The sequence below is a fragment of the Cydia pomonella genome, chromosome 3, assembly GCF_033807575.1.
Source record: "Cydia pomonella isolate Wapato2018A chromosome 3, ilCydPomo1, whole genome shotgun sequence".
Classification (NCBI taxonomy): Eukaryota; Metazoa; Arthropoda; class Insecta; order Lepidoptera; family Tortricidae; genus Cydia; species Cydia pomonella.
The window spans coordinates 24,920,799-24,992,887 of record NC_084705.1 but is presented as its reverse complement, the minus strand read 5'-3'; the positions used below and the strand labels follow the sequence as shown (position 1 = coordinate 24,992,887).

The following is a 72,089-nucleotide window of genomic DNA, read 5'->3' as shown; positions in this document are numbered from 1 at the left end:
AGAGCGCACCACCGACATTCTTAATGGTGTACGCGTATTTCTCTATAGCTGAATGTTTGTAGATGATTATCTTATATCGATACTTTAAAATGTTGTGGTATTCCTACAGCCATTTTAAATATCTTCTCTTTTAAACTTAAGTTTTTCATGCATTCCTGAAACGGAACAAGTCTATGATAGGATTGATGGGAGAAAATAATGCAAAAACGCGGCATTAAGCAAAATGATCATTTGTGATTCAGGGTTAATATCTATCGGGTATCACTGAACCCCAACGGATATATTTTTGCAATACAACACAAATGCACACCTCAATAGAAGAAAATAATACTGAAAAACAATAGGCCTGTCTACTCGCTAAGAAGCACTTAGGGCAGCTTGTGATGAGTCAATCTCTAAGTAATCTGCCTAGTTACCTACCTCAAAACGAGACCGCTTTTCCATACAAACGTAATCCCCATTACGGATAATATTTTTACAGTACATATGTTGCTACTTTACCGCACTAGTGCGAAAATTAGCATATTACGTTACTGTGTCGAACATTTAAAGAGCCATGTACTGTAAAACGTTGTACGATACATGTGCGAATAAGTAATTCGCAACTCGTGTCGATTTAAAACACTCCCTTCGGTCGTGTTTTAATTTATCGCCACTTGTTTCGAATTTCCTATTTTTCGCACTTGTATCGTAATGTACTATTACAAAATTGGATGTAGAACGAAGGGAATATCAATATCCAGAGAGGAAAATGGGGACTATGTTTGTATGGAGAACCGGTCATCCCTTTTCCTTTTAATAGTTTAATATGCTTCGGGACATGATTATTTGAGACAATATACACGCATTGTATTTCCATTACCTTAAGCAGAGAACACGGTGGCTTCGAAAGAGTCTCGGGTCATGTGGAAATAAAGCTCTTCACATAATGTTGTGTAATTCTCCTTTTTCCGAAAGTGTCCGCGAAATGTCCAAATGCACAATTGCCCAGAGTATGCAGTATTCTCTTCATCAGCTATTATGGCAGCCAGGGCCAATATTTTGATTTTATTATTTATTTCTATATCGACTTGCTTCCCATCGAACCAATTTTTTCAATATGATTGACATTTGTGACATTTGTCATGAACAGTCCGTTATTTGGACGGCTCGGTGAGCTCGGACAGCCCGGCCCGGCCTGTCTCGCGCTCGGAGACTCAACGATAGTGTCAACGCATAGAGATACTATAATATAGAGATCATGGCCCGGTCGCCCCGGCCCCGGAACGGTCCGGCGACGGTGGCGCTCCTGAAAGTCCGTGTGACGGCTCGCTCCGGTCCGCCCCGGCCCGGTCCTGGCACTGTGTAGCGTGAGTCATCCTTTATAGTTCGTGTCATCCATGATGGCGCGCAGATTAGTCAAATCTAACCTTTAATAATATGACAATACGAGTCAAGGCACACATCGTCGTGAATGGCGATGTTAGTCAATATTCGAAATATCAATAGGATTGTTCTAATCGCGATATTAGTGCGGCCACGACATTAACAGATGAGAACTGTAATTAAGTAAAACTGTACTAAGAGTCCTCTTCCTTATGGCACGCGGACAATGTCGCAAGCAGAAGCTAGAGTCAGACCAGGACAAGTCTGCAACGATTTTGATAGCAGACGCAGTGTAAGTGTTGTGTATGCGTCATAATTTTAACCAAGTTAGACGTTTAAAATAACACTGCGTGTAAGCGTGTGCTATAAAATCGTTGAAGACTTGTCTTGGTCTGGGTCTAGTTCTGTAATACATAAGTTGGTATCAGCAGATCAAGTATGTAGTTATTATTGATCTGGAGCATCTCTAATCGTTATCAATGTTTCAATTTATTAATTATCTACCCTAGGGAAACCTAACTTCACCGTTGGTGCCCAACTTCGCTCAAGTAAATTATTATATATACAATTTGACCAATAAATAGAAAACATATACAATTCTAAATTAACCTAACTTCGCAACCCGTTCCCAACATCGCCTTATATATTTTTTAAATTATAAATATTATAATGAAACTTATTCTGAATCCTAAATGTTGAAAAATATTGACTTACTAAACACCTATAATAAAATTTATACCTGGAAATACATTTTTGGCCAGGTTTCTCTTGACAGCGTAGTGTTTGTAAGGGGGATGGTATGGAACCTGTCAAACGAATCGTATTATGATAGTGGTATACTTTTAGCGCAAACGACGACGTTTTTAGTCAGGGAATATTTTTGAAAAAAAAACCATGTTGACTGGCAAATCATATTAGTTTTTAGCCACCGGGTTTTTTGACCGAATTTGACCCCACTGAATCCGAATTTGCCGGTTGCCCGATCGAGATCTTGATCGGGAGTGAGATATTCAAGATGGCGGCCATTATTACCCTACATAGCGATTCTTTGTAAGGAGACCCATATTTTTTTTGATATATTTTATTATGTATGTATGTATGTATATACTTTATTGTACATAGAAATAAAAACACGAAAAACACAGTTACAGAGTAAATTAAATACAACAAAGGCGAACTTATCCCTGTATGGGATATCTTCCAGTTAACCTTTGAGGAAATGAGTAAAACAGAAGTAACGGTGAATGAATGACAAACACAAACAAAAGTGTACAATCAGAAATAACAGTAGTAATAACACGTTTTTTTTAAAGTTTGGAGTAAAAATGATTCAAAATATACATCCCTTTAAACTCTTTAAAGATAGAAAAAATCGTCGTCTGCGTTACACGGAAATTTGAAATCCCAGTAATAAGGCATCGTTACAACACAAAATGCACTCGAAGGGCTTTAAGTAGTCTTTATTTTTGAAATATATATATATATATATATATATATATATATATATATATATATATATATATATATATATATATATATATACTGATTTAATAAGTTATTCAATATTTCGCGTATGGGACATTTAACCTATGTACAAATACTAAGACTCTTTTTGTATAAAAATGCGTCTAGTGTGAGAACTATGAGAATTAGTATGAATAATTAATGAATCAATCGTTTATTACTCAATTGTTTGGGAGTGTAAGGGGTCAGTGTAACTAGAAACATACAAACTCGTACATAAATAAATTTCATACATTGTTTTGTTTAGCGATTTTGATTTTTATAGTCTAGACTATTTATTTATATAGACGCACGTACCGCGTTAACGCATGTAAAAAGTGAGCGTGTTTTGTTTAACTTATACCTACATAACTTATGAAACATATATCTGCTAGTAGTAATACCTACCTACCTACTCTTCTTGGAAGTTGATTTTAACCTCCTTCTAATAGTCGTATGTACAAACATCATACTAAAATTGTATTCATATAGGTATAAGGTACAAAAACATGTCAGAAACAATAAATAAAACCAATTTAAAATTACAATAATCTAAATACAAATTACAATAAACTAAACTAAATCTAAAAAGGGCTACATTACACTGCTGAACTGCCAGACTGATGCGTTGAGCGAGGTAACCGCCAGACTGATGCGTTGAGCGAGGTAACCGCCAGACTGATGCGTTGAGCAAGACCAGCTCTCCGTAAAAAAGGTATACTGTATAATGTATTCCAGATGACAAAATCATGTTTTGGTACTATCAAACTGATCTCTGCCAGAAAGTAGAACTCTTCTTTACATGCTAGTAAATTCATAAAAAATAGTTTAAGAGAGTTTGGTACCTAAAATGTATTTTTTAGATTCTTAGCGACACCTTATGTTATTTAGTATTGGGCAAAATTTAGAAATATAACTGTACTTAGTTGAAAGTTCTATGTTAATCGCATATAGAAAAAAAATATTTTGCTAACCTAAAATAAATGGTAGTACTGAACTAAAGTAGATTTTCAACAGCGAAATAACGAGTGTTGATTATTTGCGTTTGAACTGAATTAACGTTGACATTTCACCGAAAACTTAAATTTATAATCACTATACCAACAACCAATCAACGTTGATCAATAGAACATCGCATTTAAAATTCTGGATTAACATTTCCAATCATGTAAAACTTGCTGTACGAACATTGTACTGAAAGTCAAATACATGCGCGTCAATTCGAACTGGAAGTAAGCATGGGAAATTTGAGAAAGTACGATTACCAAGTAAAAAATACTAGTGACACCGCCACATACTCTTATTTAACATAGGATTCAGAGAGTATCTAGAGAGAGCAGAGTATATAAATAACATTAACAATATACTGGGCACAGAATCACTAAGATATTTGGTACTTATATAAGTAGATCATAAATGTAATGACGTAATGCTGTAAAAAGGCTCACATGTAATATTTAAAAAACAACTTACAAATATGTATATCAGGAATTTAAAGATAATAAAATGGAACAAGCCAAATATTAAGTTTGTTACATGAGAAGTCCATAAAATTAATGAAAAACGAATAAAAATATGGATATATATAATATAAAACCATACACAACAGACACTACCATAAATATAAGGATAGATAACCAGTATCAAAGAGAATAATATTCTCTATATCTATCTTATCTATATTATAGATAAGATAGATAGAAGATAGATAATCAGTAGTAAAGAGAATCCGAGGTGACAGAAAACTACCAGCCAGATGGTAGGACGATATCAGAAGGACGGCAGGGCCGACCTGGCATAGAACCGCCGCGTACAAAACAACACGGAAATCCGTGAAAGAGGCATATTTTTAGCAGTAGATGCGAATATGCTGAGATTTGAAAGAGAGAGATGTAAGGAGATACGTTACAACTAGCAAGAATCCACTTATTTAATATGCAAAAAGAATAACTTTTTTCCTATATCAGATGTGTTTACTCAATGTTTTCAACAGGGTAAAAACCTCAATCACTTTAAAATATTCCTAATCAAAGAGTATTATTTACCTGTTAAATATACGTTGCTGTACAGCTGCATTCAGAAAGAGGAATCCAGTGAAACAAGCAAACCAACATCCCTCGCTCGCAACTGTGCGCAAACATTTCTACTATGCAAACATTTGCTTGCATTTTAGAATGCATCCGCCGGGATTTACACATGCACATTCTGTCTCTATTAATCTAAGAATTTTATAAATTTGTGTGGAGTTCTGTAATATTCCGCTTACCGTTATTCTAGATTTTTTTTTAATATACTTGCAATAAACTCTTATTAAACTCTAGGTATAATTTATTATAAAGTTTGCTTGGTTCGCATAATCAAGAGCAAGGGAGCAAGAAAAAACGCCCTTTGTACGGATGTTTTCATACAAAAGTACCTGTGGCAATGACTCTCAAATGTGTTAAATTCTGCATATAATGCCAAGTAAACGAACCTCTTTATACTCGTAATACGCCTAGGCAACCCGAAGCCGAATGAATCCGATAACTTTTCGTGACAATTCGTGATGTGGCTCATCGGCTTATGGTTTTTTTCTGAAAAGTGACGAACTGTCTAACAGCCCAATTCGAACAATGCTTATAAGATGACACAGCGATACGATACCGATCTGTCAGTGTCAAAAGATTTTTTAGTTAAAGAAATGCCACTTTTGACACAGACAGATCGGTATCGTATCGCTGTGACATCTTATAAGCATTGTTAGTATACGGCCGTAAATTTCCTATTATAAGTAAACTATGTAGCAAGTTACTATATGGCATATTTTGTAATAAATCTAACGTCATGTTCAATCACGTCTTATAATATCGATATTACGAACAAAGTGCCAACAATATGTATACATGACCTTATTGCATATATATTGCGGTAGTGTATGTCAATAAATAATCTCAAATTGCGCTTCAATCCGTATCAAAACGAAAGCGGCTTAGAGGTTTTCCTATGTTAGCGTTTCACCGTTTTGATCTGAAATATACTTAATACCATGAACAAGTCTTGAAACTATTGACGTATTTTGCGGAAAATAAACATCTGTACCCTTCTTCTTCTTTTAAAATATGGCTTCCATCAAATCTATGATGATTTTGCCAATGTCAAGTTTCGTTGTAAGTTTTAAATATGCTCGTAGAGCATGACGTTGTTCGGTAGTTCCTTTTAGTAAAGAGATAGCTGGACTTTACTAAAAGCCACGATGGATTGCCGGATGTTGATTAAAACATGGTTAAACGCGTTTCAAGATTAGTTTTTCATTAACTGCACACTTCCACGATAGTTCACTGCATAATAAGCTATCAATACTACACTTTGAACAACATAAATGAGCAAAACACAAAAAAGTATTCTCGAGACGTCTTCGCCATCTTGGAATCTCAACGACAACCACATCTGTACCCGTACCATGAGTCACTGACAGTGTCAAAACTGACATATACGCTATCGACAACGTAATTTACTTTCTATCCACTCACATGATTCCAGCAACTAAGGTTTCAACATTTCGCACCTCTAAAATGATCGTCGCAACTCAAGTTGCGAACGGAGTGTATGCGGTTTTTTATTTCTTATCTGTAAAAAATGTTTCAACCACATAGACATAACCACAGTATTTTTTTATCTATGTTACTTTGCAAGTTGTTCGGGAAAGTGCGTGTGTTAAAAGTTGCTGCGTGTTTTAAAATGCCGTAAGTATTCAAATTTACATATTTCTGTTAGTATTATATATTAAATTACTCCGCGTTTATTGATCTATTAGATTAAAACTATATTTTAGACCTACTTAATATTGATGACCATGAAATCTCACTTCAAACCAATAACTCTGTAGATTTTTGGCGTGTTTCCTATTTTAATGCCCTAGATTTCTATGATTACCAAATATATCTTGAGCAACCTATAGTCATTAAATAGTTCGATTATTAAATTACATTAATAAACATCTCGCTTGCACTAGCAAAGTAAGTTACGTTCTCGATAGCTTTTATGTCAGTGCCGATCTGGTGCCACAATGAAATACGTTATTACTGTGAGAGTATTTAAGACACCAAATTTTAAATTTCCATAATTCGAAAAGTTTCATAAGAACGTTTAGGTGAGGTAATTATGTTTTCACCTCAGCAGCTCAAACAAGCCTACTTTCGTCACTCCAGAGACTGAGGAAAGTGCGACTTTCGTCATTCCAGGGAGTGAGGGATTGTGACAAAGTAGTAGCTTCTAGAGAAGCTTTCGTTATAATGATGATGCCTTTCATTCATGACTGTAAATAAATTTGGTTAACTTTACTTGTTGTATTTTTTAAATCTTAAAATGTTCTCACTACGGTTCACATTAACGGGGGGTGAATTTTGATTTTTTTATGTGTATTTTTAGGGATCTGAAAGGGCCGTTCCATATATGTATATAAATAAGAATGAATTTGTGTACTAATTTGATTGGAATTTGCTTTAAATACGTCTGTATTGAGAGGTTTAACTGGCAAACATAGGTAATCCGTACTCCAATTTATTGAATCATTATGAGCTACCATTTCTCGATTCAAGGCGGAGATGCTTTGATATGATGGTCCTCACAACATCTGCCGAGACAAATACGACTGCTCGAAGCTGTTCGAGAGCATTCGTTTTAGGCCGCGGACTGGACGCACGCGGCGCGCGGCGCGGCAAGCCGTCGCCGCCGTCGTCCAAAAGTAGCCGCTGTAGTCTCATTCAAGTCTACACATTTTGTTCATGCCGTTCGAGACCGAGCGGCACGAGCGGTGGTTCGCGCAGCACGATCAAAATTATAGACTAGAATGAAACTGTTTTGGACGACAGCGGCGCGGCGACTGCTTGCCGCGCAGCCCGCCGCATGCATTCAATCCGCGGTCTTAGGGTCCCCTCACTCACGTACTACCGCCCGCTCTACTGACTTATTTCCCGTCCCGTTTTGCTAACTATCGCTGGGATACGTGCACCTTTGCGCTGCCTCACCTTTTTAATTGATACAACAATTAACTATTCAACAAAACCACAAAACTATTCACGGCCGCAGACATTTTTAATACATGCAGAGCACGTTTCCAGGAAGAAATCCTTGAAATCCTAGCTTCTTAGCTACAAATTGATATCTTTGGCTAATTTATTTGTGTTATTGTTACTTAATCGTTAGAGTGAGCGTAGCACTACAGAATTTGCTGAGAATCTTATGTTACTTATAGCTCTTAGTGAGAGCTTTATAGGAGGCAGGTGTTTTTTTGGATATAGGAAGCAAACGAGCAAACGGATCACTTGTTGGCAACACCAGTGGGGGTGTGAGTGCGTTGCCAGCATTTCAGGTGGGAGTACGCTCTTTTCTTAAAGGTTTGAAGGTGTACACTGTACATGTAATGTACTGTTTTACACCTAATAAGTACATTGACTTACTTCTCTTGTTTCTCCAATAAAGAAAATAAAATACATGAAATAATATTATTCCCATTTGAGATGAAACTAAATAATGCTGTTACGCACAGTTTCATTCAATACGGGTACGGCTTCTGGTATCGTTTTCATCTCAAGTAATTCCCTAGAAAGTACGGATCAGCTGAAGCCACATAGGGGCGTTGGATCGCTTGTCGGGCCTTACGTTGATAATACGATTGCGTAGTCAAAAATAAGAATTATCTAGGAATACTAACAATCCCACTAAAGACATTTTCATGTAAAATGTTGCCAAGACGAAACCAAAAGGCTCGCACTGTCAAAAAATTAACAGATCTCTTGTAAAGCCAAGCTTCTAACTTTACAAGCCAAAAATATGTGGGTTGCTTCCCTTAAGGTGCCATAGGTTCAGAGAGCAAAGCTTTTAAAAAATCGTACCGCTTTTTTAGACACCAATACAGATTGCCAAATGTGACAAGCCACCTTGAGGGTGATTAGGACTTCATCGATTCGAATTCTGGTTTTTTGACTTTCGCTATATAGAAAAAATAACGAACAAAGGTCTAAAACGCACTTTATAAAATAAAAAAAAAATATTTATGCACAGAAGATACAAATAATGTTATTTATTTTTTATTTTAAAATTTGAGTCGGGCAACAGGGCCCATATTACATACACCTTATAAATTAGGAGTAACATACATATACATTTCATAAACTTAAAAACTAAGCACCATTTTAAAAATGTGCAATTTTATTTTGTTAAAACTTACATGTTAAAATTCAATAACATGACATCCGCGGTCGCGGAGACTGAAAGAAGAACACGAACCTACTTTTATACAGAATTTACAGAATACAGAAAGCAGCGGCTTACAAAATACAGAACATTTACACGAACTTGATCAACAACAATGATTCAGATTTTCTATTTTATCCACGGAATCCTAAAAAGTGCCACTACAGCCAGGTGAACAATTGGCAATTTCTTAGACCATCAATTTTTCTCCGATCCGTTGTCATCCGCGACCCACGTGTGGGCCAAATTATTCATCGCGGAATATGTTAGGCTGTCTCATGTTTTATTCTCTGGGTCTGTTATCCCGCACAATTGGGTTCCCGGTAAATCGAATACGGTTTCACCTTTAAAGTTATGTTACTATGTCACTCCGGGATTTGCAATTTTTGACAATTTATTCGTTGAATATAAAACTAGAAAGAGTGGGTTTTTATTCTGATTACAGAAACTTAGGTAATTTTTTCGGAAGTTTGAATGAAGCTATTAAGAGATAATTTCTTTGCCGTTGTTACAAAAATACCTGTACCTACCTAAATGTCTTAGTGTCGTATCGAATCAATAACAAATCACGATGAGATTGTCAGCCCTCGCATAAGCCTCCGGCAAGCGGCAAGCTGGTCGTGATTGGAGGCGTGAAACGCGCTGCGACTGATTAGTACCTAAATACGTGAGCCAAGCAAGTTAATCAAATGAAGTACCTCAACATACTGTTTCAACTTGGCGACTTTTGTTGATACTTCTTCTAAAACAAACGTAGTAAACTTTTGATACGCCATTAATTAAAACTTTTTGTAATTATCTTGCTATGGTTACTTTCAAATGTAAATATCGGCGGACGATCGTTAAATCGTTAAGACCGCCTGTTGCTACCTTTATTTACATTGTGAATCTGTTTTTGAACTTGTTTTACTTGTTGTGCAATAAAGAATATTTACTTATACTTTCTAACTCAGCCAGTACAGGTATGATGGTCGTCCTTATCTACGTGACAGCGTGATAAAACTTCGTCCGTCACTTTCAATCGCGCTGTGTTAAAAAGTGACGGTTATTTTGTCACGTGGATAAAGCTATCCATAATACGCCTGCAGATCATGAAATTTCTAGGCATATCATGAAGCATCCACATTTTATGATCTGACCAGTGTTTACATCCAGCTATGTAGGTATAACGGTCAAATCCCGTGGTTTGACGATTTACCTGGCGACGTTTAGGCAAATCGTATAAGTAGGGTGAGAAACGTTTCAGCAAATAAAAAATATATGCGTATTTGGTTGGACAACATTCTTGCCACTTTAATCTAACCTTATAAATAACCCTATAACAAAAGTCAAACGAAACTTACACTCTATTAGAAATCCACTTCTATTAAGTAATTTATAATCACAATGCAACTACTTTACGATGTGTCTGGTGTGTAACTAGGAATATCGACGAACACATTGCTCTCATCGATCTGCCGTGTTATTTATAAGGCAGATCGTGATATTAATGGGTAAACCTTAGGCATATGACATGGCGGCGTTTCATGATATGGCTAGGAATTTAATGATCTGGCAATTACGATTGGCTGCCGACATAAATATATAGCTACCTACAACCAGGCTGCTTAAGACTAGAAGTACTTAAGTATGTAATTTAAGTGAAGTAAAACAATTTTGAAGTTGTATCAACCAATATTTGTTTGGCCAAAGTTAAAGGTCTGCCAAAATATTATGTTGCTTATTAATTAAACGCGATAATCGAGGACTATGTTTTATGAAACCTGAATTAGATCATTCGTGGTATTTGTTTATTCAAACATAATTAATTTCATGTGTAATGTTTGCTCCGAGCATATCTCTTGGGATATAACTTGCATAATAGATTAATTTCCATTTAGTAACAGTTCGATTCGTTTATGAATAACAATGTTAATGAAATAATATTAATATTTTTTTAACCGAACTCGCAAACGCTTGATTCAACTCGCACTTGGCCAGCTTGATTTGGCTCCAGGACCCCTCCTTCTCATACTCGTAAATGTAGCATAACTGATACATTATTAAGGCACCCAACAATGCTCTAAACGAAAAAATAAACAGGAGGAGAGGAGTTGAAGGACAAATCTTAGTCGTAATATGGTTGGAAAAGTTTTATATTTAAAGAGTATATTATGCTATAGGCGCGATTTGATCAAAATTGCTACGAGTACGAGAGTCAAATATAAACAGTTTCATGACTATTTTATATACATTTTAATGTCATCAGTATCACATATGTTTAAAAAAACCGGCCAAGTGCGAGTCAGACTGGCGCACGAAGGGTTCCATACCATTTATCTAAAAATCACTTTTTCGTATGGGAGCCCCCTTAAATATTCATTTTATTCTGTTTTTAGTATTTGTTTTTATAGCGGCAACAGAAATACATAATCTATAGAAATTTCAACTGGCTAATTATCACGGTTCATAAGATACAGCCTGATGACAGACGGACGGACGGACAGCGGAGTCTCAGTAATAGGGTCCAGTTTGACCCATTGGGTACGGAACCCTAAAAATGCAATACACTTGTAAGGAAATAAGTACATTTTGTCTAGATTCTTTACAGTGCGTATGTAGGCAGAAAATGAATATTTGTCATAACAGTTTCGCCTCTGGCTCAATAAGCGTAGCTGCGTATCCACGCATTAGCTTAGTGACAGACGTCAAACGCCTAAAATGGCGGACAAAATTTGTTCCCTATCTAGTACGTAGTACATATAAATCAGTGTATAAGACTATTTCAGATGAATGACAGTTATTATAACTTTTGTTATTTTAAACAAGAATGAGAGAAGTTGGAAGTTACCGTGATCGAACTAGTCGAACGGAAGAGTTTACCAACTTCCGCGAGAGGAGGTTCCGTTTTATTGATTTACCCAAGACACCGCCGCCGAGAGTTTGCTGAGAGCTTATTAGATATAAAGTTTGTACACTCCACGGATAGCTAAGAATAAGATAGTAAAAGAAATAATAGTTTATTGAGCTTATGAAAGCGGGCGTGATGAGTTATTCGACGTTATCAGGAAATTGATAAATGCCTAACGAAATGTTTGTTACTGCTTTTTGAATCTAATAAAATAACAGTAAGTTTTCTATAAAATTTCATTTCGGGAGAAAACGGTCTCCACGAACTAAATCTTAACAAGTCACTTAGATTTTGATGGGATTGGAGAGACTTTACACTTCCAAATCTTATTAGTATTAGTACTCTGACATTGGGGACCTTTTACATCTCCAGATTTAATATGTTTCTATCCATAGAGATTATACATCTCTATTGTATTGTAGTAATTATTTATTTTAAGATTATTATAATGTAATGTTTACCCAGGTATTGGCTGTTGTATTTATAAATGTTGTTATGTATTTATCATGTCACTATATAATGTTACTATAAATGTTGTATTGACTTGTAAAAGAGCCCTTGAGGCCTACTTGCAGAATAAATTTTTGAATTTTAAATTTTTGAATTTTGATGTCGCTTCAGCATAATTTATTCTAGGTTTATAGGTTTGGCTTTTTTGTTTTGCAGATTTTGAAAATAAGGATAACTTATAAACCTCGTTAGGGTTTTTTTCGTTGTATCAATATCGTATTAAAAAGTCATGGAGCATGGAAAATATTTAGAAGTGGAAAAAAGTTTTCTCTATTTGTATGGGCGATCACGTGGTGACCATGAAATCGCACCTTTTCGTGGGCCTATTCTAAATTTATTTTACCTTAAAGCCGGAAGAGATATGGACCTATGGTGTGGGAGCGGGGGAGACAAGAATCGTGCGCCTTCTTCGCGTCTTTGTAGTCTTTAAAACTATAGGCTACGGTGACTTCTTATCATCAGGCGGGACGTTTGCTTATTTGCCACTGGCGTGGTATAAAGTTGCGCAGTGCAGAAATGTGCGCGCTTGGAATCGGACGCGCATTACTGCATATTATCGAATATTTTTTATTTATCGCGAACGGCGCGACTTAGGTCGCTGCCCCGTATTTTTCGCAATGGGACGGAAACAACTCATAGCGGATGAGTTACTGGCGTTCGTACAGAATGCCATAGACACCATGGATGAAGTCAGCATAAGGCAGATCTGCAAATCAAGTTTCAGTGAAGACGATATTTGCAGTGGCATGGCGCTACTCTTCCAGACGCTCGGCAAAACTGACCTGACTGAGTGAAGAGTCTCCAGGACATAATTAAAGTGTTGAAGGAGACCGATCCAGACGAAGTGCCTGCCCTGCGTAACCTTCGATAACGTCGACGTCACCAGGCTGCTGAAGAATACAACATTCCTGAAGACAAGTCTGGCAGAGGTGCAATTCAAGTTAGAGGTGGCAAATAACACCATTTGTGAACTTCGTGCTGTTGGGGTGGCGACGCTTCGTGACACTGATTCGGTATTTAGGTCACACGAGGCCACTGACTTGGGCTCGTGTAGTGATGCGCGTGCAATTATGTGCAGTGCTGGGTCAGCAAGAAGCGATATGACGCCTGTGCCCGCCGCCGGCCTGCCCCTCGCACCCCGCACGCCGCGTCTTGTCGTGCCGTCAACTGCTCCAGTTGGTGTATCAGCGACTCCTCATCGCGATTACGCTGCTACTGCAAAACTGAGACAAGCTCCTTCAAGAGTGCCTGAACGTGTTTCTCGTGATGAGAAGCCACCCCGCGCCGAGAAAGGATTCACACAGGCGTCGAAGCAAAGGAGGCCGCGCAAGGCGCCTCGCAAGAGCTAGTGTGGTACTGTAGAGCCGGATATTGCTTCTGGCCTGAGGGTTGCCACACCGATTACGGCGCTATATATGTATCGCGCCTGCATGTGTCCGCCACGGCAGAAGATGTGGTGGAATATGTCCGTATGTGATATAACATGGAATAAACCTTCGTTACATCCATCATGTGTATCTATATTGTACAATGTACATTGGTGGAAGTCCTTCGGGATAGTGTTCAACAGCGGAACTATCGGATTGTTAGCTTCATTGTTAAATCGATATGAGCGCTTATCAATTTTGCTGCATTAGCCCCGATGGAATAGAATGCCAAATTGCCAATTAGTAATTCATACAAACATAACTTGTTGCCGATTTTAGTAAAGCTAATTATTTGCTATTCTACCAATCCGATTCTATTCGATTTAGTGCTGTTAAATACCGACGTAATATTTTTCTACAAGTCGCCCGTCGTCGACTTCGTATACCAAACTACACTCGCATACCTACTTTTCAGTATGGGCTACCGATTCAACTTTAATGACTTCATTTCACTTTAGTGTACTATAATGAATTTGACCAATCACGTTTCGCTGCGGTTATGGGGACAAAACTAAACGACAGAACAAAAGACGTCAACTCTTTTTCAGTAGTTAATTTTGTTTTATTATTTAGGTTGTATGGTAGAAAAAACCGGCCAAGTGCGAGACGGACTCTTGCACGAAGGGTTCCGTACCATTATCTAAAAATAACTTTTTTGTATGGGACCCTCGGGGTTGGCTCATAGCAAAAGTTGCTCAGTATTCACCCCGTAAATTATTGCAGGTGACTAAAAATATACAACAATTCAGGTTAATTACTTCCCACCAACAAACCAAGTCGTTAGCAAGGTCAAAATACAAAACTTCACTTAGTTTTATGCATGACCGATGGGGTGGAAATACCAATTTCTCAGAGACTTCAGAGGGCGCTTGGGTGAAAGATGAGGGCAGGTTGCACGGTTTTGCCTGCAGACTTTTTCCTAATTTGTGCTCTTTGTCGTAGCTTGGAGTATTTAACTCCGTAAATAAATAATCTACTTTTTTAAAGAAGAAACCGTGTATTTTAACTCAAGAAATAACACCTGAAACTGGAACTGTTTAATTGCAGCAGTGGCAGCATCTGCGCCCAGATTTAATTGCGCGTTCTACGCCATCAAAACTGGAGATGAAAACGCTGGTGGGCACAGGTTGCTTGCCATGTTTTAAATTTTAGATTTAGTGTTATGGTGTATTTGGGTTAGTTGAATACTTCAGAATCTCAGTTAATTCCGAAAATAGACTTTAATATGACTGAATTACGGGTGATATTTGGAATCACCCGACATTCTAAGTACCTATTTTGGAGAACATTGACACAAGTTGAATTTTAGGAAATAACTTATCCAGTTCAATGGATAAAAACCATAATCAAAATAAGCTAGGTAATTCTCAAAATAATATGGTATTTAAAAATATATTAAAAGATACAAAACCTCAAAAAAAAAAAGTAGGTACCAATAGATTATTTACATTATATCAAATAATACGTTTTATGTAGCAACAATATACATATATAAAGACAATACTTTACCGTCAAATAACAATTATATAAATAACTTAAATACCTACCTACATACATTACGACGGTTGCTATTAAAATAGATTTGCGTCTACATATCTTTTAGTACAGGATAGTTTAGAGCATCAAGTACAAATGTCATACTTTGACCCTTATTTATGACTTTGTATTGTTTTAATGAAATGATACCATTAATAAAATTTGTCCACTAGCTTATTACCTGAATACACCTTACTAGTTATTATTTACCTTACGAATTAATTAGGGACTACGAAACAGTAAACGAAATTATGAATATAATTATGACGGGAATACTAAACTTGATAGCGACCACATAATAATAGAAACCTACTTACTCCAGTATTCGTGTTTCGAAAGTTAAAATAAAATAAGTTACTAGGAAAATCTTTTTTTTTGGTACAAGCTTTTATCGTTGACTGTACTTTTCTTCCCACAGGCCCCTTTCTTCCAATACTCATCGAGACAATTCTCAAAACCCAAAACACGCGTTGCTTTGTTCTATCGCAAAGTTCCGATGGCCACCTCCTGCCCCCATCATCAGATCAGCTCGATGGGACCATAATATTGCATTGTCACACTTACAATGTATGCAAAATTTCAATCGTAAATAGGGAAGTGGGTCTTTAGCTTCCTAGATATGACCACACATACATACATGTATTTGTATGTATGTGTGGCTAACAGGGCAAGTTAAATAAAAGCTTGTAATGAGGATGAGGGTTTTAGAATAGGTACTAGGTATCGAAATTAAAATTGTAATCTCATCTCATAATCATAAAAGTAAGCTTTTACTAACGACATATGCTCAAGGGCTGTTATACAGTACATTAACTTAGGCTTAATATGATACAATAGGGACTAACCCCTTATTCATAAACGTGTGCTAAAGTTGACAAGCCGCGGTAACAATCGTTTGTCCCTTTCCATCACAGCAATACGTCGGAAACACAAACACACACGTTTATGAATAAGGGGGTTAATATGTTACTAAACATCAAAACTGTTTAATTTAGTTAAGAACAAATTGAATTCTGAATAGGTTGAATTAACTTGTGTGATAGGATCACTATCCCAATATACTCTCTGCCACATGAGCAAACTTATTTGATAGAATACACATCATTTATAGCGGGAACTCAATCCAACTTCGGAGAAGTTTTAATACGGGGAAACCTTAAACCGATTGCCGGGTTCTTCCGTTAAAACGTAAAGTGGCCGATCCATCACAGGGAGTGCTTCCGATCCACTGGTAGCTAATGTTAGCGATTTTCAACAAAGTCCGATTTTATAGATTGTGTTAAAATCTTACGTTATATTTTAATACATTCCTTGGTATTGCAACAACGGTGTTGCTGTCGGATATTTATTTTCGTCGCACGAATTTTTAAGAGGGCGAAATACCACGAGATCGTCCATACAAAAGGAGAAAACGTTTTTCTTCTTCTAAATATTTTCCATTCTCCATGATTTTTTAGTAGGTATATTAGTGACTCAATGAAAAACTAGGTTAATAGGTTTTCCTTTTTTCAACATATGCAATTCAATATTTTTTTTAAAGTGAAACCTACCTTATATATCCTACTACTCACCTAGAATATATTATGCTGAAGCAATCGATATCAAAATCAAAGTAATTTGTTAAGATTTAGTTAGTGGAAAACGTTTACTCCCGAAATTGAATTTCATAGAAAATGTACCGTTATTTCACTACGATCGCAAAGCTATTGTTCCCTCTTAATAAGTCACATCGGATCTGTTTTATACAATTATTCAGCAGAAAAATCGACTATTGGGTCAAGTGAAGTATACCGCAACAAGGTTTTGCATAAGCGTTATGTCGACTAACCCCCTTATTCATAAACGTCTACTAAAGTTGACAAGCAGCTAATAACCGCTTGTCCCTTTCCGACGTATTCGTTATGATGGAAAGGGACAAAAAATTATTAGCGGCTTGTGAACTTTAGTAGACTTTAGTGAATAAGGAGGTAATAGTTTATCGCAATATCATTCACATTAGATAAATGTTTGATTAAAAACTATTGTATCGTGCAATAAAATATCGCGATTTCAACCGTTCTGCCGACCAACAGTATTACCGGAATAGTGATCTTTCGCACAGTCGTTCATCGCACATTCGTAAATTGAACTTGAATCTCATATTCATTCCAAGTATAAGCTCTAAGAGCTTAAAAAATCTTTCGCGATTCGAGCTCTTACTGTGATATTGCCTTAATGACAGCCGTTCCCCGACGTTGACGAAAAAGGTCGATAGATGTGCGATCGTTAATTCCCCCGGGATCTATTCGCACTGACTGCTCGTAACAGCCCTATTTGTTAGGCTTCAATGGGCTAATCACGGGAACACTTATTTTCTTACAGTGAGGTTGTAGGTGCGTTCTTATAAGTTAGGAATTCTTTAATTAGGAAGTTATCATATTAACAGACTCAGCGGAAGAATCGGCAGCGCCGCCGCAGCGCCTGCTTGGCATTGGGACAAGTAGCTACTGTAGCTAGTCTAGTAATTTTTGAAAATTTTGCGAGCAGGAATGTAGGTAATGCAAACATTTATGAAACATAAAATGACATACCATTACGAGTTACGAGCTCTTTAAAGTAACTGCCAACAAGCGTTGACTTTGTATGATTAGCGAATTATTTTGTAATATGGTTAAAATTTTCATTGTATTTCTAAGCAAAATTTATCTCAATATACTTCCTAGGTCATATTATGCTATCCACCGACTAAATAATCGCCCGTATTGAATTTACACACTGCATAATTATGCGTTTGGAATGTTTGGATGCGCTACGGTAGCAGTGCTGAATACACATGTACGGAAAAGAAAAACTTTCTGCACCTGTGTGTTGTCGTTAACAACGGCAATTAACAACATCAGAAAATACCAAAAGGCGACAGTCCATTTTCGACCGCAACTGCACTACTGCTCCGACGCTACTGCACTGCAGCGCCCTGAACGCGTCGGTGTTATTGACAAATTCCATAGTAAAATGAATGACGTTACCGATTACACGTAATATGGTGTTTTTAACGTATTTCCGACTGCAGCTGCATTAATGCAGCGGACTGAACGCGTTGATGATGATGATATTATTAATTTCCATAGTAAAATGAATGCTACAAGACCCACTGCACGTAGCATGATAATTTTTGTGTATTTGGCGTATTATTATTGCATTCGGTGGTCACGTATTTAGTCAAGACGATGGGGAAGATAATTTCAAAATGTTCAGCTAACTTAAGTTAAAAATAATTTTTCCTCGGCATAAATTCGTTGGCTAGTCTAAAAGATATAGTTAAAAGTAAGTTGTTTTAATATATAAGTACAGATATCAGTTATTTTTTCTATCAGATTCAAAAATTTGCATTAAGTAGCTATATAACTATATTTATATCAGTTAACATAATTTATAATTTATGAACCTCCAGGTCTTTTTGTTGTATTTTCCTTTTGTTGTGGTACATCGTTTGTATTGCATTGTTGATATGTTTATACGACTGTTTGGTTTCTAAATAAATAAAAAAAAAAAAAAAACTTGGTTGTACTTCGTTAATTATTAAGCTTCATACAACGTTGAATTGTTTTTCTTTGAATCAGCAATATTCACCGAATAAACGATCACCATTCAATATCTAGTTTATCATTAATATTGCGTAGATGCCTTCGACTGACTCTTGTAGAAAATACAAAAATAAAGTCGAATTTTTATGTATATGTCTGACACTGACATTATTCATAAACTTGACATTGACAAGCAACTTACGAACGCTGCTGCGACTGTACGCCGCAACAGCAGCAGTCGCCGCTGCTGTCGCCGCTGCAGTAATGTCGCACCAGTAGTTTATTTGCAGTTGGAAACGGAAATGGACGGCATTTATGTTCATTTGAATAAATCATTCATTCATTCATTCTATTTACCTTTCACCAACCAACTACGCAAATATAAAACAAAAAAAAATTGAATGTTATTTTAAACTGTAATATTCACAGTTGAAAGTGACAGCTTACTTATGTTTGCTTTCAATTCAACAAGGAAAACTAAAAGGAACAGTCTTAAGGCTCGATTATTCTAACAATCGTGATTAACACGAAAGATCACGCCGCCCTTTCAGATGCCAGTTAGAGACAAAACACCGTCATTAGCGGACACTCTCAAAGATTACTTTTGCCCTTGGCACAGAATAAAAATAATAAAATGCTCATTTTTTTAATACAACGCCTTAGTTTATTTTTCCATTGTCTGAGTTTTAAATATATGCGTTGCATATTCTGCCCATGTAAGAAAAGCCTCATTATTTTTATACTCGGAAATAAAGAAAAAGTCGAAATAATAGCGACTTTGGGATACCGACTCCAAAACAGTTTCTTGTTCTTTATTTCTCAGTATTGTGTAGATAACGTTAGTAAACGTCTATGCTTGGTAATCTAGACATGCGGTACCGTGTCCAGTTCCAAGTTCAAACAAAAAGGAACTGGCGACCTAAGCAGCAACCGTGCTTAATACAGGATGTTTATTTAGTCACCTGCAATAATTTACAGGGTGGATTAATATAGGTCATAATGAGCAACTTTTACTATGAGACCAATACTTTTTACCCCTTCACAACGTGAAACTATTTAACCTACACACATGAAATTCGACACATTTATTCAAACCCATTAGCTTGTCTAAAATACAAAATTTCATAAGTAAATGTAGCTCAAACAATTTAAATTAACGTTTAAAAAGCGGCATTTTGTGACTGATGACCTAGAAACTTGAAATTTGGCATCAAGGTGCATAGAGAGGAAAAAATCTGAAAAATGAAAATTATTTGATAACTCGATGGCAAATAATCATATATTGTTAATCATTTGATTAATTAAGTCTTATGGATCCCACTTTTAGGTAAAGGCCATTATATGTATCTATGTTACATTTACAAAATTTGTTTTGTTGGTAAAAAGTGTAAAAACTAGCTAAGTTAAATCCTTTATAATTTCAGGATTTTCTTCTACACAGCACAGAACTTGGCATCTAAACAGATTTCAATTCTTTTGACGGTTAGTCAACAACAACACATATTCTTGCATTTGGCGCAGGTAGGGATACAAAATTAAAGCAGTGTTTAATGTAAAATATCTTTCTGCGATTATGCTGTAGTTACGAATGTTCGCTGTCTATTCGTCACCGGGTGTTGGTCTGACGTCTGTAATGTGGGAGATTTGGTGCGCGCCATTTGTTCGGCGTTTGTATGTCCATTAAGGCAGATCTGCAGAGAGATTTTAGAAGCCGTAAGGAATAATCTGGAAACGTTAAACGTTATATAGTTTTGGAGTAATAGTATCTATGAAGTAAAGCGCTTACCTACTATTTATAGAAATACAAGTAGCGGTGTGGGAAGATGCATTTTGCATTTGGCGAATATTCGACACTTAAATAGGGAACTGCATCTAAAAATGTACATTTGCTTCATTAGATTGTATCAAATATATATCTGTTTGCCTAAAAAAAGCCTAAACTATATAATATACCTACCTACTTAACTGAAAAGAAGGCCCGAAAAAGCACCAATACACATAATATATAAATTATATTTGTGCTTGTCAGGATTTTAGATATACAAAATTTCATAAAGACACAAAGCGTACTGGCAACTAAATAGCTGCGTAAGATAGCTTAAATAATAGTGACTGTTTTAATTAACAAATTGCTTAATATGTCCGCTTCAATATTTTTACGTGGTGTTGCTTCAATTCTAAAATAAAGTGTATATTTTTAAAATAATAAAGTAATTTAATTAATATTCCGTTGTTCAAGGTACGATCAAAAACTTCAGCTCAATGAATTTTACTTATCATGAAATGTAATATATCGAGTCAATTATTTACAAAAACAAACATAAACAAATTAAACCGTGTTACAAGTGAAGGCAATTTACTCGTCTTACGGTTTTTCTCGCGAAGACAGCGTAACTTAATCGCTCGTTTAATTTCCTCCGCCATTTCCTGTCCTAGTGACCTTACAAGATGGCTGGCTGAGGTAATTGATAAATCTATTGTATTTGTATTTAGATTGTTTCTGTGTACGCATTGTTATATACTTAAAAATGTGGACGCCAATGAAGGATCTATTAATCCACATTAATGTATTTTTAATCCGTCACAGACCACAGAGCAACAGACCTACTTGCATATGCGTAAAGTTCAATTTTTTTTCAGTCTTTACACTTCGGTGACGTGGCGTCCGGTGACAGCTTTTGTGTTTGACACGGAATCGGGAAGGTCAATAGTTAGTTACAAAATATAAAAAAGAATAATGCAACTGGATAATAAATTACGCCTAGTTTTGTGAAAGCGTTTTTTGAAACAGCTTAATTAAGATGCCGTGTAAATGCGCCTACCTTTAAATATATTGAAAACTGATGTTGCTGCTGCTTCTGTAGCCGATCTTGTGTAAGTATGCCTGCCTTTAATATTATCCTATAAGCTTTCGATTCTAATGAAACGTATACGTACGTTTAAGATTGAATCCACAACTCCGAGTGTTAAAAGTCATATACTTAGGTACCTGAATGATGATACTTTTATTTTTCACTTTTTTTCTCATTCTACTTGATAAAGGTCCACTTCCGCCAAAAAACGTCCACTGTAAGTGACGTGAAGTGTGAGTGATTGCACGAAGGTTCGCCAGAGGGCATTAGCGTAAGAAAGAGGAAAAGGGGTCATTCAGTGTAATGTTAGTATAGCTCGTTTAAAATCATACATCACTTTAAAGGGTGCTGCAAAATGAAACGTATAGCCCGCTTGAACATGCGAGTACTTTTGATTCCAAATTTTGATCAGCGAACACGAACTTTGCCTTTTTGTTACACAAAAAACAGAATTTAACGACTATGAACTCGTTATTTTGTATTATTCTGTAATAATTTTTTTCAATCCATAGCTATTAGCTAAGTTGCTCATATGTTTATTTTAAGACTGTTTGTTTCTCAATAAATTAAAAAAAAAAAAAAAAAAAAAACGGATATAAAGAGGGAGACCGGTGAAAGAACGATTATTGTTGATTTTGGATTTCATATAATGATATTAAAAAGAGAGCGTCCTACGCCTAATTATGTAGAAAAGGAGGTCACATTTTTTTTTGTCACTGCACCCACCTTGACACATTTCAGATTTGCCCTATGGTTGACTGGGAGGATACCCGCAATAGGGTATTCGACTGTATTTAAAATAAATTATTACACACCATGCATGAAATAAAGTACCAGATAATTATTAGAAGAACTAAATAGGATAGAAATGTATAAAAAAAGTAGGTGAGTTGACCGTGATATATAAATTCCATAATATTAGCAAATCGTTTTGACAGTTCTAAAAAAGAAACTGAATTGATAGTAGCAGAATAACCTATTATGACCCTATTTGAAGTAGAAAGTAAAGAATTATACCAGACAAGACTACATGAATGATAAAACAACGTGGGATTAATTGTGATTCGAAATGATTAATTATTTATTATATTTGAATAATGATGATAAAATGGATATTCCAATGCATGTATTTCCTTTGTTGTTTTTATTATATTTGTTTGACATTTAGAATTTATTCTAGAAACAATCTAGATTAGTATTTTTTATAAAAAAAAATTGTATGACTATATTTTGTGAAATTTTTAGTATTAAATTTGATCTATGAATTATATTCATTAGTATTATATATGGAATAATATTTACAACATCAATAAATTGCTCTGATAATTAGCTTAAGATAATTATATGTAATACTGTCTTACTATTCATAAGTGCTTGTTGCTAGGCCTACATGAATAAAGTATATTTGAATTGAATTGTATTGAATTTGCGAACTTCGGTGTTTGTGGTTATAACCCGACAAGAAATTGTAGAAAATAAACATAACAAACATAACGAAGACGACAGATCGATCAGTATCAGCAGTTCCACTTATACAAATGCCACTTTTTAAAATGTAAATGCTTGATATGTTGATGAAAATACAAAAATCACTATACGTATGCCTTTTACATTTGAAGAGTTCCCTCGATTCCTCATGGATCCCATCACCAGAACTGAGTTTTGATAAAAACGGGACCAATATTTATATACATATATACATACAAACCAAAAAATAATTTTCAAAATCGGTTCTAAAATTACAGAGTAACAAAAAAAAAAACCTACAACAGAATGTTTAAAGTTTATTTTTTATAATTTAGCGCTTATTAATAGTATTAATTGTAGTAGTAGTAGAGTTTGAGGGCCGACATCAAATAATACGAGTCCATCTTTAGCGTTTCCGGCCGAGGCGTTACATAGTGCTTTTCACGACTACTGCGAGGAAATAAGAAACATTTGCATAACTATAAGTACTTTCATAGAAATTAATATTTATATTAGCGTGAGGACAATTGTTGAAAGAAAGCAATGTATTCTTGCCAGGAACATTTATATTTTATTCACTAGAAGATCTCATTTTTATAGCGTAGATACCTGTTTCTTGTATTTTTTCCGATCCCGCCTTTTTTACTTTTTTTAACACTTAAGAGGCCGTTTTCTGTTGTTTGCTTCAAACCGACTTCAAACTTAGAAGCGTTTTTGCTAAAAAACCACAAACAGCTACAAAAGTAAATACGCCTTAAGCGTGAACTAAATGATCCAGGCCATAATTGTTAAAAAAAATGAACTGAATGATTTTGATGTTTCTTTTTTTTAAACAAGTAATTCGTCCTATAAATAACCTAATTTTATTTTTGAAGGAAAAAGTTGCGCCATAAAGGAACTTTTACCATCATCAATGACAGATGCTGATAACAATGATCACCAATGACAGTTGATGATAACAATGAAACATTGTAGTAGGGGTGATTCAGGTGCTACAGCTATTGCCTACTTTCCAGCTTGGTTTTAGACCATCTATTGCCACATTTCCGAAAAAAAAAATTCATAGCTATACCTTATTTATGCCTACTAACTTTATTTCCTGTTTTTTTTTTCGTACCTTTATCGTAATTTTTTTACTTTTGATCATTTGCGAGCCGTACGCAAAGCGGTATTTAATAGGTGTCATTTTTTAGTCAAGTTTGAATTCTGTGGCCCTAGTGAAAAAGGGTACAAGTCTCTGGCAGTTTAGGTGTATAAGGGCATAAGTGTTACGTGGAACTTACACCCCTTTACACCTGCGCTGCCAGACTTGTACCCTTTTTCACTAGGGCCACAGAATTATAACTTACTATTGTCAAACCCTCACCCCCAAATCAGTCTTTGTAGACCTAATAAATCGTTGCTAAATTCATTCGATTCAGGGAAGAATGGAAGGATTAATGGATAACAAGTATTTAATCCTGAAGATCATTTTCTTTAAATGGCTTCCTCAGGGTGATTGATTAAAATCGTCTTCGAAGATGCTGGATTTCTTTATGAATGAGGGTATTATTTAGGCCTTGCAAATTGTTTCGTAGTCACTAGTTTAGTACGTAATTTTCGTCAAACATTTTCCACAACACCACACATGCCACATCACACACCACATGACACCACACACCACACCAAATGACACCACATCACATGTGCGACAGTTGTCATCCTAGCCGTATAGTTCGTTTTTAGGGTTCCGTAGTCAACTAGGAACCCTTATAGTTTCGCCATGTCCGTCTGTCCGCGTCTTTGCTCCGTGGTCGTTAGTGCTAGAAAGATAGAATTTGGCATGGATATATAAATCAATAAAGCCGACAAAGTCGTACAATAACATCTGAAAATGTAATTTGTTTTAGGGTACCTTCCCTACACGTAAAGTGGGGGTGAATTATTTTTTTTGCTTCAACCCTACAGTGTGGGGTTTCATTGGTAAGGTCTTTCAAAACGAATAGGGGTCTGCAACAAACATTTTTTGATAAAGTAAATATATTCTGAGATAATCGCTCCGAAAGAAAAAAAAATGTGTGTGTGTTTTTTGGACCTATGGTTCAAAAGTTAGAGGGGGGGCCCTCTAACTTTTGAACCATAGGTCCAAAAAATATGAAAACATCGTGGAAGTAGAGCTTAAGAAAGACATTAAATGAAAACTATAGCGGACATGATCAGTTTAGCTGTTTTTGAGTTATCGCAACAAGTTTCCCCTTTCATAGTAAAAAGACTTACATCCACAGTTAAACCTTATTACGACATTAAATGGGTTGTTAAAGTTATTTGGCATTATTCATGTAAATAAGCTAAAATTTAAGATAAAAAATTGCTTATTTTACTCATTCTATTTAATTTGTCTAAAACAATTTCATTGACTGTATGAGTAAAGCCGTTGACTATTGGCAGTTTTAGAACGAAAGAGTAAAAATTAAAAAGTAAGAAGCAATCCCGCTAATTTTATAATCATATTCGTTTGCGTACGATGCATTATTGTCTAGGACTTATTGTTATACTTTACTTTTTCATGCTTTAATGAACCAAATCATTTTAAAATTACTGCAGTTTGCTAAAATATGTGTTTTATTCATCTATATAGCAATCTAAATGTTTTTCGGTATGGGATATTTATCTTTAGACATGCAAAGTCTCCGATTGCAAGTAAGTCTGTTACTTTAATTAGGTACTGATTATGCAAACTCGGGTGAAAGGTACCGTTTCATCCCTTGGTTAACAATCTACTATACTTTAAGCCCCAGTTTAGCTTATTGTGACGGAAGAGTAACTATGGAACCCTACACTGAGCATGGCCCGAAATGCTCTTGGCCGATTTATTTTTTACATTCGTTCGTCGTTCGTTTTTTTTAGCATTAGAAATAAAATAAACAATCTTGAATTGTCTTTTAATTGAAAAACGCTTTTTAAAATCAGTAACTGTTACATATGAAGGCAAAAGAATGTAAATGATTCAGTATGATTTATAATTGTTATATATTTGCCGTGACTTCTTTCAATGAAAAGGCGCATCAACATCGCATACCTTCTTTCGAATGCAAAAAAAATAGACTATAGTCGCAAGGAGATTGGATAGAGCATTAGTGTGGGCAATGGGTCAGCGGACAAAGGGACACTATTGCTTATAAGTTATACAATATTTTATTAGGTTACGGTTGCTATTAACATAACTGATAAGCTTTAACTAATACGTTTATGAACCATGTTGTCTTTAATAAAGAAATTATATTTTTTTAATCTTATTTAGTTAGGCACTAGAATGCGGGGGCGATTGGTCCGGAACCGATTCTTCCGATACCATTTAGCAAGGTACGCTCAATGCTGCTGGCACGTACAGGGAAACTACACACAGAACACTGGCTGAACCAGACTGGATGCAGACAGGCAAAAGAAGCCATGCCTGGCATCAACGGAAAACTCACAAGGGCGCTCCTGCAACTAGGGAAGGTCCGACTGAGTATGGTAACCAGTGTCATAACAGGTCATGGACTATTTAACAAACATCTTTTCACAACAGGTGTCACAGACAGTCCCCTGTGCCGAGGTTGCATGGAGACAGAAGAAACAGCCTCTCACGTGGTGCTGGAATGCAGCGGAGTGACTCCATACAGGGCTAAACATCTCGGATCTCCGAGAGACCTCCCCGAGGTCCTACTCAACATCAAAGGTTTGATAGGATTCCTCGAGGAGCTGGGCTGGCAGGACTAGCCCACCCCCAACATATCGCGCAAAATAGGCGCAAGTCGTCGAGTTGCGGAAAAATCGCCCGAATACAATACAATACAATACAATAGGCACTAGACCTCCCAATATCTTTGACGAACGGTTTGGCCTAGTTGGTTGTGACCCTGCCTACGAAGCTGATGGTCCCGGGTTCAAATCCTGGTAAGGGCATGTATTCGTGTGATGAGCATGGATAATTGTTTCTGAGTCATGGATGTTTTCTATGTATTTAAGTATTTATATATTATATATATCGTTGTCTAAGTACCCTCAACACAAGCCTTATTGAGCTTACCGTGGGACTTAGTCAATTTGTGTAATAATGACCTATAATATTTATTATTTATTTATTTATTTATTTATCTTTAGGTACTAACATAGTAATATAAGTTACTTCTTAAATCGAGAGTGAATAGACATATTTTATGGCTCCTCTTCACGATGGCCCAGCGCTGGCCCAGCGAGATGGCCATGCGATGGCTGACACGCCACTACACGATGGCGACATTCAGTTGCGATCTATTCGTTTTCCAAGATGGACGTGGGAGCATTAGCCGCTGCAGCAATTTATTTATACGCCACGTACCAACCTTTTCTTAATCTGCACAATAATAAAGTAATTGTAAATGACGTAGAAGATTATGGTGGATGTTATCTATCTATCGCAATAAATAAATAAATAAACTACTTATTATGGGACAGTATTACACAAATTGACTAAGTCCCACGGAAAGCACAATAAGGCTTGTGTTGTGGGTACTTAGACAACGATATACATATTATATACATATGTATAAATACTTAAATACATAGAAGACATCCATGACTCCGGAACGAATATATATCCATGCTCATCACACGAATAAATGTCCTTACCAGGATTTGAACCCGGGACCATCGGCTTCATAGGCAGGGTCACTACCCACTAGGCCACACAAGTTGTCACCTAAGTCAATTTAAATTTGTGCAATAAACTCTTCAAAGCTTTGAAACCCTACTAAAAATCATTACTTGTCTCTTCCTTAATGTGCCGCTGTGTAGGTATATATTGTGCATATATATAATTTATGTATGTATATTTAGATATGTAGGTATCTAATATTAATTTCTTTTATTATTGGTATATCTTATACCTTTAAACGAGCAATTCTTGTATTATGTAAATATATTTCTGTGATCTCGGAAACGGCTCTAACGATTTCGCTGCAATTTGGTATATGGGGGTTTTTGGGTGTATACAATCTATCTAGATTAGTCTTATGTTTCGGAAAACGCGTGTTTTCGAGTTTTCATGCGTTTTTCTTTCGACGCAGAATATGGTCGCTAATTTCGTGTTGCCAGTCACTTACCGTCTGGTCCAGCGGGTTAAGACGCAGACTGCTAAACGAGTGTTACGGGTTCGAATCTCGCCTGGTGACTAACTTTTGTTTTTTTTATATGTTCAAGTTTATATATAATTTTTTAATTTTTATTGTTTTTGACAAGTTTAATTTAGTAAAAAAATGTAGTTAAGATTATCACCTATACACCACCATATTACAATAAATAGTTATAACCGAGCAAAGCTCGGTCGCCCAGGTACTTTATTTATTTAAATTGTGAATGTACTGTATATACAGATGTCTGCGTAATGTATAAGTAATTTTCCTAATCCTATAATTAATTCGTGCACAATTTGTTATAAAAACTTGTTTTTTTAATATCCTGCTACCTTATTTCTATAGTTTTGGTCTTTATGTTTGGGGTTCCATGTTACGCTTTCTCCCCGATATAACTCTAAAAACTTTATTCTTTCGTGATGCGGCCACATACTCGTCATTTTTAATCAAAATAATACACAGCACGAACGTCCTCACTCGACCGCGTTCGAGCACGCACTGAGGGATGGGCCACGTGTAGAAGCGGACAGCCATCGCTGGTCCACTGCCTTTGATGTGCGGACGAAAAACCGACACCGCGGCCATCCCATCGCCATCCCGCGCGCCATAAGCCATCCGACACCACTACCCTCTACACGCTGGCCCAGCTTAGTGGACCACTATGATGGTCCATCGTGTAGAGGAGCCATTAGGTTAGCATGTTCCATCATTTGCATCCTAGACTGCATCGGCACTTACCATCAGGTGAAATTGTTGTCAAATGCTTACCTTTCCCTAATAAAAAAAAAAGTTTATTTGTAACTAACAAACTATGGATTGAATCGTCCGAAATAAATGTTTTTTTTTATACCTCTTACTGCCTCCGCTGGGTTCGAGACAACCTTTGTTAAGACTGATTCATGTAACTCGGTTAAAACGTAATTGTAACCGCCAGAGGACACCCTGGAGTCAGCTCTCAGCGATAACTCAGTTTAATATTTATTTACGGAGCCTGCTGGTTCGGAAATCCAATTCCTCCCACGGTGGGACGTAGTTGGAGCGTCAAACAAACACCACTTAATTAGATTCCTATTTATTTAGCACTAGCACACACTTAGTCTAGACCTTAGGCACCAAACTTAAGCACTAAACACTAACACTATAGGCACTTTCACTATAACGTTATTCTAGTACTTACTAAGGTAAAATAACTAAGCGGTCCACGTAACTAGCACTAAAACCACTATTACCACTAATACTGATCACAACTTTAGGGCACTTTCACTTTTTCCTCACTTTTCCTTTTTGTTTTCCGATCGCTTGAACTGAACTGAACTGACTGTACTAACTCACTGTCCGCAGGCCGTATCTCGCCTGCTTATATAGGGCGAATACGAGGTCTCGAAAGTAACTCCAGATAATTCGAGAACGGCCTCGTTACGTGGACTTCTCTTTCTTGTGCTATCTCTTTCTCGCATTGGGCGTAGAACTTTCCCCGTATTTAACCACCTTTTCGGGTTTATCTCGGGAACCCTGAGGTTTTCAGTGATGAACCGTACCTTTTTAGAAAGCATTTACGAAGATCTACCCTATTATACTAGTTTCAGCTGAAAATATTCATAAATATAAGAATTATCTCTATCGATAGTTCAACTCCATACAAAAATAACTTTAAGTCTTAATATCTCGATAATTCTAGGCCCAATGCTTACAATGCTTGTGTCTACGGATAGCTAACCCTATTTTCTATCTATACAGGTCACTACGATCCCTGGGGAAAGCCTAACTTGGGAGAAATCAGGTGAAATTGGGTCGCCTCGACCCGAACATATAAATACCGCGCACCGAGGTCCGCGCCGTTCAGTACGCTTCCGGCTTCCGCAGCGATCGCACCGGCCGCTCACCCGCGGTGATGACGTCACGTAACAAGCTGACACAAAACGCTATTTTCATAGCGACCACAATTTTATCCTGTTTCTAGTCAATCGACCGACAAGTCAATCATACAAAGTGTGTTTGTGTCAACTTATTCCTATCCTATAGCTAGGCACCCTATAGCTATTTTATTTAGTTTTACGCGTTAGGCAATTCTTTCCGGCCCGGGTCTGTACCGTCCGAGCATTCGTCTCGGCAGGGGTCCATGCTGTCCGTAACAGTCTGCCCCCGCTGACGCTCCTGCGACTGCTCCTGTTGCAACGGTAGGACAGCCAACTTTGTGACGGGCCTCCGGAACACGCCTCCTCGGATTTGAACGTCAGCAGATCGTATTCCACCATCCGGTCCTGGGTACACCTGGGTGACGATGCCGCGTGGCCACACATTGCGCGGCAGGTTTCCGTCCACTTGATGACCTGATCTGGTGTCAGACGATGCTCCTCTCGGATGGTCTGCTGTAGCCTTGACCCGATGAGCGCCGACTGAAGTTCCATGCGTGGTATGCTGAGTTGCCTCGTTGGCCCAACCTTACTTTTTGCCGCGATTAGGCTCACTTGGGCCTCCCCGCCATTTGAGGCTACCCGCCAGTACGCCACGCATGCGTATGCTTTGGTGCTGGCGTTCATGAACACGTGTAGTTCCCTTCTCGCCACTGCCCCCGTTGAAAGATAGCATCTTGGTATCCTGAGCTTCGCGACGCTATCCAGAGCTCGCAGCCAGGCCTCAGAGTCACGCTTATCCTCTTCTGGCAGTGGAGAGTCCCAGTCCAGCTTTTTGGCCCACAGATTTTGCAGCTGAACTTTTGCTGTTATAGTATAGTGGCTTAACAGCCCCAGCGGGTCATATACTGACATCACGGCCGATAACATTTGCCTCTTCGTAGGCGTCTGTATCATTTCCTTCACTTCGGCCGGTACCCTTATCATTGTTGTGTTGAAACCCAACTGGTCGGTTTCAGGGTTCCAGTACATCCCGAGGATCTTATTTTCCTTGCCTTTGCCGAGCTGTGCCGGTGTACTTGCGTGTAACTCCGTCGGGATCTGCTGGAGTAGCTTCACACTGTTTGAAGTCCACCCTCGTAACTGGAACCCTCCCTTGGCGTGAGACGACGCAACTTGCGTAGCACGATGTAAGAGTTCCTTCTCATCCGGGTAGCTGGCTACGTAATCGTCCATGTAATGATTACGTGTGATGTCTTCCACAGCATCCGGGAACTCATCAGCGTTGTCCATAGCGTTTCTATTTCTGACGCTATGGGCCAGAAATGGTGAGCTTGCTGCACCAAAAAGCATGCTCGTCATTTTGTAAAATTGCGGATTCCCTGTCCGGCGGTCCCCTCTCCAAATGGACATTTGTGACGGTTGATCCTCGGCCCTTATTTTTACTTGGAGGAACATTTCCTGTAGATCCGCCACAACTGCAAATTGCCCTTCGCGGAACCGAAAGAGAATCCCTATAATTGACTGTAGTAGATCCGGTCCTTCTAAAAGAAAATCGTTTAGGCATTTCCCTTGAACGCGACACGCAGCGTCGAAGACTAGCCTTATCTTGCCCGGTTTGTTCGGATTAGTTACCGCAAAATGCGGCAACACCCACGCTATCTTGCTATCTGGCGGCTCCTGCAGTGGCACGGCGTACTTTTTCTTTAATAAATTATCAATTTGTTCCTTATAACTCTCAGCGAATGCCGGATCAGGCTTATAGTGCACCCGTCGTCCAACATAGCGTAGGTGTCCACCTTCCCCTTAGGACCCTCTACGGTGACGGGAACCATTTTGAGGAACACCGTGGTTGTGTTATTCACATACTCCGTAGTGTTCGTAACAGTGTCCGGCTCTTGTGCTATAACCGCCGGCGTATGTCCGGACCCTAGGCTGGCGGTGGGCTGCAAAGAGGGTGCGGCCGCGCGGGACACTGGTGGCGGCCGGCGTTCACGCGTCACTTCCTGCGCCTTTCCCTCGTGCAGCAACTTATGATGCCTAAAAGTGCATCCGTCGATTCCACAAGGTTTGTCATGGCACTTAGTCTTTCTATGCTTGCTGTTTAGGCATCTGAAGCATATTGTGTTACTCCTGGCCCAGTCCCATCTAGCTCCTATGTCCATGGCCAAGATCCGCTTGCACTCCGGGGTTCTGTGGCCACCGCCGCAACATAGGCAGGGTACACGCCGCGCCCCGGCGTTACCCGTCGTATATGCCTGCTCGGCGTGGTACTGCGCCTGCTGTGGACGTCTACTTCCCTGGACTCGTTGGCTCGTCGTTGATGGGCGGGCAGTTTCCTTCGCTGCCGTTTCCCTCCTCTTCATATTGCTTGTAGGTAGCCGAGCGTGTGAGAACTCTAACTCGGCGTCGCTTTCCTCGATGAGAAAATCCGCCATGAGCATAAGCTCACATTTACCATTCTTTATATTTTCTCGGGCATATGCACACCATCTGCTTCGTAAGTGGGGACTCAGACGATCGGTTATTTCTCTTACCAACAAAGGATTGTTACTGTAATTTTTACTATCCAGTTCACACAAGGTGCTTACTATATTGACGACTTTTGTAGCAAAGTTATTTAAATCTATGGCACTAGGACCCACAGGCGGCAGACGTTTAAGCTCTTCTAGCGCTTTATCGACTAAAAGGTCAATCCTTCCAAAGTTCTTTTTCAACAATTTCATTATTAAATCTGGCTGTGTTGACGTTGATAATAAATATTGCACGCATTGGCGTGCATCCCCACGTAAACAATTTCGAAGCCTTGCCATGTTTTCGAATGCACTAAAATTGTAGCGTCGAGTTGACTCGCTGTAGGCATTATAAAATAATAACCACTCGTTCGGGTTGCCCGAGAAAGGTGGCAGCTCGTAGCATTGTTTTGGCGGCGTTGTGCGTACGGCGTCCCTTAGTAGGTCGGCGAGCCTATTAAATGCAGTAGCTGCGTCACTCGGCGGCGGCTCTACCGACGACCTTAGTTTGGTATGAGGAGTAAACGGCGTTGACGCGAAGTAATCCCTTTGTGGTTCAGTTCGTGATTCCATGTACTCGTTGCGTGGTCGCGGCGGCCCCATTTCTGGCTCTAAGGGCGACGGCGCACGGTACTCGTATTGTGATCGTCGCGGCGGCTCTACCGGTGACGGCGCCCGATATTCATTGCGCGGTCTGCGCGGCGGCGATCTATCCCCTTTCCGTGGCTGGCGCGGCGGCGATCGGTACTCAGCTCGCGGCCCGCGCGGCGGCGATCGGGCGCGCTCGGCCCGTGTCGGCACGGGTAGCGTCTCTACGCGAACGCGAGGCGGGTCGTCGTGGGGGCGATGCGGCGTCTCGACGATCTCTCCAATGTCATTAAGCCACTCGCTGACTCGGCTCTCGGGTTCGGCTCGTACTCGTCGCTTGGGGCTACTCCCGCGTGATGATGCCACGGAGGTGTCCGAAAGTGACCCATAATCGTTAAGCACGACGTTAAGACGGTGCTTATATTCTATGTCAAGCATCTCGCGTTCCAGAGCGAGCTCCCTGAGCTTCAGTTCCAGTTTCTTTTTTTCTTTTATATATTGAAGCTCTTTTATTTTGCTTGAACATAGACTGCTGATGTGTGAACCCCTTGATGATGCAGATTTGACCGACGACTCTTCATTCCGTGCGTTTTTCTTAGGCGAGGATGCTGGAGGTAGGGGTGTGGTGCGCGGAGGTTCTTGCCTCTCCTCCGCCGCCCTACTCTCCCCCTCGGAAATGGGCGACATTCTCCTTGACTGCGCGCTCAATTGTTCGCGCTCGGCGCGGCGTCGCTCAATCCGCCGTTGATTAAACCGCTCGATCACAGACGGTGAACGCGGAGGCCCCTTGTGGACAGTTATCTTCACGGCCTTTGTCAGTGGTACCTCGGCCTTAGCCTTCCCTAGTACCGGCGGCGAAGATTTGGAACCCGCCTCCGCTTCCTCGTCGATGGCCTTTGACCCGGTGCCCTCGACGTCCTCGCGGTGTTCCCCCCTAGATGGAGGGCTAGCCGTCGACTCCCTTCCGGTAGCCGTCGTTAACGGCCTCCCGGTGCGCTGGCTAGACCCTCCCGACGTGTCCGTTGCCCGCTCCGCGACCTCTGATACGCGACCCGTGGTATCCGTGGAGGTCGTACGTTCCCGCTCGTTCCTGGTGCGGTCCGACTGCGATCTTGTTGTAACTCCCATTTTCGAGTTACTTCCCGACATTATTAACACTTCACAACACAGTTCACTGCACGGTTGGTCAGTCACACACAATATTCACACAACACAGTTCCACTGTTCAGTATTAGTCCAATAAGAATATAATTAGACACTTACTGTACTCACTGAAAGTTACTGGGTCCCACTGAATTTCAGGATCCGGTTCGAAGGACCAAAACTGTAACCGCCAGAGGACACCCTGGAGTCAGCTCTCAGCGATAACTCAGTTTAATATTTATTTACGGAGCCTGCTGGTTCGGAAATCCAATTCCTCCCACGGTGGGACGTAGTTGGAGCGTCAAACAAACACCACTTAATTAGATTCCTATTTATTTAGCACTAGCACACACTTAGTCTAGACCTTAGGCACCAAACTTAAGCACTAAACACTAACACTATAGGCACTTTCACTATAACGTTATTCTAGTACTTACTAAGGTAAAATAACTAAGCGGTCCACGTAACTAGCACTAAAACCACTATTACCACTAATACTGATCACAACTTTAGGGCACTTTCACTTTTTCCTCACTTTTCCTTTTTGTTTTCCGATCGCTTGAACTGAACTGAACTGACTGTACTAACTCACTGTCCGCAGGCCGTATCTCGCCTGCTTATATAGGGCGAATACGAGGTCTCGAAAGTAACTCCAGATAATTCGAGAACGGCCTCGTTACGTGGACTTCTCTTTCTTGTGCTATCTCTTTCTCGCATTGGGCGTAGAACTTTCCCCGTATTTAACCACCTTTTCGGGTTTATCTCGGGAACCCTGAGGTTTTCAGTGATGAACCGTACCTTTTTAGAAAGCATTTACGAAGATCTACCCTATTATACTAGTTTCAGCTGAAAATATTCATAAATATAAGAATTATCTCTATCGATAGTTCAACTCCATACAAAAATAACTTTAAGTCTTAATATCTCGATAATTCTAGGCCCAATGCTTACAATGCTTGTGTCTACGGATAGCTAACCCTATTTTCTATCTATACAGGTCACTACGATCCCTGGGGAAAGCCTAACTTGGGAGAAATCAGGTGAAATTGGGTCGCCTCGACCCGAACATATAAATACCGCGCACCGAGGTCCGCGCCGTTCAGTACGCTTCCGGCTTCCGCAGCGATCGCACCGGCCGCTCACCCGCGGTGATGACGTCACGTAACAAGCTGACACAAAACGCTATTTTCATAGCGACCACAATTTTATCCTGTTTCTAGTCAATCGACCGACAAGTCAATCATACAAAGTGTGTTTGTGTCAACTTATTCCTATCCTATAGCTAGGCACCCTATAGCTATTTTATTTAGTTTTACGCGTTAGGCAATTCTTTCCGGCCCGGGTCTGTACCGTCCGAGCATTCGTCTCGGCAGGGGTCCATGCTGTCCGTAACAGTAATTTTCGTAGTTAAAACCATTAAACTAGTTCTCTTTAAAACCTTGTTGAAAATAAGAAACTAAATAAATTAAATTATAATAAATAACTTAACAAACATCTGAACTCTCAGTATTACTAAAAATATAAAAACCGACTTTGAAAGTAGCTTTAATGATTGCCGAGACAATAAATTACCTAAAATAATTGGGAATGGAAATAAAAATTGTTATATTTTCGGTCTCAAAGTCAAATGTTTGAACGTGGACACACCCACGCTTTAAAGTTGCACGTGTATCCCTTACACGTGACTGTGTCATTTTCATTGAAAATACACTAAATTGTCGGTAGGTATGCATAAAGTATATACATACTTAGTAGAGCCATTAGTGACATTTTGTTTGAATCAAATCATTAACTGAGAAACTTCACCATCTATCTTTTAACGGCTGATTAAATGGTAAACCTTTATTTCTAAATAACATACGACACATAACATAACATATATACGTTGTTTCTGTTTGTAAAATTGCAATTTACATAAAATGTATTTCTTTTAAGTTGTGTAGATGCAGTGAAACATATGCGTGTAGTTAGTTTGTTTGAGAGTTGAGTTTTATTTTGGGAAAAACATGTAAAGTTACTACTCATAGTCACAATTACTGAGACAATTATCACTAAACATTATCTTTGTGTTACAAAACTGAATGATTACGATTGAGATGTCATATTAAAGGTAAATTTGGATTGCGATTGCATCGAATTTCTATTTTAGGTAGCGTTACCTACTGTTACAGCGTTTGCTGGGGCGATTCCATCCATGATAAAATGGTCGTTTCTAATGCGTAATCTATCATAATTGTCAGTATCATACGCCGATGCCATCGCAACCCGAATGTTACCTTAACCATCGTTATTCTTTGGCTTGCATAGCCCAAAGCAAAAAAAGTTACCTTTTAATTGAAAACGACACATCTATGAGCGTTGAGCTCCATAGGAATCTTAATCAGAAATTCTTGTAATTAAAATTTGAGTACGCGGGCGTGTTTTGGAACGCCTGGCATAGTTTTGCTTATAACAAATGGGAAGTTTCGCCTAAAATATTCGATACTCCTAGCTGGGCGGGATATGGGCGGGACGAAGTGGAGGTTTCCTGCCACTATTCACTGGGAAGAATGAAATGTATTATTGTTGCTCGCATATACTTCTAAAATTAAACTGTTTATAGTTATTAGAAAACTAATTACATATTTAGCTAACTTAAAACTAATCTTATATTTTTAAGAGTCTATTCCTATACACAAGTAATATACAGGATGTTTTTTCGAAATTTAATCAGCTGTAATGTAAGGTAAATATGGAGGTCTTACCGAACCTATTTTGCTATGGGGCCTACCTCGAAATTGCGATGAACATTAGTTATCCCATAGAAAGCATTGACTTTGAAATGTAAGAAATAGCCAAATTTTTGTGCACTTGAGTTGGTGTCATAGTAAAAATTGATTCCATTTCTCATGCTCTGAAAGTGGGTCATTGCTGTTCTACAAGGTGTGCAGAAAGTGATACGTTTCTGCGCTAGAGTATTTTGCATTCCAAGTACGTTGTTTATTTGTTTACGATAAGTAATAACATTTGGTTTTAAATTGATTTTTTGGACAGTTTCCATTTTGATATTTACATTACTCCCCAATTATTAAATAACGATACTATTATCTACCTAAATTGTTAATTGAAAGTACCTACCCTTAAGAAGTGCTATATGTAAATCCTGTTTTTTACTTTCCGCGTAGGTATTAGAAATGAAAAGTAGAGTGTTTAAATCGGGAGAAAGGCACCATTTCAGTCTAGGACTATAGGCGTTTACTACCTCGACAGAAATGGATGTTGGACCTTTCATTCCTTGATTAACAATCTACTATTAATGTGACCTACGTATTCACCACTCAAATCGCTTAGCGTAGGAAAAACGCCCTCTGTTGGGAGCAGTACTCTGCATAACCAAATTAAACTGAATATTGTTAGACAGCATAAAGGCTAACCAGCGCTTTATCAATGTCTATAGTCCAATCCTGCCCCGGTATTCATAAAATATTTTGTACTCCACTCTAAGCTAAGCTAAGTAGTGCTTGACCCCTATATTCGTGATAGCTATGAGTTATCGGATGTCAGCCTTATACTGGTGCACCTGGAGAGCAATAAGCGGTGTTGTGACCAACAGCCCTGGAGGTATTGACTAAGGCGACTCGAATCTTGATGTGTAAACGTACGTTGCGTGTGTTGCAAACTAGTGCTACATAAACACACCTTATTAATACAGCTAGGTCAATCTGTCATTGTTGTAATATAAATTTACTAGCTGTTTCCCACGCTTTCGTTATTATTCTACATGAACTTGAGAGTGCAGCAAAAAAAAGCAGTTGAAAACACGTGACATTTGTGTCACGTCTTCCAAAGTTTCAACTCCCTTAAATAATTTGTTCTCGGTCATACAAACGGTCGAATCTTCTATCAATCCCCTTGTAGGACAAAAATTCTGAAACTCATTCAAACACATTTTCATTCTCGATTCAAAGTTTCAACACCTTTAGAAGATGAATTTTCAAAAGCACTGAAATTACTTATTTTGTTTCACAACGGTGTGACTTTTTCCGAAGTGTCACGTCGTTCAAAATATTTGTTCCCGATACAAGAATAAATAAAATATAAATATTTCAACCCCGTTTTAACCCTATAATAACAAGCTACTATACTCAGGCAAAAGTAAATTTATAAAAGGAAAATATCGGGATTTGATGCGTTATGTCAGTTCTCATTGTCTCTACCTATAATAAACTGTATTGTACTTAACCTATATACAGACGCCTATACAGAGAGACATGCTATTATTTCAGCAACTTGAAATATTTCACCAGTTCCTATGGGGTCCATATTGGGTTGTATAAAAATTTACGCATAACAACGTGTCATAATCGTCGTTGCGCATACAAATGAAAAGTCATATTATATTCTGTCATACATTTTTAGCCATAATATTTGATGACATACATAGCAGTTGTCATATATTTTTTGTGCATGCCTAATGAACCTAACCTAAAATTATATGCGAATTAAATTAATGACTATAAAAATTATGACATAACTCAATTATGACAAAAACCCAGTTATGCTCAGGATTAATTATGACAAAAGATTTTTATGACTTACAATTTTAAGCATAAAGCGTTATGACAATTAAAAATATGACAAAAGTTATTATGCGATCAGAGGGAGTCCCGTTCTTATGCGTTTCAAATAACTTTAGGAACAGGCCTTTGACATTGATATTGACGGCAAAATGGTAACTTTCTCATGCAGACACATTGTATTCGTAGTTTGCGCTACGAGCACTTTCTTTCTCAATATGTCAAACGAAAGTGGCGCCGCGTTTTGGGTCTATACAGTCAAGGTGGGATCACCTGGGTACTAAACCAACAGCTTTAATTCAATATCTAATTTAATGGTGCAGTGTTATCAGACACCTATCTTGGTGATAACCAGATATTTGACGGCACCTAACCAAAATAGTGTTGTTTTCCTGCCGGTGTACTCGCCGGCCTTACGAGGTTGCCAGAGTTCAAAGGGAGTGCGGAGGGTTAGGGTCGGCAACGAGCATGTCACACATCTAGAGTTGCAGGTGTCCATAGGTTACGGAGACTGCTTACTATCAGGCCGGCCTATGCTTGTTTGCCACCGACGTAGTAAAAAAAAAACCTACCCAGTTACTATCCTGAATAACGAAAAAAAATGAGTAGGTACATGAATATTTCCGAAGAAGCTTCTTCAAATATTAGTGTTATACCATTGATTGAATCCATTGGCCTTTGACAGAATTGGATTGTAGCACTGCAATGTAACTTAATAATACAACAAGCAATGCGCATTACAGTCTACGCTCCACACATCTGACATAAAACTCGTAATAGTAATAATAGTTTTAGCTAATATCACAATAGTCTAAAATATAATGTTCTATCACTTTCAAGACAGGAATTAGTGAAAGAATTCATTAAAACACAATAATAAACTGAAATAGATGTTATATACACTAAAGAAAAAGTGACTAAGTCCACTGGTGGCCGAGGCGGGAATCTAACCCGTGGCTTCAGCTTACTACAGCGCTTACGCGGTTACTCGTAACGTACTGACCACTAGACCACCCGGCCTCGGCGGTACCCGTCCCAAATCCCCCTTAGCGTTGTCTAAGGCGCCTAGCCTTTCAAAGATAGCAAACTTAATTTTAATTTGGGACGGGTACTGCCGTGGCCGGGTGGTCTAGTCTAGAGGTCAGCCGAAGACGCCGGTTCGATTCCCACCTCGGCCACTGGTGGAGTTGGTCACGTTTTCTTTAGTGTATGATATCTGTTTCAATTTGTAATTCATATATAGTAGTTAGTGTGACTATTTAAAAAACATAAATCACAAACAATATTTCATAAATAATTTGATTTGTTCCCTAATTGCACATTGGTAGAGTTGACCCAGTCGCAAAACCTGTCCTCAGTTTGTCCCTAATGTTTTTACCCTCCCATCTCCTATATATGTCGATTAGTAGTTATTAGGATTCGCGATCAAACTAGTATGAAATTAAAAGGTCTATCCAAATCCGAAAGAACTAAGGTACCATTTTCAGCCATATTAAAAACCCTGTAGAGGCGCGTGCACTTTAAGAACATATATTCCTACGGGTTTTACTGAGCGCAGTCGAGGATTACTGAAATTCCTGTAAAATGTCAAACAGATATATGTACCTAACCCTACGAATGTCCATAAAAATCACGGATAAATCCCAAAATAAACTCGAACCACCCACATTTGAAATTACTAATTGTTACTCGATAGTCACCGAATTCGTAATGATTCCTTTTTTGACTGCTATAATCGTAAATCATTAAAAGTAAATAAGAACTCACCATTATCAAAAGGATTTGCCAAAACCATCATAATGATTATTACGCGTTTTCTCAAAGTTAGACTTTAAATGAATGCAACACGGTTTCATTTTATTATGATGTTCAAAGCGAGATATTAACTTTTAAAATCGATATGTAACTGGCCAGTGGAAGCTCGAAATTTGATTCATAAATAACCGATCTGGAACAGATGTATCGAATCGTTTGAATTCGAGATTTCGCAATTCCAATTTCGAAAAATTCCGCGATAAAAATAATGTATGCGTACTGTCTGTATAATTTTATTCTGAATATTGGAAGTTAAAAAAATAAGGAATACCCGAAATCATGATTATTATTTTTTAAGCTGGTACAGTATCCCCTCCTGCGGCCCAGTTTCAAACGAGCCTTTCTCGGCTGTCCCGATGTCATATTATTAGAACTAAATAATAAAGTCCTTAATGCTTGGACTAGAAAATTTTCAATAGATATATAGGTCCTAACACACACATAAACATAAACACGTAATACTAGCAGATATCAACAAAATACTTAAGTTTTTAACAACATCAAAGCTACAACAATTCAACGTATGCTGGTATAGAATATCATTGTAGGTTCTAAATTGACGTTTAAAAAACAAAAATCGTCAATAAGAATAGTCTTATTTTGACTGCGTCGACATATTTAACCTCTTTATGCGTAGTTATTGATACGATCGTACGTTGGCGACCCTTTTAACGGCAGAAAATGGCGATCTCTGGTTATTTTTACGGTCTTTTTTATTACAGGAAGGGACCGTCCTTCGCTAAACTTTTACGTATTTGCTTGCTTAAAGATTTTTACATTATAATATTCACTCAGCATGTTTTATTAAATCATTACTGCGTTGTACTTAGATTAAAATTTGTAAAACATATTTTAAGTGGATTAAAATGCTATTTGAGTGCCGCAATGTCATTAATATAATTCCATAAAAAATCTGAGTTTAAGTTATGTAGGTAATTAAGCGCTTTGACGCCATATTTCAGTCTAGCCTTTACCCGTTCAAATAGTAAATCCTTGCCCTTAGTATGGGGTTGAATAGGTAGAAGTCAATATTAATCCGTCCGGTATCGGGGCGGTTTAATTAAAGAGGGGCACGGGTTGTTCCAATTCACCTGGGTCCCGGGATTTCAGTGTTTACATCGATATCTGTAACAATAGTAAAACCGAAAACAAATTTTATAATTCTGCAAGGTAAACTTATAAAGGTTTATACAAGGTGCGCGAGGAACGCCAAAGAATTTTAATATTTTAACCACCTATTTCTGAGACAAAAAAGAGAAAATGGCGTTTTGCACGAAGTAAAAGTATTTTTTTTGAAATCGGTAGTAACTCTGAAACTAGGCGTAGTAATCCACCGTTACTTTTAGGAAGCTGTAGTTGGCATGTTTATTATTACATCAACTATGGCGCTCCTATGAGATTATCTATACCTATGTATGTAATATTACTGCCAAGTTAGTGCGTACTCAGCGTGGTCGAAGAGGAAACGAATTTTAAACTGACGATAAAAATGAAGACTTGCATAAGTATACAAGATGCCCACGAGAAACCCGAGAGATTTTAACCACGCATTTCTGAGGCCAATAGAAGGAAAAAAATTTTATATATGTTTAGGTCAATTTCACAAAAAAAAATGTTTATTTTTTCGATATTTTGTATGTATTTGTACATGAAATGTAAACGCTATTTGTAAAACTGTAATTCAAAAAGAATTTGAACTTTTTTTGTAAAACCTATTTTTTTTAATAAGGATATTTGGACTAGGTCCCATATTGGCAACATCGCCATCTAAAAGGCGTTTTGCATCTAGTCACAATAAAAATATGTTTCTTTTGTAAGTGGCTTTATTTAACTCTGAAATTAGGCGAATTCCAAAAAAGTTTAAAGGACATTTTTCTAGTCTTTAAATATGCTCAGGAATATACTATTAAAATCACTCGCAATCATAGACCTATATAAAGTAAAGACCGGCCTTACAAGCACTACGAATGGGGCCCATACATGGGTGTCAAAATCGCATTTAGTTACACCGCTACGCTCAGTCGTGTGGCGAATTGCGCAGTGAAAAGATGTCACGCAGCATAACACAAAAATGCCTAAATGCGTTGTAAAAGGTTGTAAAAACCATTATAAAAAGTGTAAGAAGAAAGATGGGATCTCATGTCATCGGTAAGTTATTTCCAATTACGTTTATTTATTGCTTAAAGCAAATTTTGAACGATAATTTTATTTCCGGTTTTTTTTTTTTTTTCAATCCGGAGGTCGTGGGTTCAAATCCTGGCTCGTACCAATGAGTTTTTCGGAACTTATGTACGAAATATCATTTGATATTTACCACTAGCTTTTCGGTGAAGGAAAACATCGCGAGGAAACCTGCATACATCTGCGAAGAAATTCAAAGGTGTATGTGAAGTCCCCAATCCGCATTGGGCTAGCGTGGGGACTATAGCCCGAGCCCTCTCGCGCATGAGAGGAGGCCTGTGCCCAGCAGTGGGACGTATATAGGCTGAATTATTATTATTATTATTATTAATTTTATTTCATTCTCACGCGCAACCGATGTTCGCTCGTACGTCATGACGCTAATGCATTAACCTTGTAAGGACTTCATTTCTCTTTGGAAGTTATTATGAAGTAGAAATGCATTATGCGTTATTAATAACTAGCTACTGCAATAATTACTCATACAATAAAACTAAATATTACACAGTTTTAACACTAACTTAAGCTCAAATACAACTAAAACCGAGCAATTTGAAGTGTAATTTCCGCCAAATACTTGAATAATAAATGAATTTCGCGTCGGCTGTATAAATCGATTATTTTACTTTGTGAGTGAATGAAGAGCTCTTAGGTACAGTCAAGGTATTAAATATCGATACGGACAAAGTGACAAAAATATGTACACACTACCTTAATACATAGGCAATAAGGTCGTGTATACATATTTTTGGCACTTTGTCTGTATCGATATTTAATACCTTGACTGTACTTGCTCGGTGCTACTATTGGTTTCCGTTCTGATTGCAGCTCAAAAATTAAACGATCTACCAAAAACAAATTCGTTGTATAATACGCTTACCTATAGCTTTTAACTGCATCCACAAAATGACCCATAGAATGTTTTCTTGTATTTAGTACCGCCATGTATTTATAACCCTTTTCTCTTGGGAACAGGAAAAACAAATCAGACATTTATGACCCACTTAAGTACGAAAATAATTACGAAAATTCTTCACTACGCTCATTTCTTAGTAGATAGGCACTATTACGTAATGTTTATATTATGTTTTACTAGAAATATGTTTTGTCGAAATATAATAATATCCAATGCTATGCTGTGAAGTAAGTTGTGCTGCCATTTTAGTTTTTTTTTTCGTAACTATTATTCTACCATAATGGAAACAACGAAAACGGCTCCTGCAATGGTATAGTATTCTTGTATCCCACCTTCGAATGACTCCGTTGTTTACTTGGGTTCCTATTATCATCGAAATAACTTACCCCCGGCATGCCCCGGCACATTTAGCCCCGATCTCCCGTAGTCTACTAGCTTACTACTACTACTAGCTTTGGTTTTAGGATTATGTGCAGTCAACATATTAAATATCGATACAAAGTGACAAAAATATGATGTACACACTACCTTAATATATAGGCAAAAAGGTAGTGTATACATATTTTTGGCACTTTGTCCGTATCGATATTTAATACGGAGTCACGTGACGTGCGTCAGAGCTGTCAAACGTACTTTTGCTCGCTCCGTGTTTTTTACCCAAAAACATAGTCATTAGTCGTTTTTGAATTCCAATTGGTAGTAAACACTAATCCTAGCATCAGTGGCTACTAGAAAAATAACAATTGTGCGGTGTACGAATGTTAATTCAGCTAGAAATCACAGTTTAAACATCAGTGTAAAGTGAATTAACAGTAACTTTAAACATCGATCGGTGCGGGTCAGCTGACCGGTGACATCCAATCAGCTGTTAGTATCTGCGCGGGTGCATTGTCGGTGCGTCGTTGATATTTAGTGCAATTTGAAACTTATTCCGTTGGCGTACAGTACAATTTACAATGGCAAGCTGTGGAGGATGCTTTAGAAAGATTACCGACGGGAGATTTTTGAAATGCTTCAACTGCCTAAAACTGTACGACCTCCCTTGTGCGAATTTTTCAGATGACTCTTATAACGGTTTGGAACCTGACCAGAAACTTTTGTGGAGGTGTGTCGAGTGCAAAAGTATCGAGCCTAGGACGGACAATACAAACACTCCAGTACGTTGTGCAAATATAAACATGTGCCGGGGTGGACGGACGCAGAACGCCTTGAGCCCCGCGGAGCCTGAGGGTGACAGCTCCATCATGGAGGTGTCCTACACGGACGGCTACCCACATAACACTACTCCGCACAACAATGGACTGGACTCGACCCGTGTCAACGACACGCAGCTGCTGATCACCGAGCTCCGGCTCTTCCGCGAAGAGATACGCGCGATGAGCCAGGAAATTCACGGTCTTCGCACATCCCTGGAGAGACTGACAGTCAGGATCGACGGCTGCGATGGGCGGATCAACGGCTGCGAGGGGCGCATCAACATGCTCTCTGCCCGTGTTGATTCGTTAGAGAGCAGGCCTCAGTCGAACGACACTGCCTCCGACAACTCTCTCGTCGAAACCGTATCGCAGCTTAGGATGGAGCTCAGTGACCGCGACCAAGAGTTGTTACTAAATGATATAGAAATATCTAGTGTGCCGGAAAGTAGGGGCGAAAACGCTATGCATTTGGTGACAGCCTTGGGCAAGAAGTTGGGGGTTGAACTCACCGAGAGCGACATCGTTGACGTCACGCGTGTGGGGCGCGCGCCTCAGCTGGAGGATGGTCTCCACGGGCCGGCAGCGCGGCCGCGGCCGCTTGTGGTGCGCCTTGTGCGTCGTGCCGTCAGGGATCGCCTGCTCCAGGCTGCGCGGGTGCGCCGCGATGCCACCACGGAAGGAACTGGTATCCCTGGACGAACCTGCACCTTCTACGTCAACGAGCGGCTGACTCCCCACAACCGACGTCTCCTATACAAGGCTCGGGAGTTGAAGCAGCAGCACTCCTGGAGGTACGTCTGGACCCGGGACGGAAAAATATTCGCACGGCGGCAGGCGGACTCAGGTTCGCCCCGACACCGCATTCGCACTGAACTAGACTTAGATCGTGTTTTTGGCTCAAGATAGGTTTGTCCACCATATTAGCTTGTTACTGCTTTTGTCAACTACTAACGTATGTCTGTCACGACTACTGTTGCCGCTAAACACTTATTACACCACTGAAAAACGTATACTACACGAAAACAATTCATACACACATTACTCTAGTTATTTTAATCTGAACACACAATTTTCACTTTGTATATTAAATATTTTTGGACTTTTTACTATATTTACAAGATATTTTACTTATTATATACTAACACACGCCGAAAAACTTTGCACAATTAACCTCAAACTCAATTCGCTCACGATCACCGCGCCTGCGTTTGGTTGCAATGCAAAACCGGTTCTGTTTAGCTGCCCGCTTATTCTTATCTTTAAATGTTATGTAAAATGACTCGAAATCAGCTACGAATCGGTTTGTACAACGCGGGCTCGTTGAGTACAAATCACGATAACTTCATAGCAACCTGCACTCGATTGGATATGGATGTGTTAGCAATCAATGAAACTTGGCTGAGAGGGGGGGATGAGGGTCGGGCCCCTGTGCTCCCAGGGTGTAGGCTGCGCCACACTCCGCGACCACGGGGCCTACGCTCACGAGGTGGGGGGGTCGGGTTCTACTTAAAACGTAATGTCACAGCTCATAGCCTACCACACCCCGTAGACCCCAAACACAAAACGATAGAACAAATATGGATACATATGACAGTACAAGGGAGAAAACTTGTAATTGGCACGGCGTATCGCCCACCTTGGCAGGACGTTGACCTTTTTTTGGACGCCATATCTGACACCATTAGCTCATTAACTAGATATGATCACTTAATTCTGTTGGGTGACTTTAATATTAATTTAATTACTGCAAATGACATTAAAACCACAAAGTTTAACCATTTCTTATCTAGTTTTAATTTAGCACAAATTGTAACAGGGCCAACACACTTTACAAACACAAGCCAGACACTTATTGACGTAATTTGCACCGATTTATTTGCCAAAAAAATTAGTATCGAGCATGTAGGTTCTCTCTTTGGGCACTGTATTGTTACTTGCGAGTTCGCGATTAAGCGGAACAAACCTAAGCCCTACACTATATTGCACAGGCCTATTAATAATATTAATCCCATACATTTTGACAATGATTTGCGTAGTGTGTGGTGGGATCTGATGTCTGCGTTGCCGAACATTAATGATAAGGTAGAAGCATTGAGCAGGCACATAGTTAATATATTTGACTTGCATGCACCCATAAAAACATCTATAATAAAGGGTCCCTCATATCCTTGGATCACAGACACAGTGAAACTGATGATGCGTATGCGTGATCAGGCTGCCGCAGATTATCATAAGACAGGGTCTGAGAGTAAAAAACTTTATTATAAGGACCTTAAGTCAACAGTAAATAAGGCCATATACAATGAAAAATTGGCTTTCTTTAACCATAATATAAATAATAAAATTAAGGAGCCGAAATCACTTTGGAAAAGTCTAAAATCTAACATTCTGCCTAAAAACAATATAGAATTGCCATCTACTTTCAGCGACCCCGATATAATTAATAAACATTTTTTGAATTTACCAATTGCATCACAAGTCACAATCTCACAGTTAACTTACTTTGAGTTCAACAGTTATAATGAGTCTAGATTTCATATTGAACCAGTTAGCTCCGACAAGTTGCTAAAAATTATATCTAAGCTCAAATCGAATGCAGAAGGGCATGACCTAATTAATTTAAAAATGCTACTTATGACATTTCCTTATACTATAGACATACTGACTGATGTGATAAACACCTCAATTATAACATCCACTTTTCCTGACTCCTGGAAGGTAGCCATCGTGCGCCCACTGCCAAAAATCACTAATCCCTCTGAATTAAAGGACCTGAGGCCCATCAGCATTTTACCATGTATGTCTAAGATACTAGAAAAGATTGTTTGCGCACAATTAAATGACTACATTGAGAGTAACGATATCTTACCAGACGTACAATCTGGTTTTAGGAAGGGGCGCAGTACTGTGACGGCCTTGCTGGATGTCACAGACAACATACTTTGCTCACAGGATAGGGGAATGTGCACACTACTTGTACTGCTTGATTTTTCTAGGGCATTTGACTGCATTAATATAGACCTGCTACTGTCTAAGCTAAGTTACTATGGCTTTGATAACAGCGCACTGCGTTGGTTTCATAGTTATCTCAGTGACAGACAACAGTATGTTAAACTAAGCTCAAGTGATGGATCAGCTAAAGTCTCAGGAAAAATGGCGCTTTCCAGAGGTGTACCACAGGGATCGATACTTGGCCCAATCCTGTTTATTTTATATACAGCGGACATCAGAACTTGCATCGCACACTGCAAGTATCATATTTATGCCGATGATATACAGATATACATTTCCTGTAAGCCTTCTGAAATTGACAGTGCTACAGAAAAACTTAATATGGACCTTGCAAACATAGCTTCTTGGGCTCTAGACAATAGTCTAATGCTCAACCCATCTAAGACTAAATATATGATCTTCGGCACTAAAAATCAGTTGAGCAAAATTGGACCTGCCAGAGATGTGATGTTATCGGGTGAACCCATTGAAAAAGTGTATAAGGCTAGAAATTTAGGTTTAATTATGGATAGTGAACTTAGATTTGACAATCATGTTGCTGAAACTGTGAGAAACTGTTTCTACAGGCTCAAGCTACTGTACAACATTCGACCGTTCATTAATGAAACCTTGCGCACTCAGTTGATCGAAACACTTGTTCTGTCTAAATTGAACTATATGGATTTAGTCTATGGTCCACGTCTTCTGGCAAAAACAAGGCGACTTATTCAGCGGGTACAAAATGCTTGTGCTCGTTATTGCTTTAACATTTCTCCAAGAGCCCATGTGACTCCATTTCTAAATAAGCACAGTATTCTCAAAATGCTACACCGTCGCAAGCTTCATCTGGCATTTCTCTTATTTGGCATAGTAAAACACAAATCCCCATCATATCTCTTCGAGAAGTTATCATGGATGTCCACCCGTAGGTCACTTGGGGCGCGTAATTGCAGTGTGCAGTTGGTGACACCTCAACATGTTTCAGCAGCATTTCGTGGGAGCTTTAGGTACATGGCAACCAAATGCTGGAACAACATTCCTCCACCGCTCAGAAACCTACAAAGTATAGTGACTTTTAAAACTAAGCTTAAGCTATCTACTTTACAACACCAGCGGCAACAGGAGACTTTAAGACAGGACACTAGTTTTTTTTAATATTGTTTTTATTCCAATAATTGTATGTCTTCTGTACTTGTGAGCAACTCCAATCGATAATATTATAATATATTTACCTGTTTTTCTGTCCTATCCTCACGTTCAGTCAATGTGTCTGTATAATGTTATAATGTATAATGTTATAATGTTGTTAGTTGTCATTTGTTTTATCGCTGCTTTGCAACTCTTGCGTCACCGTTGTGCGTGATATTTATGTTATTTATGTTATTTTATCTTCTTAATGTACACAACTTTTAACCGAAGAGCCAAGCTTTACTTTACTTTATTTTGATTATTTTTTATTATCATTCATGGGTAAACACTCTCACTTTGGCGAAGTTAACACATTGTTATGGTAGTTATAAAACCTTAATCACCTAGGTGGTATCCTTAGTTTTAATATTGTAAGATTTAATTGAATTTCTGTTTAATTTCTTGCCATGTAAACACGTTTATTTTCGTTCATGTTTTGCACTGATGCTAGTAAGTAATAGACTAAAAAAGTAAGTAATAAATGGTCTTGTTATCGTTGTTATCTGTATCTATCAGCACGCGTACGACATGGCCTCTTTTCTCATCATGACGTCTCGCCGTCAGACTAGATGGCGTTGATCGCCGCCCTTTCGCCGCCGCAAAGCCGCGTTCAGTTTTATGTTTTATGTTTATGCCGTGTCGTACAGCTGCGTTCGTGACCCACAAATGGTCTCGCCGGAAGATCAGCGCTGACTTTTGGGTTAGCATTAATGCTGAGGCGGGACCATTTCGTGGTAAACTATTTATTTATTCTATGTTTCTTCCTTTTGTCATGTTGTTATACTTTTGTATGTCATAGTTTATCACGAATAAATGCTATGATGATGATGATGATGATGATGATGATGATGATAATACCTTCACTGTACAGTCCGCACCTATCACAAATTGCATCTTTGTGGCCAAGACGGGCAACAACAAAGTTATAAATTCTGTCCATGCTACGTTTGCATCCACTTCAGATTGGCAACTGGAGCGACATGGTACTGGGAACATTCACTTTACGGAAAAATATTTTGTCAGTAGCCTTACCTCGACTGTTCAAAATTTGTTCCAAACAAAATGCCAAGAAATAAGTGGACTTTAACTTAACACCGAAAAAAGGAGTCAACCTTCTTCTTCGAACCATATGCTTCGAAAAAGTATAGTAGAAGATGTGGAAGACAAATACAACACTACAGCGGAGGAAATGTGGTCACGTTTGGAAGATTTCTGTGTAAGAGAAGCCAAAATAACACTAGGAGTATCAAAAGGAAGTCTAAGTACCAATAAAGATCCCACATGGTGCAATGAAGAAGTGAAGGACACTCTAAGGAGTAAAAAAGAGCTCTTCAAATAATGGCAAAGTACAGGACAAGACACCGATCGTATCCTATACAAAAATGCTAAGAAGATGGCCAAACGCATAGTAGCACAAAATAGGGCAGACTCGAGAAATCGCTTCTACGCCAGGCTTGAGAAAGCAACTAACAATAAAGAAGTATTTAAAATTGCGAAACATTTTCACGGTGCAAGTCTAGCTATCAAAATTAACAAATATCTCAAAGACGAAAACGGCATTTTACTGACTGAAAACGATAAGATTAATCACCAGTGGGGTCAATATTATCAACGCCTTCTCAACGAGGAATTTCTGAGTACGCCCTTAAGTTAGCACTTAAGCTTAAGCTTGGATAGCTCCCAGCAACTGCTGGACCCCTTGATAGAATAAGTGTACAGGAGGTTTTGAATGTCCTTGAAAAAGTGAAAAACCACAAAGTAGTAGGGCCAGATAACATACCGGCGGACGTGTGGAAAGATCATAAACCTGTGGCAGGAGAGTGGCTTGCAAAACTTTTCAATTTAATCCTTGTTTCGAAGAAGATCCCAGATTCATAGCGCCACAGCTTCCTGGTCCCCTTTTATAAAAACAAAGAAGACCTCAGTGACTGCAGTAACTACAGAGGCATCAAATTTACTTCTCACACCCTTAAAATTTGTGAACGCGTTCTCAACAACCGTCTAGGCGCTGGCATATCTGCTAACCAATTTGGATTTGCGCCAGGGAAAGCTACAACAGATGCGATCCAGATCATCAGAGTCCTCATGGAAAAACACCGGCATAACACTTACACTGTGTGCGAAAAAGCTCATGGCAGATACTCGAACACTATATACCCCTAGTACATGACATGTATGATCGCATCAGCACACAAGTTAGAACCTTAGCCGGACTCAGCGCACCATTCGAAGTAAAAGTAGGAGTACACTAGGGATCGGCACTTAGCCCATTCCTGTTTAACCTGTCTATGGATTACCTCACAAAAGATATCCAGTCTTCTCTCTCGTGGACAATGCTCTACGCAGACGACATTGTGCTCATTGATAAGTGCGCCAACAAACTAAATGCCAACCTCCAGCTATGGAGACGAGCGCTTGAGGACAATGGTCTGCGCATCAGTCGATCCAAGACAGAATACCTAAAATGCAGCTTCAGTGAACAGCCACTTTCAAGCACAGACATCGTCATTGAAGGACAACCGGTGCCTAAATTAAATCAGTTTAAGTACCTCGGGTTCATGCTAACAGCCGATGCCAACATAGACGCAGATGTCACCCACAAAAACAATGCAGGATGGTTGAGATGGAGGACCCTAACCGGGGTGCTTTGTGACGACCAGATGCCAATACGGCTAAAAGGGCGCATCTACAAAACCGCAGTACGCCCTTCATTAATGTATGGCTCCGAGTGCTGGGCGACCAACAAAAAATATGAACAAAAGATGCACACCAATGAGATGAAAATCGAGACTGGACAGAGTTCGAAATAAATATGTACGAGGCTCTTTCAAGGTCGCTCTCATTGCAAAAAAGATGGCTGAAAGTTGTATGAGATAGTTCGGGCATGTAATGAGACGCGACAAAAAGTATGCGGTCAAAAAGGCCTTGGCCATTCCAGAGAAAAAGAACGGCAAAGGGAGGCCGCTTACCACGTGGTGGACAACCGTTACCAGTAACATGGAGCGGGCGCAGATCAACACCCAGGCAACCTGGGACAGAAAAACCTGGCGCCTTCGAACGAGAAGGGCCGACCTCAGATAACGGGACAAGGCAAAGAAGAAGAGCCGTACCACGACTGCCTTAGCAGTGTCAAACTGACATATTCGCTAACGTCTGCGTAACTTACTTTCTACATCTCGCTCGCACTAATATGCGAATACGAGCGAGATACATAGAAAGTAATATAAGTTACGCACAGCATATGCTGGCGAACATTTCAGCGTCAAACTGGTGGTAGCAGTAGGTAGTAGGTACACGTCATAACTCAACCAAATTTTAAAAGAGAGGAGCGGTGATGGTGGCTCAGCTGAAATTAAATAAGTACAGACAGATAAAGTGAAATACATAGCTCCGGCGTTGTATTCAGTACCTACGTAATAGACCGTAATTTGTTCTCGTAAAATATGGGATTAAGTTTACGAGTAGGTATTTACCTCCTTCAATTTAGAGTCGGCTGTAATGTCTGTAATTTTAGCAACCTTGCTTCTCAGGCAGTTTCAATGTTCCCCATAAATTCAGGCAGTCGCAAATGTAGCAACTAAAATCTGTCACCTACTGCTTTTATGACTTCTAAACGTAAAATCTGACTTTCTTGGCCGCTTTCTTATGCAGAAAGGTACAATTAAAGCATAAGGAAGGAATTTTAGGCATTTTTTAATTAATGGCGCCATTTAGTTTTAACAATTGTAAACCCTAAGGACTTAAAATATTTTATTTATGCTTTAAATCTACTTATGTGACTATAACTCCGACCAGGCAAGTCCAGATTTACGTTTTAATATAAATAGCTGTAAGGTGGCAGTTTTCACAGGCAAATAACTAAAATGTAAAAATAATATTTAACAACGACCGGTCTGGAACGGTAGTGAAGTGACCCTGCCTATGAAGACGATGGTTCCGGTTTCGAATCCCGGTGTATGTAATTATATACGTATGTATATCGTCGCCTAGTACCCATAGTACAAGCTTTGTTTAGTTTGTGGTTAGGTTGATCTGTGTAAGATTGTCCCCACATTTATTTATGAAACAAAATTTTTTTTGACGATTCCTGCCCTGCGGCTATGGAGGTAGTTAGACTTCTTTATTTACTAGACTGCTTTAACTTTATGAAAGTGGGTTTAACTTGTAAAGAAGATAAATGTGTTTTGTAAGGAAGTGAAATGAGTCCCCTTCAATATTTCCAAATGTATCTCAAATCCGACAAACGATGGTTGATGTTTTTGTTTGAAGAAAAGTCACTTTTGACACGGACATTTCCGATCCATATCGTATCTAGACCTATTATTTGATGTAACTAAGTTCGAATCGGGCCGATTGAGTTGGTGCCAGCCCGCTCAGATTTAGTCCTCTAGGTACCCGCATTTTAAAAACCTGCTTTTCCAAGTTTAATGTTTTTCCCCGTTATCTAAAAGGGCCGGCAATACATAACCGTACATCACGCGGTTCCGCTGACGATTAAGGCCGTGCTCGTAGACGTCACGGCGTAATTCCGTCCATCCGTCCGTGCGTGAGTCCGAAGTATACAGACTTTATCAGCGAGAAAACAATCGATTATATAAGCAAGATCAACAATTGTGCTCGTCGGAGACTAATTTTATCAATTCTTCCAAACGTGAGTCTATGGTAACCAACCTATATAACCTACCTATCTGAATAGATTATTATAATGTGAAAACTGTCATGTTCATATACGGCCCACCGTGGGGTGCGTAGTAGCGTCTTTTGAGCGTCGTTGTCTAGTTCGCGCTATGGAAAATGGCGGCGTTGCGCCAACGTTGCGTCAAGCAGTAGCTGTAGAGTTGATTAGACGACGACGTTCGGGAGACGCCAGAGGTGGCTTCTATTTGCCGACAATATAGCCAACCGAGGTTTTATCTATAAGATAGATATAAAAATAAATATATCCCCACTTTGCAGAAGAGTGCAAAATAAGTACCAAAAAATAATGCAATACCTAAAGCTGACGCATACAGGCGGGTGCGGGTTATATTGTAAGTTACGCCCCTAACTTCATATTCTGTGTGCTATCTTCAGCACACATAAATCGGGTGCACGGAAACCAACGATATATCTCCGTTCTCGCATATTCATGAGCACTCGCATCAGTTGGACATGCTGTCCTGCATAGCACTCAAATACAGTCTATTTTATATCAGTTCATGATTTAGCTATTTGATCGCTTAACGAAACTCTTGCACCGTCGATGCATAATTTAGGTAAGTATAGGTAGTAATATAACATTGAAAACTTGCGTTTTGAACACATTTGATTTTGTTTTTAAAAGGTACTGGTACGAGTAATACAACCACTAATAAGAAGTTTGACAAAAGTTTCAAAGATTTTTATTAATTCATAGTAAAATTTTGATGAATTATATTTTACAGTACATATGGTGCTACTTTTCTGCACTACAGTGTGTAAATTAGCACAATATGTAACTATGTCGAAAAGCGTCATATGTACTGTAAAACGTTGTACGATACATGTGCAAATAGGTAATTCGCATAGAATTTCCTATTTTTCGCACTTGTATCGTAAATAACTATTACATTACATATGGTGCTACTTTTCCGCACTAGGCCAATAATTAGCACTTTGCTTAACTATGTCGAAAACTTAAAGGGCAATATGTTCCAACTGTAAAACGAAAGTAACTTTACGCCATAAAAGGACAAGACATGAAATATAATTATGCCCGCAACTGTACGTTTTAAAAGATCCACAGACCTTCCAACTAATATCTACATACGATTTTCGAATTGGTTGACTGGTAAAGATTGCGTTAAGGCGTAATAGAGTTTAAATAATTAAATGAGTGTCGGCTAAGTAGATCCAATTAATTGAATTGATCGATTTATTATTATTTATTAAAATCCGCAATTTATTATAGGTGACGTCTGTGGGGGGTTTTACTATTATAAAGTTTAAATACGAGTACTTGGTTATATTTTTCTTTGTTAGGTAGTAAAGGTAGGTACTAAAGAAAAATTTAAAAAAGAATATTGCAGCACTAAGAAACAAACACGTAAGATGTCGGCCTTAGAAAGTAAGCCTTACCCTCTTCTGCGAACACTCGGGTGTAAATGAACTGCGTCCTGAGGTTTTCTCAATGGGTTACATTGTGGAGTTCTTCGAGTAAAAAGTTTACTGGGGTTTCAAAAGATTGGCAACGCGAATGAGGCAACTCTGAAGTTGTCAGCATCCAAAAATATTAAATAAAAAAATATAGTTTAAAAAAGTCTTAAGTCTTATGCGGGTACGTAGAGTCTTGCTACTGACATTTTACACAAATTTTTGGCGGGAAATTCAGAAAATCTTGGGCTGGTCACACTTTGTGTAGTAGAAATTATAGTTATGATACTAGAAAATAGTTTTTTTTTTTCTGTGTACCACTATGTAAAGTAAAAGACATATATAGACATGTTTCTCCAAGATATTTTTCTATTTTTTATTACCTTAAAATAATCAAATTACTACTGACCAGTCACTCCACAGAATTTCTTCTAAATATTGGTTTTAGTGACTTGTTACGTTCCAATGTTTTGATTTTATATATATTTTCCAGAACTTCTAGTTCATCCTGTTTCTTTACACACTTATCCTGTTCATGAGATTCAGGATAAATTAACGTACTTAATCAAAGTTATAGGCAAATGTTAGAACTAGTATCAAAATAGTAATAGCGCACCAACCTACTAAATTGTTTACTACTTGTAAACATAGAAGTTTTTCGTTATACAACGCTTCACGTCAACTTCGCACATTGTCATAATTATTTACGAGATTAAACAATAGTATGCGGACGTCACTCAGTATACTCATTATAAATATTATTTAAAATAAACCCCTTATAAAACGCGAACAATTTGACTTTTAAATTGACAACAGACTTTTACCTTTTTTTTAAATCATAGACAATTGGTGATGCAACAAAGAAATATCTGTCAACAATATTTGGCTAGCCAGACTCTATAACGTTATATAACATAGACAAAATTATGGTATTGATAGTGATATATGATGTTGTCTCTTTTCCCTGTCATATAATGTTATACAACGTTATATAACTGACATGATTCGGTCAAATTATATTTTTTCAAAAACAAAATATACCCAAATTTAAACTAATACTCATGCAGAAGGGGGAGTTGCGTTAGGAGGAGGAGATGGGACGCTAGTGTGGGTAAACCACCATACCCAAAGGTATCATACTACATTCGTTTCAACCTGGATATAATTTGTTTGTTTTCCCCATACATTAGAACATAACTTGACCGAATCAACAGTGTAGGTTCAACAAATGCCGAAAATCTCATGTAGCTGATGTTATTTGGTGTAAAATTGTAGTATTATTTGTTAAATAGGTTACAAGTATTTTAATATCCTTTACAATCTTATCCAATATCTAGGCTTTTTTCAATTGACCGAAGCGTTAGCGAAAGTCTACGTTTTAACTCTGGAAATTTGCTTTCGTATGTCCGGATGTTCTCCTCTACAGGTCGCACTTTTCAACTGAATCTCGTGAAATTTTATAAACAGGTTCAGTGGCTAGAATTTTTCTTTCGTTTCGTGTTTTGGAAAACATTCAAAATGTTAGAAATTGGCATAAAAGACTTGTGAGTACGCTGGGAAAATGGCTTAACGAAGTAAGTATTTTTTGTTTTTACGTTTTAAACTTATCGATATTCTACAACTCACAGAGCCACTAGTAAATATGTTCGTGACATTTAGCATGTTTTGCGACTAAGCTCAGCGCAGCGACGCTTTAAATCTTGGGTGGACACGTATTCATGCGTCCTTTATCCGAATAAGGCTGGCCGGACACTACATGATAAATGGCATTCCCTTTGAGTTAGATATATGCGGTACCCATGGAATTGTTTGTAAAAAATGTTTACGATAAAAATTAGAGGCATCTTTTACTCGCAGCAAGCAAAGGTCCGTTTTTTCATATTAGCTATATGAAAAACGGACCTTGCTGATAAAAAGCGTTTATTTTTAATAATTTCAAAACATCATATGCTGAGTACAAGTTACAACTAATACCTACACACATACTTATTTTATTTAGGTATCTGTGAAAAACTTATATACGATGAATAGAAATAATAGTAAAATATCTTTTCCAGCCCAATATTAGCGCTTAATTTATGTTTCCTTTGCTAATAAAAAAGATATTGCTTGTCTTAGAATACCGTGATAGTTACTCAAAACAAAATTATTTTAAGGTGGTTCGATTTCTATACAAAAAACGATTGCGTTTTATGAAGTCATTACACACTATTACTACAAATATGTGCGCTTCTATCTACTTTCGACTATTAGTTTGCGCTAAATTGATAGGAAAACTATGTTTCATACAGAAATCACGCAAAAAGCGTTATATTTTTCTATCAAGGTAACACCAAAATAACGTTTTTTGCGTGGTTTCTGTATGAAACATAGTTTTCCTATCAATTTAGCGCAAACTAATAGTCGAAAGTAGATAGAAGCGCACATATTTATAGTAATAGTGTGTAATGACTTCATAAAACGCAATCGTTTTTTGTATGGAAATCGAACCACCTTAAGATAATAACCGGCCAAGAGCATGTCGGGCCACGCTCAGTGTAGGGTTTCGTAGTTACTCTTCCGTCACAATAAGCTAAACTGGAGCTTATAAGTATAGTAAATTGTTAACCAAGGGATGAAACGGTACCTTTCACCCGAGTTAAACAAATAGGCAAATTTGCATAATCAGTACCTAATTAAAGTAAGTCTTTTTACTATGAAGGGAAAACTTTTTGCGATAACTCAAAAACAGCTAAACTGATCATATCTGCTATAGTTTTCATTTAATGTCTTTGTTAAGCTCTACTTCTACGATTTTTTTCATATTTTTTGGACCTATGGTTCAAAAGTTAGAGGGGGGGGGACACATTTCTTTTTTCTTTCGGAGCGATTATCTCCGAATATATTCACTTTATCAAAAAATGTTTCTTGAAAACCCCTATTAGTTTTGAAAGACCTTTCCAACGATACCCCACATTCTAGGGTTGAAGCGAAAAAAAAATTTCACCCCCACTTTACGTGTAGGGGAGGTACCCTAAAAAAAATTAAATTTTTAGATTTTATTAAACGACTTTGTCGGCGTTATTGATTTATATATCTATGCCAAATTTCAGCTTTCTAGCACTAACGACCACGGAGCAAAGCCTCGGACAGACAGACAGACAGACAGACAGACAGACGGACATGGCGAAACTATAAGGGTTCCGTTTTATGCCATTTGGCTACGGAACCCTAAAAATGGATGACCTTTTCTCCATAAAAACGTCGTAGTCAACAGATATTTTCACACAATTTATTGCATATTACCTATGTTCTTTCGTTTCATTGTTTTCGATATGCAAAAAGAAAATTCCAAAAAAAAAATGATGCTCCTAACCCTGTTAATAATTTAAAAAATCAAACAAAGGGGCATAGCTGCATACCATTTTATATCTAATTGTGTAAAAATATTTTATACAACGTTAGTATCCATACATAGAGGAAAATGGGGACTATATTTACATGGCAAAGCGACCTCGCGCGTTCTTCTCCTTTCCTGGTGCAGTCTGAAACCGAACGTCACGTTAACGGATTATATCGCGTACAATGAATTTAAAATACATCCCGATATTTAGAACACTATACGTTCGAAATGTAGGGATATATTTTAAATTCATTAAAGGTACCGATATAAGTAATCTTATAAAATATTTTTATTTTATTTATACCTTCTTAAGTTTCAAATCTCGTTTAATAAAGAATCAATTAATTAACTTGCTTAAAAAAAGCAACTCAATAAACTTTACTCTTGCTAAATAGAACAGCTACTTTTTTATTAGACAATATGTGACATTATCAATGAAAAGGGACCTTATTGTCGATGGCGCTTACGCCGCACTGCGTAGCGCGGCTTTGTTAATACTATGGGAGCATCGTTGATGATGGCGTAAGCGCTACCGACAATAAGGTGCCTTTTCATAGATAATGTCACATATATAGATCGTGTCATTCACGAAGATGCGTGCCTTGACTCGTAATATCATGTTATTAAAGGTTAGAATTGACAAATCTGCGCGTCATCGTGGACACGAACTATTGTATACGATAACTGGCAATAAATTACAGACAAAAATTTCGTCACCTATCGCCGTTATTGTATACAGTACTTACTTTTCTTTAATTTTATTTCTTTAAAATGCCTATTAAAAAACCAAATCATTTAACTATGTCCAACGTAGCACGTGCATTCAGTCGTTATTAGGTCTCAATAGATTTAAGCGCGAAATTTATGGGTCCTTATACTCCTTATTAACATGCCGACCTTATAATTTAGCAGTTAACACGTAAGTACCGGGTGATAAGGGGAAACGATCCTCTTGCCTCAGTTGGAGGGCGTTTTGTGAAATTTTAATGAATGCAAAGCCCTTTGATATGTACCTGGTTGAAATTTAGGAAACTCTTAAGTAATTAATTATGCATGAAATTAGCGAAAAAATGTTAAACTTTTTTACTTACCTATCAAATTTTAAAACAGATTGCTTTTAGGATTTTTGAGAATTAGATTTGATCGCTCGGCCAAATTCGGGAGGCTGAATATTTACACACTATCTTTAATACTATCCACAAACTAAATTGACAATCGCTATCTCTTTCACTCTTACTGCAACTACTCAACTCTTATGCAAGTGTGAATGAGAAGTTTTACGACCCCGTTTCAGTGTGGTTTACGGATAGTACGTATCGTGTTTATAAAGGTCAGCGGAGAAGGTCGACTGGATGCGGGCACATCGCTTTATATCCGTATTCGTGTAACTCATTATATGCTTAGATGTTAAAGGTACATACAACGTTTTTATGCCGGTATATTATGATATAGACATGCTAGTGGCTTAGTCAGCTGTAGACCTGTCGCTAATCTTCATAAGCTTAAACATTTTAAAAATAAAAAAATACGTATTTCGTTTAGTCATTATAACAGCGAACTTACAACGGTATTAAGTGCCATACTGGCACTGAAGTCCTTTATTTATGGCAATTTCCATCATTTTCAACATTCCAAAAAAACGAAACTACAGATAAATTCTATCTATTTACCGGACCTGCGCACAAAATTTCACGACAATCGGTTTAGAAATGCAGTCTGCAGAGAAAAAAATCCGGACATTAATAAATAAATAAATATTAAAGGACATCCATACCCAAATTGACTAAGTCCCACAGTAAGCTCAAGAAGACTTGTGTTGTGAATACTCAGACAACGATATATATGCCCTTACCGGGATTCGAACCCCGGACCATCGGCTTCTAGCCAGGGTCCGGGGTTCCACTGGGCCAGACCGGTCGTCAAAAGCATACGAAATACAATACAAATCCTCTTTATTGCACAACCTCAGAATAAAAGTACATGGAAACACATATAATCCATGAAGATAGAGGTAAACAACAAGCGGCCTTATCGCTACAGAGCGATCTCTTCCAGACAACCTTTAGGTAGTGAAATACATAGGACATACGAAAGTATTTTTGTCCACAAACTGAAACGAAGGCCCACTAACGTTCGGTCAATGAGCATCAGAATTGTGATCATCGGCATACCCATCGCCTGTTTTTCAGGCTGTTGTTAAAACGCCTTTATATTTAAGTGCCTATTTCAAATTAAAAACCGAAAGCCTTAGAAAGCTCCCATCTTAAACCATTCAATATATCTCGCACGCTCGCACAAGGCATATAAAAACATTCGCAGCACTAAACCACTAAACACGCGCTTCGTGCGGGTGAATTTATAAGGTAACCGCGACCCTACTAAATCTCCGCGGAGATGGGGGGCGTATGTGCACTGGAAGTGGCTAGCATTTCCAGGGACAACCACATTTGCCTTTTAAAAGACTCCAAAGAGTTCTAAATTCATGACTACTAGACAGCGTTGTTTCGTGATCGTTTAGTATTTATCTGTCTTCGTATGGCCAGACCTTGACAAATCTTTGTATTAATATAATTAGGCCGATAAATAGTTGCGAACATAGTAAACATCCTACACAGCTTCCGGTTTTTATTCAGTACAAGAGCCTAATTAACGTTATTAAAAGCATTACCTACACTTAGCTAATTACAACTACACCAAGGAAATATCATCTTCAAGCAAGAGATGCACTTTGTCGGTTGTACGTTTTTATTATGATTTAGATTTTAATAATACCTTCTGTTCTATTGACAGAGACAAATTAGTACCCATTGCTTTAGGAGTCCAATTTTTGAGCTCTCGGGGATGGTATGGCTCACTTCAATACTATTCCCACTACTAGGCATTTACATTCTACTAACAGAATTCAATACGAGGTATCTCCTGCCAGAGCTCAACGAGGGGGATGGGGTTAGGGTCGGCAACGCGCATGTAACTCCTGGAGTTGCAGGTGTACATAGGCTACGGAGACTGCTTACCATCAGGCAGGCCGTATGCTTGTTTGCCACCGACGTAGTATAAAAAAAATATCTAAATTAGCATTTCATCTTTTTCATAAATATAATATATAAAATCGAGCGTTCGAAATTCCAAAATCGGCCTCGAACACTTGTCGGTTCTGAATTTAAAAGGTCAGTCAGTGCTTAATACAAAAAAATCCTTCTAGCTTTCGCATCTCTATACAGCGATTGCGATAAATCTCCCGCACGATGCGAGAATATTCCGCCGAGCTGCGCGGAGCGATAACGATTATGTCACGCTCAGAGCGTTTTTGGCAATCTTGCAACAATTAAGACTGCTCCAACATTTTAATTGTGCTTCATCTTAGTGCTTTAGTAGGCAACTTCACCATGTCGTGTTAAAGTTAAACCTCGGTTCGCTCGAAGCTTTTGTACCTACCCGTAAGCAGTTTTGTAAAATTCTAACAGTTATAAAATATTCACTCTACGATGATGATGATCTAGCCATGACGTCAATTGAAGAGATGGGAGTATTTTGAAACCTGGAATGAGAATATAATAACAAAGTGCTTGTCAAATAACATAATTCCCCCCCCCCCCCCCAGTAACCTCCACCGACAATCATATTAACAGAATCTATTCAAATGCGATTTTCTTTAGCGATTTGCTTGTTTTGTTTTGTTGTGTTTAAAGTTTCATCTACGGTTATTTATATTAGCAACTCTATTTTGTCTGTGAATAAGGTAATAGCACTAGTGGCAATACTACTAAAATGGATGTAATTCGTTTATCGGTACGACGATAACCGATAACGCATTTAAAAGACCTTTGACGTTGCATTGCAGAATGCAGTTAGTGGAGTTAAAAGTGTTTCAATGAAATTTAAAGCAGATTGCTAATTGGTAGTAACAAGACCAAATCACAGACCTCCCACTAGATAGGAGGATGCTATCAAAAAGATTGCGGGCCCACTCTGGAGGAGAGAAGCAGAAAATCGGGCTGCTTAGAGGAGATTTGGAGAAGCGTATGCCCAACAGTAGTACTTGCTGAGGAAGAATAGGAAGATTATTGGTTGTAAAAGCAAAACAAGCCTTAAGGATGACTCACGCTAGAATGGACCGGGTCCGGGCCGAGGCAACCAATACTTAATTTTCTAAGACAGATGACCGGTGATCATATGATGCTTTCTATAGAAAACAAAGTGTCGGATGCCTCTAACGTGAGTCATCTTTAAGGTAGGTAGCGGTTGAATACAGACTGCATTATTATTACTGCTGTATTATTGTGGCGAGACGTTGCTGCCGAAGACATTGCTGTCGCAAATGTCAAAATCAATGTTGATGCCCGAATTTTAGACATTTGCAACAGTAAAGCAGTCGGTAGCAATGTCGCATCGTATTACTGCATCAGTAACGATAGTGCACCATGAATTCGAACGGTACCTTTCAATAAAGGTACCGTAATTGACCTAGCTCCACAGTAAACTGTGGAGCTAGGTCAATTTATGTTAAATTATCCCATAATATTTTGGTGGCTTCAACTGTTACTCTAGTATACACTTTCACGGTACCCTAAGAGAAAGCTGAGTGTGCGCGAACAAGATAGTTTTTTAGAGGGTATAAAATTTTCTGATGCGGGTTTATTCACCATAAAGTGGAAGTGTTGGGGATGGTTTCAACAGCTATGTAAGCATTCTCCTACTTTGCATGTTTGGGGTCTAGTTTACAACATTTTGTTTCAAATTACGGTTTGAGAACACTTTTAAGGTATAAATAAATAAGCTTAACTACTGTTTTCATTCTCGTTTTTGTATTTTATGGATACAATTTATTAATCGATGGCATGATAGCAAAATCAGATCTGCTAAACGCTGCTTTTGCCGCAAATTTTTCCGAAATTAAATCGCATTAGTAGTAATGGGGCTGCAGTTGTACCACAATAACTTTAGCGGTGTATATTCGGGCATCAAACAAGCTCTCGGACCGGTACCCAAGAAGACTGCACCTATCAAAGAAGCGGACGGCTCTGTAATTACCGATATCTCCCGTCAACTAGAACGTTGGGTAGAACATTATACAGGTCTCTATTCCTGTCCAGTCAATATCCAGCTAGAGGCTGCTCAGAGCATGCCCAAACTAGCAACTTGGACAGAATTAGATTCCTTGCCCACTATAGAGGAGTTCGTCACGGCAGTTAAGCAGCTTAAGGGCGGCAAGAGTCCCGGCAACGATGGAACACAGGCTGAACTAATAAAACTCGAGTGCATGACGCCTGTTCTGCATAATCTGCTTTGTAAATGCTGGGAAGCGGGACACATTCCTCAGGATATGCGCGATGCCAATATCATCACATTGTACAAAGGGAAAGGAGATCGCGGTGATTGTAACAACTACCGCGGCATTTCCCTTTTGAGTATAGTTGGCAAGTTGTTTGGACGTGTAGTACTCGGGAGACTCCAAAAACTTGCAAATCGTGTATATCCGGAGTCACAATGTGGTTTCCGTCCCCAGCGTTCCACTGTAGATATGGTTTTCTCACTTCGTCAGCTACAGGAAAAGTGTAGAGAGCAGAACACACCTCTGTTTGTCGCCTTCGTAGATCTCAATAAGGCTTTTGACACTGTCAGCAGAGAGGGACTATATAGGGCACTTGAGAATATTGGATGTCCACCTAAACTTTTCCATCTAGTCAAATCCTTTCATGATGACATGAAAGGCACTGTGGTTTATGACAGCAAAATATCCCAGCAATTTGAAATGAGGAGGGGTGTACGCCAAGGCTGCGTTTTGGCACCCACACTGTTTGGTATTTTCTTCTCACTACTTTTAAAGGCTGCTTTTAGTAATAACCAACAGGGGGTGCATTTGCATACAAGAAACGACGGGAAGTTATACAACATCTCTCTCCTCAAATCAGCAAAACACCGCGAGGACTTCTTCGTCGACAGTCTCTTGTTTGCTGACGATGCGGCTTTTGTGGCAAACTCTGCAGCTGATTTACAAAACATCATGGACAGGTTTTCCCGGGCATGCACTTTGTTCTCCATGTCCATCAATGCCAAAAAGACAGTCGTATTAGTGCAGGGCAGTGCGGAAACACCCAGAATACTGGTGGATGGCACCGCTCTGGAAGTCGTCAATAAGTTTTGCTACCTTGGGTCGACTGTGTCAAACAATCTCTCGCTTGATGCAGAGATCGATATTCGTATTGGCAAAGCAGCGACCATGTTCGGGAGGCTACGTTCAAGGGTATGGTGTAACAAACACCTCACTGTTGGAACCAAGATGATAGTATACCAGACTTGCGTTCTAAGTATACTCTTGTACGGAGCAGAAACCTGGACGACGTATGCAAAACAGGAGCGACGGCTCAACACTTTTCACATGCGCTGTCTACGCAACATTTTAGGCATAACTTGGCAGGACAAAGTGACAAATCAGAGGGTTCTTGAAAAAGCGCAGCTGCCCAGTCTTACCGCTCTTCTCAAACAGAGACGCTTGCGGTGGCTGGGGCATGTGCACCGGATGGAATCCTCTAGAATACCTCGACGTGTCTTGCTTGGTGCAGTTGCGTATGCTAAAAGGAACGTTGGAAGACCGATGCTGCGCTTTAAAGACTGTGTTAAGCGAGACATGTCAGCATTTGAAATCGACCACCATGCCTGGGAAACTTTAGCTGAAGACCGTGATGGATGGCGCAAGCGTGTTGTGGAGGGGAGAAAGCTATGCGACCAATCCTGGTTTACTACGTTAGATAGCAGAAGGTGTCGCAGAAAGCAAATCGGGACTGGAACCTCAGGTGGCATGAGCTTTTTCTGCCAAAAATGTGGGAGGTCGTGCCGCTCACGCATCGGCCTCCACAGTCACCAAACTCGTTGTCTAAACAGCAATGCTTAAATCGTCTGCAATAGACGCAAAGGCCTGTGATGATGATGATGTACCACAATACTGCCGCAATCGCTCTGGCTTTGGAATAAAATTCCCGGCCTTTCTGCTGCAGAGGCTTTTTCGAGGTTTGACTTTATTATAAAAATTAGGTACACTAAATTTCTTCAAGAAGTGTAGATTTCATTTAAAAAATTGAATAAGCAACACCACCACCTCGTGAAGCTCGACTTTCGTTAATTTAATTCTTCTTTCACCCGTACGGTAAAACTAAAATAAAAATCAAACTTGATTTGATCGTAAAAAATACACTTCACAATGGCTGCTAAACTATTTCACCTCTTCAGCTAATATTGAAGGTGTTGCAACCATCCTATACATTTTAGCTATACGCTTATCTCTTTGAAAACCGATTAACGGCTCATAAAGTCGCGGAGAACTCTGCCGGGAGATAAGTTTGAAACTCATTTTATGACGGACCAGTCTATGCTGAACTATGCATAAAGGCAATTTAAGTTAGTACAATATGCGTTGTAAAAGGCTTGGCTTGCAGATGAGCGCTAACTTATTACAGGCAGTATTGAATCGGAACTTCGTAGGAAAATGAGCTTCCGTAGCTGAAGAGCTTTGAGTTTTATTATTATTGAATACTTCTACATAAAGGATCGGCCACACCACTGCTCAGAATACGGTGACGGTACGGAATCGCATTGACGTTCCGTGAAACATCGTAGACACTGAAGCATCGTAATTTCGCATGAGGCACGTCATGGCGTATTTTGAGCAGCGGTGTGGAGCCCTCCTACGACACGTCATCGTCACTCTTACATCATACCGTGACCGTATTTTGAGCAGCGGTGTGGCCGATCCTTCACCCTAGTACCTATCTAAAAGTGTATTTATTTTAGCTTATAAGATTTTTATTGTATATATGTTAGTTTATAATGTATGTATATATGGGCTTTAGTTACCTCAAAATAAATGATATTTTATTTGATTTAACCATTTTTATATTGCTGCCAATTGCCATACATTCTAGAAGTAAGTGAGTAATATACATGTCGCAGGGAAATGATTAAAACAGAGATTTGAACAAATCTCTAAGGGATATGATCAAATCACGCAGGATGTTAAAATGGCGAATCCATATCATCATTTCCCTAGAAAAATTCAGTCATTTGACCAAATCACTGACTCTGTTTTCTGATTTTGGTTACCCCCCCCCCCCCCCCCCCTTTTTCTGATTTTGGTTAAAAACAGAAATTACATAACACAGCACTCATAATGTACTAGCAAGAGAGAAATAGAAAAAAAAGGGTGGCTTAGTAAGAATGAACACAAGGGATCTTAAATAAAAAAATCCAAGTCATCACAACTCATCAACAAACGTCACGTAAGATTGTGCTTAAGAGGCAACAGGAGTGGTCATTTCTCCATACAAACGTACTCGACTTTTTCCTCCGTGGTTTTTGAAGCTAGAGCAATGATTTTTTCTACATAATTTATTATTATTTTGCTTTTTTTATAATTTTGTTTCTTATGGCGCTAGTGCACTTTAAATATTCGCAAAAACGGCCTAATTTACTAGGCTGCAAAGAGAAACATGGTATTCAAAACTGAAATCCATTAGCCTAAAAAGCAAAACAGTCCGACACAGATAATTTCATTAGCATTTAGATCTTAAAATTTCTTAAGTTTTGGAGAAAGGAACAGCCGAGTACGAAACATCGTTTTTTGAGATTTTTACGCAGCATTTTTCACATAATCTGGCGTTGTCCTTATTACACTAGTTTTAGCCGCTTCCGTTAGCGAGACGGATGTATTCACCTACAATATTTAAATCTCAACTCCCCTATTCTCTTAAGACATGAACATACACTAACTTAATAGGGAATGAACACAATAAATTCTGAATAGGCTCGCCAATAAGGAAAATTACAACAACGAAACCTTAGTCATACACGAACAATAAAACACTATACTTAATCCCAGGATACATCCTCGTCAATGTCATATTATACCGAGTGACAATCCAGGGATCTTCACAAAATGGCGGCATGGGCGAGAAGCTGAGTGTTGGAGATTTCTTTTCAATCCCCGACTTTATGCTTGTAAGTCACATTAATTGGAGATAAGTTTAACACATTTAGCGCTGAGCTAAGGTGCTACGTTATCGCCAACAACATAGGTTTCCCGGTATGTAGAGGAAATGCTTCTTAGAGGCAAAACGACAAACGTGTATAGTAGGCATGATTAGCGCTGAATGGGTAAATGGTTTAATTCAACTTTAACCTGTTATTAAAACACCATAAGTCCATAAGTTGATAAGTGTGATTGTCTATACGATATGGCTGAGTATGCTGACTTATGAGTGCTGGGATTTAGTTATTACAGTATTATATGATCTGTGGTTATTACTATTCCCACTTTATGCTAAGGAAGAAGTCACAGTTAGTGATTTAACTAAGTTCAGGATTATTTTATAGGTTAACTGGACTTGAAAGCATTGTCATTTTACGTGATGTGTCCCAAGGTAAAAAAGCCTATATTTTCCAATTATATACCAATTTGCTTCCAAAAGCTATTTCTAATTAATAGTAAAAAGAATGTTGCAAAATAATGGCGTAGGTCAAATACAGGTTCACTTTAATTATCATACATAAAAAGCATTTGTGCATATTTTAAAGTAACAAATCAAATATTTTTAATTTGTTTACTTATCAAGGTATCCACAAACGTAATTCTTTATAAGAAACTCATTACAGAACAACGTAAAAGTTCGCTTGTCGCATAAAGTTTTTACTTCGTTAAATTGCAGTGTTTTTCATTTTCTTTAAACAACAACCAACAAACTCCAACAATACCAGAAACAGTCCATAAACTAATTACATTAAAGAGTAGGTACACTCCTATTTTTAATTTTGCAATTTCCTTAAAAGACAAAATAAGTATAAAAATGAACGTAACATTTCGAGGGCACCTGTCTCAGCAGTCTGAGAAGAGTTTCCTTTAAATAAATTGTCGTCTTTCCACAGACAGCAACAGCGACAGACAGTTGGTAATGAATTTTAATCACCTGCAATCAATTGCACCTACTTTTATTTGATGGACATCCCGTCGGCTCTGAACTCGTGATGTCTAAGTATTTGAGGTTAACCGCTTAGGTGGCATTTAAGATTGCTTCAATAAAACTCAAGTACTAAGACAATCTTAAAGCAATGTTTTAATTTTTATCACATTATGTAACCGCTGATCTAATGTGTTACCCCCCCCCCCCCTTTATTAGCCCCTTACGCAGCGACGACGACGACTTACGGCGACGTAGGGCATTCGCGTTCACAACGAGATCGCCCACGTAGGACACTTCCATAGGTATCAAATAATTGATTCGCCCGCGCCGCGCCGCGCCGATTCGCGTCCGCGAGTTAGTCGCTCACGTAAGCCGCTGCGTTATTCATTACGTTAGACATACCAGACTACTGGACTGTACATATTGGCTTTGGTAGTAATTTTACTTTCTCATCAAGAGTAATATTTATCCTAGAGAACCTAATCCATTCGCCCGACGGAGATGCAAAAATTGTTTTTACACCAAAACGTCTAGTTATACCTCAATCTGTGGCCATAAAATGGAGCTCTCGAAAAAAACACGGACTGCAGCGAAAACTTGGAACTTCAATTAAGTTTCCAACGCTGCATTACTGTGTCACAGTGCACAGAAACTGTCGACAATCAAGTTCATAAGTTCGACGGTTGATTTGTCTGCAGGATGATTCAAGTAAGAACACCCCAGGTCCGGGCCGAGGCATCCGACACTTCGTTTTTTAGAAAGCATTACCCGTCACTTGTTATAGAAATCGAAGTGTCGGTTGCCTTGGCCCGGACCCGGATTGTTCTAGCGAAATCCTTTATTCTGGCTACACAGTACACACAAACACACACACACACACACACACACACACACACACACACACACACACACACACACACACACACACACACACACACACACACATATACACATAGTACACAGTACACAGTAGGTATGTTTAGTGGTCCTAGATTTGAATTCCAGCAAGAATGCTTGAGCAGTTTCTGAGTGATAATTATGTAAAATTAAAAATTCAAAATTCAAAAATTTATTCTGCAAGTAGGCCTCAAGGGCTCTTTTACAAGTCAATACAACATTTATAGTACCATCATATAGTGACATGAAAAAATACATAACAACATTTATAAATACAACAGCCAATACCTGGGTAAACATTACATTATAATAATCTTAAAATAAATAATTACTACAATACAATAGAGATGTATAGTCTCTATGGTTAAAAACATATTAAATCTGGAGATGTAAAAGGTCCCCAATGTCAGAGTACTAATACTAATAAAATTTGGAGGTGTAAAGTCTCTCCAAGTGTCAAAATAAAATTTATACTAAATAAATAAACCGCGTCACAAAAACAAGCTGTAAAAACTAGCTGTTGCCCGCGACTTCGTACGCGTGGATTTGTATGTTGGTGCTTATATACATGAGCATATATAGAACATTATGCAGCAAAAGGTAGTAGTAGGGACGGTTAATCACTTGTTCATAATTATACAACGCATGAGATTTGTTTGAAACAAACTACAAACTGAATAAAAGTGAAAAAAAATCTCTAGATAATAATATAATAATGATAATAATAGTGCTTGTCGACATCACCATCCCCCATGATGAGAATCTCGTGAAGCCGAGAAGGACAAGTCCATTAAGTACTTAGACTTGGCTCACGAGATAACCGCCATGTGGGATATTGATTCGACGATCATTGTCCCGATAGTCGTTTCAGCGAATGGTCTCATAGCGAAGAGTCTCGACCAACACCTTGAGAGACTCTCGCTAGGTGGTTGGATCAAGGGTCAGATGCAGAAGGCGGTGATCTTGGACACGGCGCGCATAGTCCGCCGGTTCCTCTTTCTGCGGCCCTGACCACCGGCAGCTTGGGCCTTGCCCCGCTGCTGGCGGCACCCTAGGTTACTTTTTTATAATGTGTTTATATCTTTTGTATTGTTTTGTAAGTGTTTTTATATTTTACTTTTATATACATATTGTAAAAAATCTAACGTAAGACATAAATGGAATAAAGGGAATAATAGTAATAATTTATAATCCCTCTCAATCCCTTAAGAAGATTTTCAAGTCCACTATTCCAATCTAATGGAAACTAAACCCTTTTTTTCACCAATTTAGGGAATTAATACTTTCAATTAACGCCATTTTAAAAGCCTAGCTTAAAAGAAAACTCTTACCACATATAAACTTCTATCTCCGTTTTAACCCAATAAAAATTTCAAAAACGTTAAAATAACTTTTTTTAATCTTACATTTTTCTATGAAGTCTTAAAGCATTTGTAATGGATTCAAATTTTTAACCCCTATTTAACCCTTTTAGAAGAAGAATTTTTAAGAACGCTGAAATCATTTTTGTTTTATTCTAATAATATGCCCATATACAAAGTTTTAAGTTCCGCACTCAAAAAAATATTTGACAACCATACAAACTTCCAACCCCTTTTTCACTACCTTGGGGGAAGAATTTTCAAAAACGCTTAAAATCGTTTCCTTCTCTTTCAAAAAAGTACCAATTCAGGAAGTTTCGATTTCATAGCTTAAGTTATATTTTAAAGATCTTACAAATTAGCCCCTTTTTTAACCCATTACGGGGATGAATTTTTAAAAAACACTGAAATAACATTTCTTGCATTCCAATAATATACAACGATTCAAGTCCCGTACAAGAATGCTTGAGCTCCATACAAACTTTCAACCCTTTTTTCACCACCTTGTAGGATGAATTTTCAAAAACTCTGAAAGTAGTTTTCTTTTTTAGGGTTCCGTAGTCAACTAGGAACCCTTATAGTTTCGCCATGTCCGTCTGTCTGTCTGTCTGTCCGAGGCTTTGCTCCGTGGTCGTTAGTGCTAGAAAGCTGAAATTTGGCATGGATATTTTTTAATAAATTATCTGTTTACGAAGTTTCAAACTCATAGGTGAAACTAAATTTTGAACCCCATACAAACTGTCAACCTCTATTTAACCCTTTTAGACGATTGAATTTTTAAAAACGCTTAAATATTTTTTGTTGAATTTTAACAATATGCCTTTATGCAAATTTTCAAGACCTGCACTCAAAAAAAGGTTTGTACTCCATACAATCTTTCAATCCCTTTTTCACCGCCTTGAGGGATGAGTTTTCAAAAACGCAGAAATCAGTTTTCTTCTATTTTAATAAAATACATTTTTACAT

At 38.4% G+C, this 72,089-nt stretch overlaps 2 protein-coding genes and 1 long non-coding RNA gene across 3 annotated transcripts; 2 read left to right on the top strand and 1 right to left on the bottom strand.

Moving 5' to 3' along the window:
• The first annotated feature begins 45,225 nt into the window (after positions 1 to 45,225).
• On the top strand, positions 45,226 to 46,149 carry LOC133516672 (uncharacterized). Its single transcript, XM_061849692.1, has one exon. It carries the CDS (start codon positions 45,226 to 45,228, stop codon positions 46,147 to 46,149), a length of 924 nt encoding a protein of 307 aa, XP_061705676.1.
• Positions 46,150 to 48,734: 2,585 nt separating this feature from the next.
• On the bottom strand, positions 48,735 to 50,261 carry LOC133516382 (uncharacterized). Its single transcript, XR_009799212.1, has 2 exons — positions 49,467 to 50,261; positions 48,735 to 49,290 (listed from the first exon to the last, which is right to left on the bottom strand). It is a non-coding gene; the product is annotated as an uncharacterized LOC133516382 (long non-coding RNA).
• Positions 50,262 to 51,755: 1,494 nt separating this feature from the next.
• On the top strand, positions 51,756 to 52,232 carry LOC133516671 (uncharacterized). The gene has a single exon (XM_061849691.1). It carries the CDS (start codon positions 51,756 to 51,758, stop codon positions 52,230 to 52,232), a length of 477 nt encoding a protein of 158 aa, XP_061705675.1.
• The last annotated feature ends 19,857 nt before the right edge of the window (positions 52,233 to 72,089 follow it).

What these genes read in the sequence shown, in the direction of transcription:
- LOC133516672 (XM_061849692.1), top strand. Translation starts at nt 45,226, where the DNA reads ATGTGCCGGGGTGGACGGACGCAGAACGCCTTGAGCCCCGCGGAGCCT.
- LOC133516671 (XM_061849691.1), top strand. Translation starts at nt 51,756, where the DNA reads ATGCTCTACGCAGACGACATTGTGCTCATTGATAAGTGCGCCAACAAA.